Source organism: Galendromus occidentalis, unplaced genomic scaffold, assembly GCF_000255335.2.
Source record: "Galendromus occidentalis unplaced genomic scaffold, Mocc_1.1 scf7180000077089, whole genome shotgun sequence".
Classification (NCBI taxonomy): domain Eukaryota; kingdom Metazoa; phylum Arthropoda; class Arachnida; order Mesostigmata; family Phytoseiidae; genus Galendromus; species Galendromus occidentalis.
The window spans coordinates 287,240-355,937 of NW_003805077.1; the positions used below are offsets into that span (position 1 = coordinate 287,240).

Sequence of the window (68,698 nt, forward strand, 5' to 3'; positions counted from 1 at the left end):
CTCGAGGCTTCTTGTGTCTGGGAAGCAGCCGGTAGATCCCAGCCGTCACGATACTTATCACCAGACACGATCTCCCCGCCGCCGCCGCTGCTGCCGCCACTGGCACAAACAGACCATTGTCGCTACGACCAATCAGCCTTCAGCCAGCTGAGAGATTCAGTGCTCGAGAAAAGAGACACGACGACTTTCGAACGACTCTCCCTGTGGTGTGCGCCTATCGAGGTTTTTTGCCCGAACATCCTCATCCGTGCTCTGGCCATCCGAATTTTCGGCATTCGTCCCACCGTAATCCGAGCTCACACGTCCTTTCGTGATCACACAATCGGCGACCGACAGTTTTCGGTAGCACGAGCGAGATACCCACAAGTGGAGGAGCCCGAAACGACCGCATAGGATGGCGTTCCCGATAGAGTTTCGAAGCTTTCCGCGCAACTGATCGAAGGGATGATGTGAACCTAAAGCCTGCTTGACTATCAATCGTCGTCGTCGTCGTCGAGCAAGCGGTCGACCCACGTCGCCGCTGGATTCCAGATCAGAGACGACAGCGACGTCGACGGCAACAACGACGATAACGTTAACGTCGACGTCCGCTCCATCGGAGACTCACATACTTCACATCGACGACTGAGTCACCAGCAGCTAGTAACGGTAAAGCTTGTTGCGAGAAAATTCGAGAAGGCGAAATTCCGATCGATTATCAGAAAACAATGAATCCGCTCCGCCGACCGCCGCCACTCCTCCGAGTACCGTCGTTCGTTTGGACCCTCGCGGTCGGAATCTTCCTGCATACGTTCATTATACTCGTCGACTCAGCACAAGCGGAAGTCGGCGCGAACAAGAAAAATACCGATCAGCTGTCCACGGATTCTCCTAGTCAAACCCCAGAGCCATCGCTCGATGGGTCGATCTCCGAATCGGCGCCGATCCAAACAAGTATTCCTAACTCCCCGCTCCCGGCTAGCGAAAACGAAAAAAAGCAACGGCTATCTACGAGTCAGCGATGAACATGTTGAACGATTCGTCACGAAGCGAACGCCCGCGAGCCTATCATATTCTGGAGGAAGCCGCGAGCCTAAACCACACGTCGGCGAAGCGAATGGTCGCGATAGCTTATCTATTCGGATCGAACGGCTTACCCTTCCGTCCGGCCGTTGCGAAGGAATTCTTCGAGCAGCTGGCGGAAGAAGGGGACTCGGAGTCCCAGCTCTATCTCGGTTTCATGCATTCGTTCGGACTTGAAACGCCGCCGTCGCAGGCGAAGGCTCTCATCAGTTACACGTTCGCCGCGCTAGGCGGCAACCATCTAGCGCAGATGGCCCTGGGCTATCGTCTATACGCCGGTGTCAGCGTCCTGCACAACTGCGAAGCCGCCCTGGACCACTACAGACGAGTAGCGAAAATCGTCGAACAGAGCTCCACGGGTCAATCTCCGTCCGGGACAACGGTGAGAATACGTCTGTCTGACGAGTACGAGAACCCCTCGAAGAGCCCGTCCAATCAACTCGACGACGATCTTTACCAGTACTACCAATTCCTCGCCGACAAGGGAGACGTACAGGCGCAGGTTGGACTCGGGCACCTGCATTACCAGGGCGGTCGCGGAGTTCAGCAGGACCACACGAGGGCTTTGAATTACTTCAAACAGGCAGCGCAAACTGGAAATGCAAACGCAATGGCCTACTTGGGCAGAATGTTCTTGGAGGGCGGGAAAACAGTCCCGCAGAACAACGAGAGCGCCTTCAAGTATTTCCAAATGGCCGCTGACAAAGGCAGTTCCGTAGGGCAAGCCGGGCTCGGCCAGATGTTTCTCTACGGCAAAGGCGTCCCAAGAGACTACGAGAAGGCCCTCAAGTTCCTAACGCTAGCAGCTAACCAAGGTCTAGTTGACGGTCAGTTGGAACTTGGGAACATGTTCTACAACGGTCTCGGCGTCGAAAAGAACTTCAAACTTGCCCTAAAGTACTATAAGCTGGCGTCGAAGCAAGGTCACGCGCTTGCCTTTTATCACCTTGCGATGATGCATGCGAGAGGAATCGGCACCCAGAGAAGTTGCGCGAACGCTGTCGACGGTTTCAAGGTGAGAGTCCCGGTGTCCATTATCGAAGAGGGCGGTTGCCCGACGCCGTCGATCGGTGGAGAAATTCCCCGTGATCCCGACATCGGTTTAAATACTTCTCCCGTCTCATTTTTCAGTTGATGTCCGAGCGAGGAGCTTGGATTTCCGAAATCAACGAAGCGTATCAGGACTACAAAGCAGGTCGGATCGATCAGGCTCTGGTTCGATACGCATTCCTGGCTGATCTGGGCTACGAACACGCCCAAAGTAACACCGCATTCATACTCGATCGAGGGGAAAGCACTCTCTTCGACAGAAACCAGTCTTTAGCAAGAGCTCTTAGCTACTGGTCGCGAGCCGCGTCCCAGGGCTACGTCGTCGCGAGGCTGAAGCTGGGCGATTACCACTACTACGGCTTTGGAACCGAGGCCGACTACTCGACTTCAGCGTTCCACTACAGATACGCCGCCGAAAACGACCGCAATCCTCAAGCTATGTTCAATTTGGGTTATATGCATGAGCAAGGCTACGGCATGTCGAAGGACATCCATCTAGCCAAACGCTACTACGATTTGGCAGCCGCCACTTCTTCTGAAGCACAGGTCAGTGTTGAGGTTCAGGTTTCCAAGCGGAAGAAGTCATGAGTGCTTCCGTACTCTGGCAAGTCGTGATTTCTTCGAACACTAATATTCGAAAGAGACGCTTCCTCCCTGCCGACCCATCGGGTCGGAACACGACATGAATTCCGCTCCGGATAGTGTTCTTCTTCGGGTGGTCCACTTCGCCTTATCTCGGGATTCCGATTAGGTGTCTCGACTGCTTATTTCTTATCTATGAATTCTTATCGTTCCAGGTTCCTGTGATGTTTGCCTTGATGAAGATGGCGATTATTTATGGTTTCGAGTATTTAAATCATTTCCGATGGGACAACATGGGACAGGCCGGCACCGTCCTACAGAAGGTCCTGGGTCCCGACTGGGATCTCTACGTGATGAGTTTCTTAGCGGCTCTGATCGCGGTCTTGGCGTATGTGCGAAGATTTGTTTAGCGAAATCGGTGGCGTGCAGGATGACTCCGTAGCCCCTCGTCCCTCCACGCGGAGTTTCCACCAGATGTGTCCCAATGCTTCATAAAGGAAAATCTGTCCTAGCGTGAGATCTCTTCAGTAATCGACATCGATCGCGGCGATACAAGCGAGACGACTGGAGCGAATTCACGCAGAGAATAATGCCAGCGTGTCCGGCGTCTCGGACATGCTGTAGATTGTAGTTTTAGAACGAGGATGATGCTATATGTATATTGTATATACGTATAGTGTTCCGAATGAACCGAAATATGTGAAACATGGAATTTTACAGAAGCATTTTAAGTCTCTCCGGGAAGGAGAGGTATTCCGCGCTCTAGAGAAAGAACATAGGCCCGATTCCGCAGTGAAGCGGAGAATGTCAGGAGCTTTGTCTAGGCAGCGTTGCGAATCGTTTTCAGGAAAACAAGTTGCCTCGAATCGTAGTTCAGTGTAGTATTCATTCAAGTTCATTCGAGCTGCTATGGCTCGCGACATGAAGTCGATCCACAATTGAGCTCCTATGTATGAATAGCCTGGGTTCCCGACCGGCCTAGGACGGTGTCATGAAAGAAGTCAATCGTTGATCCACGAGGCATTGGATCCAAAGATCATCCGGAAGAGCCACAGATCCGACTGTCCGGTAAAGGGTTCAGGGGTCCAGAGACTCGTTCGGCGTCTCAGCGTTCTTTCGAGAGCGGAACATGATATCAGTTTCCTCCGATCTCCGCTTTTGGGAAATGATTCGAGACCTTCTTAAGAAAATCGAATGACGATGGAACTCATTCTAATTGTCCGCGATGATGTCCTCGCGATCATCCTGAGCTCTGCTGAATGTTAGCTGCGGTGCGGCTTGACAAAGCAGAGAGCATTGTATATTGTCAGGCGATGCGCTTTTCGGGACACGTCATCGCATAATGGTAGCGATCATCCCGTGTTCTCGTAATGAACCAGAATCTGGAGGAGGATGCCCCGGTATAATGAATAAATAGTGATTCGAGTCATCATGAGGATAGTTCTAGTAATTATTGAGGTGGGAACGCGATCACGCCTGCGAGGAAAACTCGGGCTGATTGCTTCGGCGACGAAATCCTGATTATCCCTGCTCGTCGTGAGGAGGTCGACAATCAGCCGATAGAACCGATTTTGAGCGAAGAAGGGGGTATGTCGCATCGACCACAACGGGATTGGGACATCATAATTATACCGTATTCTATCTAATAGTGGTACATGTCCGTCTCTTTCTCGAGCTTCTCGGACCTGCTCGTTCATGAGAGAGTGCCCGAATATCTTTCTTTTCTGTCCTGGGTAGTGCGCTCCTCCATTGTCATCCATGGACTGGCGTGCCTGTCTATTTCAGAGTGTATTATATTTGAGTATATTAGAGATGCCCGTCTATATATTCGAACTTCCGCAGGGTGCCCGTGTCATGGAGAAGGCTCGAATATCAGAGAGGGCCCCACTATTCGAGTGAATACGCTATAAAAAGAAGAATGGATGGTCGGTGCTTCTGTGAAATAAGTCGCCGATGGAGAGATTTTAGAGCAAGGAATGGCGCGCAATCTCGAGCACTATTAGAGGTTGGATCCGAAGGCGATCGACCTGAAGAGAGCTCCGTGCGGTGAAATCTCCGTCGTGGCTCCGACCAAGGCGACTCGGTTCGCCCTCTTATCGCTTGCGTTCGCCGCGTCGCTCCCACTCATGCAAGACCTCGAACGCGCGCTCCCCACAACAGACAGGCGTCTTGCACTCCCTGACTGTGAAAGGCTGTGAATATCTTGAAGATACTTGAAGACTTGAAGATATAAGCAATCCCCAAGGGACCGCAAAATCAAGTGGCTCTCAGAACATCTTAGGGAGTCCGGAATTTTCACCCTGAGCAATCGCTCTCCGCCCTACAGCAAAGTTTTTGCGTCGCGCCCACCAGCGAGATCGGTGCGAGGGCTGAATTGTATGGAACTAGCTCCCGCTATTCGATCCGCGGACGATCAGCACAATGAGAGCTGTGGGTCATCTTTCTCAACTTGACACGTGTCTCGATGTTTCGTTCCATTTATCCGACCGGCGGTTCAGGGTCAAGCAAACGGATTCCAGAGCCTTCTTGGAAGCGCCCCCAAGCTAGATAACCTTTACAAAAGGACCTTTCTCCCAAGCTCCCAGCTGAAACTCTCGCCTCTCGAGTTGATCGAAGTTTTCGATCCCCCACTTCAACTCGTGCGGGGAAAGAGTCCCAGCCACGATCCGATCCCATGTCTGTGACTAGTGGGTAGGTTGGAGAGGCTTGAGATCGACTTGGCCAACTTCGTCTCATCCCCACTCTACCTCCGTATGTCCGACTGAGGATATTTTGACGATGCAGGGACTGAGGACGGAAACGATTGCGAAATGGAACTGTTGAATGAGCCGTGTTGCGGCAGGACGCCGATTGTAGGATCGAAGAATTCAATCAATAGGCTGGGAGCTCGATGATCCCGGATAAGGGAGATGGGTTTCCCTCCCGATGGGGGAAATGGGTCTCGATGAAATTCTCCCTGGACATGTCTAAGTTGTCCCTGCTCTGCAGTCACTGTCGAGTGGGTTGGAACACGGGACCGGAAGGCAGTGGCAGCAAACCCAGTCGCCAGAAACTCCCTGAGATAGATTAGCTCCCGATTCGAGAACCGCTTCCCCGTCGATTGTAAGGGAGAAAACCGAAGTCGACGGTTTTCCTGGAAAGCGTATCCACAAAATTAATTGGAACCTCTCCATAGAAGTACCAGAACGAGTCAGCTCCTCAGTTTTGCGGCGGAAAGGAGCCGACGCTGAGATTGTATCAGCTCGTACAGATTGCGCCGAACTCCAAGAACCGGATCACTTTATCGTTCAGACACTTCTATTCCTCTAAGAATTCACGTGGGGATCACCCCGCTCAGGAGTCTCGAGACTGCGGCAAGGTTTTCTTCTTTCAGGGTCTCGATCATCTCGTGGAGTTCGACGAGACCTTCTCCTGGGTCCTCCTCCGAAATCTCGACGTGGTTCGACGTCCCCGCGTGCAAATGTCCTCCGTGATTCCGAACACCTGCATCGTTCATTCGTTAATTCGACAATCATCCTCTGAATCCTCCTCCGTAGGGAACGTATTTAACCGCCGAAGCTGCGCCCCGTCTCGTGTCGGGAAGAGGAAAAATCATCCCCTGCTTCGTCGCGGGGAAGAGGGAGCATCCAATGAGGAACATTCTGGCCTCCAGGGTAATCCCGACTACCGACATTCTGGCAACTGAGATCCCCACTCAGGGAGCTCCTAGATGATGTCTCTTGAAGATTCTGGCTGCACCGATCTTGGCCTCGGACAATTCTGGCTGCACCGATCCTGGCCTCGGACAATTCTGGCTATTGGGAAGCTTGCTGCCAAGGATCTTGCTTCCTAGGATCTGACAGCTGCAATCACCGATTTTTTCGCATCAGTCTTCTCCGCTCCATCTGCTGCCTAAGAGGTCGAGTCATCTTCGCTTCTGTCGATTCCGAAGAAGGATATCACGACTTCGCGTTGTCGTATTGCTTCATTTCTTCAACTCCGACGGCAGGGGGAGAGGTGCCGAGATGGGTACCAATACCGACATTCTTATCGACGCCAGGGGACGATTGTGACCAACTCATACGACTAATGATCGTAGCTTGGTAAAGGGCCGATTTCAAGTTCTGGATTTCTGAGCTTTTCTCTGGGATCAAGCAGAGATCATCGTCTCATCTGCGATTTGGAAAAAGGGCGAGCGCTCCGACGACTTAAATTAGATGTCAAGTCACAAACTCTGCAGCGGGGTTCCGCCTTGAGCGCTCCGCGACGTGCTCACGGAGGCATGCCAAGGCTGCAACAGCCCACCCTTCTCTAGCATGGGCGTCCCTCGAGAGCTTGACGTCGAGCCGCGATCCGATGCTCCGGATCAGCAGAGATCATCGTCGCGATCGCCTACTCCGTCGCCATTCGCCATCGCTCCCCCGATCCGTCGACGGTCGACAGAAAAAGTCTCCTCTTTTACCGAGAGAAGAAAGTATCCTCCCTTCAAAAAAAAATACCCATGAGAAGATCCACGCTCTTGGAACGTAGATAAACGAGCAGAATTATTCTCTCTCTCACGGTGTTGTTGACAGGCCTCTCTAATTGTATTATTTCTCTCCTGTCCAATTATCCTGCCATTCTCTTCGGGCGGCTGCGTCACGCGCACTCGACGCCCTCTTCACCGCTAGCGATGTTCGGATCGAGAACAGGATACCTGCCCGTGCGCGTGAAGCGAGCGGAATTCAAGGAGCCGATTTCAAAGTGAGGAATTATCCTCACAGAGCCTATCTACGCCGTTGCGACCAATCATGTAGGCTAGGCGGAGAGGAAAATGCGCGCCGCGCCGCTTCGACATTTTTGAATTTTCGCGCCCTTCGGAGGCCGGAGTCTGATCTGCGTCGATGCGTTGTTTACTAGTGGTGGCAGCAGCAGTAGCAGCACAGAAAAAAAGAGTCAGTTTTGATGCTCGCGATTCTACGGGCGAGCCACAGCGAATCAAGTTTCAATAGTGAGAGTGCTTATGAGTGTGAATTTGGCTGTGCCGTAGGGTGTGAGCTCTTTTCGAAACAAGCTTCGAATGGAAGAATGGGATCGAGGTTCGGAGTCTGTCGGTGAATAGTCAGTCCGATATCTCTGTTCCGACGACGTTTCGTCTCTTAACCGCCGCGGCCAACCAGCCCCTACGGTGGCCTGGCTGACCATCGCCCGGTTAAGCGACTCGGTCCTTAGGTGCGAACCCCCCTCGACACTGACTCTGGCGACGTACAAACAGAAGCATACTGCGGTGTTGACCGCCCATAGCGAAATGAGCTGGGCCTACCGCAGATCGCGGTTTATCGGCTACGGGGGTCCGAAGCCGTGAAATGAGTCGGCTACCTGACGTATATATTCCGGGGGCTTCCGGACCGCCGACACTCTCCGGAGGCGGCGAGACCGCTCCAACTATTCCATCGAAACGGCCCCCAGGACGACCACGAAAACAGGTTTGTGCATGCGTGTTCCGCCGCAGCTAGTGCTACCGTCGCTGCTATTGCGATCTCTATCAAGTGTTCAACAGTGGTCCGGACGGACCCGACACAGTGCTAGTCCTCCCAACGAGACCAGAACGTCCGAAGCTGGGTGGACTCTCGACTTGTGCCCTTAGGATAGAACATCAGAACCCCGGAGTGACCGAAGACGAAGGGAGTCGTGAGCGCCAGTGTTCTTATCGGACTCAATTCCGTGAGTGAGTCGGAGCTGTGAGCTCGACGTGACCGCGGCGTTCTCTCGGATGGAGAGCCGCACAAGGTTTCCTCTCAGGCTTTATCCCCGGACAGCGTCGAACGAATCATACTTGATTCTGAGGACGCGAAAAGAAAAGTGCTCCGCCGTGGGGACGCGCTGGAGTCCCCGGCTAGTTTTCCGTTCGTTGCTCAGCGACGACTTGTTGTTTGGCATGTGCTGTCTTCCGAATAGAACACTCAAGTCTTGGAAATTCGAGCTTCCCACTGTTGTTCGAAGAACTGGTGGTCGTCCTCAACACGATGTATCCTTGAAATGATACGAGGCGCCGTCAGGTGGGAACCCGACTCCCGAACCCCCGAGCCGAGGATCCTTCGATGCGAGTCCGCGAGTCGTCTGTGGTCGGAGAATAGAACTGGAAAGCATCGCGGCGTAGCGATACAATTATTACATACCAATTTGTCGGAGGATTCGTTCTCTACTGGAGAAGCGTTCTGGAAGTGGTCGGACACAACGAGTGTCGAGTCGTGCCGTCGACCCCAGCGATTTCTAACAGCACCACTGACTAATCGGCGGGAATGTATTCTCCGTGAATTCGCGTGACGGGGTGGGGGGTATAAAGGAAATTCGAGCTTAATTTTCGGTTTTCGGTGAGAGGAAATTGTTTCTACCAAGCCCCTCCCGGCTCCAAGTCACAGCGTGATGACATCTATCATTTCCCGCCAATCCAGGAGGCTGCAGCCGATTGTTTCGATTCCGAGACAACAGTCAATAGACATGACAATTCGGGGCACTTCCTCTGAATTCCGCGATTCCTCGAACTTCGCGATGCTTCCAACATTACGATGAGCACAGACTGTTTTTTCTGAGTATAGCCTCGATTCGCGACAGTGTTGAAGTGTTGCGTGGACTGAGGCTTCTCACTTCCGATAGCTTTTCAGCGCATTTTTTCCCCGCGCTGAGGCATCGTCGGACAGGGGAATCCCGTCGCCACCCGATTGGAAACTACAGCCTAATAAGCCAAATTGAATTCTCCGCTGCCCGTTCTGGGGAGCGAGATTCACGAGCGTCGATCCACGGTCGTTCGCTTGAATCAAAGCTGGAATTCGAATTAGCGACCTCTTGTAATTCTATGCTTCCTTTGTCTTGGGTCAGTGCGTCAGTGCGCGTCAATCGGGATTCATGTCAGATCTATCTACGAATCCGAGAGAAGGACATCAGGGACCGAGACTCGAGGGACGTCAAGCTGGGGCATTTGAAACGGTCATTCTCAAACCAGGAAAGAAAGACGGATCTCTGAGAACACGGACGTTGATCTTCCAGTCATAAAACATAGATACGTCATAAAGAGCCTGCCTGTACGATACATCACCGATTCCCTCTGAATCAAGCCCCTTTCAAGGAGTTGGCCAACCCAAAGAAATAGGGGGATGGTCGTAATTTCCCCCATAGGTACATGCCGAGCCGGAGACCTTTCTTGTTTCCTTCTGTGATTCGTGTCGCTCACCGTGCCATTCTCCTCTCGATCCACAGGTGCCCCCGGAAGTGTACCTGAACCGCAAGAAGGTTAGATTCTTCCCGGGTCGACCACGAGGCTCCGTTAGGATCCGGACTAGACCTCAAGGCTTTGAAGATGGAGTCGTTCTCGATAGAGCAGGCTTGCCTCCGCCTTCTCCGTCTCCATCTAACAACAGTGCAGGAGGCATAGACGACTCGGAACTTCATGAGGGTCTTGTGCAAGGCGCTTTGACGACGATCACGACTGCAGCCATCATGGCCGGCCCATCAGAACCGTAAGGAAATTCCGTCTCCCTCGGCTCCGAGTTTCCAGGGAAATTCCCCGTAGACGTCAGTCAGCCGGATGGTCAAAGGGTTCGAGGACTAAATTTTCATTTATCCGTTTCTAGGGCTGAAGAACATCTTTGTGGTTTGTGCAATCTCGCCGAACGAAATCCCTACTTGTCCTCTCCATTCCTGACGGCGAATGTCGGTCCGAAAATGAACGATCCTGAGAAACCTCAAAAACGAAAACGTATTCGGGCCTCCAAGATGACTGCGGAAGGGAGCGCGACCTGCCTCGAAGACATTTGTAACGTCGGGGTGATTCCGGGAGAAGATCCAGTCGATGTGGCGAGCGTAGCCGATTCGTCCGGGAACGCTTACATTCATGAAGTATGCGCGAAGTGGTCCGTCGATTTCGAGCCCGAACGAGGTTCTATCGAAAAGCTGCTTGAAGATTCGCTTAGACGAGCTTGCAGCCACTGCCGAAGACTGGGCGCATCGGTGCGATGCGCTCGCGACGGTTGCGGCCGAATGTTTCATTTATTGTGCGCCGTGGGTTCAGCTTGCGCGATCAAAGAGGAGAGGATCTACTGTCAGGGCGAGCACTCGTCTGAACTGAAGATCTCGTGCGAAACTTGCGCCAAGTCCACGGAAACGCGAGACAGTTTATGGTGCACTCAATGTGCGAAGTACTACCATGTTAGTTGTACGGACACACCGCCAGGTAAGTTTCCCTGCGCTCTTCCCGGTTCCGACCTTCCCGTCTGCGTCCGGGACTTCGCGAGAATTCCACCAGATCAGAAGCAAATACGAGTATCTAACGAGAGCATCGACGGCCTTTGCAGGAACCTCGGTCGTGTCAAATCTTCGGATGGGTTGGCTGTGTATGGGCTGTCGCGTATGTCCAATTTGTCACGGAGGAAACCTCGACCGGGCAGTAACGTGCGACTGCTGCCGGAAATGTTATCATATGCAATGCGTCAAGCCCGCTCTCAACCACCTGCCCAAGAACGGCTATAAGTGTGTCTTATGTCGCTTCTGCGGGGATTGCGGCTCCCGGACCCCGGGTTCGGGTCCGTCGTCTCGATGGCATATGAACTACACCGTGTGCGATTCCTGCTATCAACAACGAAATAAGGGCATGAGCTGCCCGCTCTGCGGAAAAGCTTATCGAGCTTCATCCTCGTCGAAAATGGTTGATTTTACGCAATGTTCTACGTGCAAAAGGTACGTGTCATTCGATCGAGCCAGAGGTGTCCGCCGGGCGAATTCGTCATCCGAATCGCCTAAACTCGATGATGGACTCGTTATGCTCGTTTACGACTCCGGCTCCATCGTGTTCCGACCAGCCTGTTAACCAATTCTTGTTCCGCAGATATATTCACAATGATTGTGATCCACAAATCCACGCGAACGAAGGACGAGATATCAGAGAATACACCTGTCCAGCATGCCTCCAGCCCCGGCAAGCGGTCGATCAAGACGAAGTGTCTTCATCGGCTCTTTCCCTGGCCAACGACAGCAGTGCAGACGCGCCTTGTCTGTCGCCCGTGACCATCGAAGAAGCGACATCCGCTATAGGTATCGGCAATTACGGTGCGGGAAAACCGATGGGCGTCATGGGAGTGTCGTCCAGAGGAAAAGGGCTGCGTGGCATGAGACGACCTCGCGGTGCGGGACGAGGTCAGGTCGGGCGACCGCCGACGAACCCCCTCAAACTAAGAGGTCTCGGCAGATGGGACGCGTCGACAGCGACCCAGGCCAAACAATCGAAGAAGGATTTCGAGTTCGAGCGGGACGCTCTCCTGAACGTCGGCGGCTGCGGTGGCAACGCAGCGGGAAAACTCACCGACGAAGAAGCGACGCAAGATTCGAAAGTAGTTCTGTTTTCAGCCAACGACAAGTTCGTACTCCTACAAGACATGTGTGTGCTCTGCGGAAGCTTCGGTAAAGGCGAAGAAGGTCGATTGATCTCGTGCGCGCAATGCGGTCAATGCTACCACCCGTATTGTTGTGGAGCCAAGGTCACTCAGACGACCTTGAGCAAAGGTTGGCGTTGTCTCGACTGTACCGTTTGTGAAGGTTGCGGTCAACCGCACGATGAAAGCCGCCTGTTATTGTGTGACGATTGCGACACGTCGTATCATACGTATTGTCTGAAGCCTCCGCTGGAGACGGTGCCGCAAGGTACGTGGAAATGTGAGCACTGTGTCTTCTGCCTAATTTGTGGCTCACGGAACCCCGGACCGGAAGGTTCGGAGTGGCATTCGAACTACACCCAATGCGCTCCGTGTGCGTCAAAGTTCCGATGCGTGCTCTGCACGTCGGACTATTCGGACGGCGACATCATCATCCAGTGTGATAAATGCTCCCGATGGTTGCACGGCAGATGCGATGAAATATCGTGCGAGGAGGACGCCGAGCGGTGCTGCAACCTCGGCTACAACTGTCCTCTGTGTAGACCGAAGGACACCTTGCCGGCCCATCTAGTGCACGATCTGCTTATGGACTCTCCGTGCACGTCACCCGCGCCCCAAGAACACAAGCAGAAAGCGCATCATCTTGTCGACGGCGTCTATTTGACCGACATCGGTCTGAACACGATCAAGTCCCTCACGCTCGAGCCCCCGAAGAGGACGCGAACTGTCCGGCCGAAAGATGCTCTGGGCAATAAGCTTCCGACTCTTCCGAGTCTCCAGACTATCGGAGGTCAGCGGCGAGCGACGATGGACGAGCTCGCAGACGGAGATCCGTTCGAGTTCGAAGCCGAGAGCCTCCTCGAGGGCCTCGAAGGCGACGAAGAAATCAAACGGAAGAAGAAAATTCAGAAACTGGGAATCGGTGGATTTGTCGCCAATGCACGATCGCGTGCCATGTCCAGCAAAGACGATGCTACGTACGCTGTCGAGGCTTCAATGCAGCCCTACGTCGACGACGGCGGCGGCGACGATCTCGATAAAGGTGGTGCCGGTGCTGGCGGTGGCGGCTCCGGGAACGGTGTCGGTGGACCCGGCGTCGCGACTCCGGGCGTACCGGGAGCCGGCGGCGGTGCTACCAAACAGCAGCGTAAGCGACGTCCGAAGAAGAAACGGACGATTGAGGAAAGCATGCCGTCACATATTCAGGAGGCATTCTTTGGCATGACACTGCTCAGTGCCACGAGCAACGCTTCAACGGACGCCTTCGAAGATCTCGAACCGGTCTCGGGCGCAGACGAAGACGACCGCAAGTCGGTCACCGTGAACAACGTCAAGAGCAGCAAGATCCCTGTACTCGATCAGCAGAAAGCTTCGGGTCTTGAGGGTGTTTCCGGAGGAAGTGTCAGTGGCGGTCTGGCTGGAGTGGCTCCCGATCTCGGTATTGATGACAACATTGTGGCCAACATCGAATACGACGAAGAGCTCCGAGATCTTCTACCCGCCGATCTGCCCCAGGAGCTGAGGGACGACGAGTTGATGGACATGATCATGCAGGAAGCCGACGCCTCGACAGGTGGATCGAACGTTGACACTGCGGATTCTCTCCTGAGCGCGGCGGCATCAGCGCTCCCGCACATGGACGGTCAAGATGTTGAGGACGTTTTCAAGGGCGTACTGAGTCCTCCGAGTGCCCCCGGTGGACCGGCAGTCGTAGCGCCGAATCCGGAGCGCACGGGGATTTCGGCCACCTCACCAGCGCCCTCGTGGTCTTCGCAAGACCTGGACGACGTTTCGTCTAACCATTCCGGAGGCTCGAACAACAAGAATACCAAGAATAATATGCTCAAATGGGAGCCTGATGAAGCGCTTGGAGACAAAGCGACCATTTCTATGGTTCTCTACGCCAATCTTAACCATCCAAACCTGAAGCAGGAGTATCCCGTCTGGACAGATCGGGCTAAGCAGATTGCCAAGATCTGGCGGAATCTCCCGAACGAACAACGCGCGCCGTATGTGCAGAAAGCTCGAGAGAATAGAAAGAGCCGGTTAGTGCAAGAGAAGGGTAACGCGACGACTCCGACCGCGACAACTCCAAGCCAATTACCGTCCCCGTGGAAGCAGAATATGGAGGTAGGTGGCCCCTCGTCCGAGGAAACTTAACTATAAATTGTGATAGCAACGACCATCGATGCAGATTTCAGAGACATTTACGTGAACACGCTCCGTGATTCCGCGTGGAGCTTATTTAGGATGCTCTCATTCCCCGATCGGGAGGAGAGTCCTCCCTCGAAATTATCGTGATGATAACGATGATGGTAGTTATAATTTAATCGACGTCCTTGTTCCTCCACAGCGCAAATCATCCAAAGGCGGACCATGGCCGACAAATCACCCGAATCAGCCGGCAGGAGCTCAGAGGAATCCTTCCGTGACGAGTGGACCTCCTCCCCCTGCAGCAGGATGGTCTGTGGGTTATAACCAAGCTCCGAAATCCGAACCCCAAGCTCCACAAGTTGCGCCCGATGACGGCTTAGATGATGACGAGTTGTTCGGCCTGGGCTCCGATTTCGATCTGCTCGAATACGCGGATCCCGAAAACGATACGATGACTTCGGGGAATTCGAATACAGCCACGAGCGAGAACAATAAGTCACAGGACGCGAAGCAGGAAAAAGATGCCGGAGGAGTTGCTATTCAGCCTGGACCGAATCCATCCGGTCAACAGTTGCTCCTCGGTGAGCTAGACAAGGCCTACAGAGAGAACAAGAGTCAAGCGACCTCGGAATCTGGCCTCCTGAGCGACGTCGAGTTCGAGCGACTGAAGGCCGAGATGTTCAGCACGGCTGAGGAAGTTTTAGCTGCGAACGCGGGCGGACCCCCGAGACCACCGCCTCCGCCTCCCAACCAGGTGCGGATGCCGATGCAACAGCAACAACAGCAGCAGCAACAGCATCCGCAGCAGCAGCAACAACATCCGCAACAGCAGCAACAGGTCTCTCAATGGAATCAAGACGCCGGACATTTTGGACAAATGCAGAGCATGGGACAAAATCACGCACAACCGGGTCAGCAGCCGCAGCAGCCCATGATGTCAATGATGATGCAAGGCCAAGGATCCAACGTAGGAATGCAGTCGCCGCAACAGGTTCAAATGCCGTCCCAGGTAGTTCCTCATCCCATGTCACCACATATGATGGGACCCATGGGTCAGAGACCTCCTGTTCCTCCTCAAATGAACGCTCCTCCACCGCTCATGGCGCAAGGCAAACCCGGTCAGCCGATGCGGCACATGGTGAGTAGAGCCTCGCCGAATGATATATCGAGGGCTTTCGAGCGTCGCGTCTCCGTGCGATCGGCGTGAAGCCTGGCCCCTGAAAACTTTCCTTCCTAAGACCCCTTTCCCCCCTTTCCGAGACCCATTCCCCGAGCGTTCCTTGTATCCGTCTGGAGCTCCGACGATCGCCGTCGATGTCAAAGAGTCTTTGTTTTCAGGTACCTCGAATGCAGAGTCCGACAAGTGTGGTCAATCCGATGATGAGAGGTCCGATGATGCCAGGCCAGACGCACGGACAAGGCATGCCGGGCGGGCCTCAAATGCGGCCTATTGGCGGTATAAATGCGAACCCGGGCGGCGCTGCGCCCGCGCAGTCCATGGCGCAAATGTCACCCGTCTCGCAGGCGCCATTGGTCACCGCGCAACAGTTCAAACTCCAGACGCCCCCGCCGCCACCAGCGCCGTCCGACACGGACTCGTCTCCTGAAGTGAAATGCAATTACGAAGCGTGGCTGCAGAATCATGACGACATGCTCTCGAAACAGAAGAAGTCACTCGAGAACGAAGTGGGTAAACTGCGAAAGATCAAGAAGGCGTTGACAGCTAAGCAGAGACAGATGGTCAAAGCCGGTAGTGGCCAGGAACTGAACGATACCGACAGTAGACAACTGGCGTACGTCACCCGTGAGATGCCGGGTTTGCAGAAGCAGCTCGATCAGTTGAGAAAGCTCCATCGACAGCATACGACTACCGTTCAAGAGTATCGTTCGAAGAAGCAACCGCAACTGCAATCCCAAACACCTCAGGGTCAGTCGCCTGGCCCATTCGAGGGAGGTAATGCGACAGGAAACGCTTATCCCTCACAAGCCTCACCACAGTCGCAGAGTGGGTCCATGATGTCGCCGCAGTACTATCAGCAGCCTCAACCACCCCAACAGCAGCAGCAGCAGCCGCCGCAACAACAACCACAGCAGCAGCAGCAGCAACAACAAATTTCGCAAGCCCAACAGATGTCCATGCAACAGCAAATGACGTCAATGACGCAAACGTCAATGCAAGCTGTAGGAATGCAGAGTCTTCGCGGACCTTCCGCATATCCGCCCATGAGTCCGCAGCAGCAGGCAGGCGGACAAATTGGACCTGGCATTGTGAGCCAGAGAATTATGCGGCCTCCACCGCCATACCCTTCGGCAATACCAATGTCCGGAGTCCAACAGCCACTTGGGCAGCAGCTCTCGAACAACATCATGACGTTAGGCTCTCCTCAGCAGCAACAAATGAACCCCATGGGACATGTGCAGGCTTGTCCTCCCTCGACTGGCCAAGAACAGCATTTCCGTCAAGGTGGTACGCCCGAGTCTCCTTCGCATGATTCCCTTTCTGCAAACGCAGCTAACCCAATGCAGCAGCAACAACAGCAACAGACGGCCAACGCTCCTCCGCAACAAGTGGCTCAACAATTCTCACCGCATCATCGTGCGGGGACGCCGCAGCAATGTTTCTCTCCGGCAACTCCCCAAGGTACGTTCTCGAGTGATTTCCCCGATCCCCGAGGTGATTCGATGGTTTCCGGGCTTTCGCTCGCTGCATAACTTCACGTATCCAAAGTGGAGGCGTTCTCGTCCGATTGTAACAGAGGGCTTCGATTCCGCAGGTCCGCCGCAAGTGTTCTCGCCGGCTCCGACCCAACAGGTGTTTTCGCCCGCGAACACGGCCTTTTCGCCAGGACACAATGCGACCAACGGTCCGGGAGGCGATGTGAATAACCCAAACAGTAACCCAGCTTTACTCATGTACCTTCGTCAGAGTCCGGGACCGAGTCCCGCTCAACGGACTCCGCCGCACTTCCCCGGGATGTCTTCATATCAAGTGAGTGGATCTCCCTTCCTGAGCGAGATTATCCTGAGCGAGACTTATCAATAATGAATCGATGAGGATTTTTCCTGACTTTTTCGCATCTTGTCCCGCGCCGCAGGTTCAGTCGCCGGCAGCTCCGCCGTTCTCGCCTCATCACGCTCCATCGCCGGCCCCATCGCCATCGCCAGGACAAGGTCTTCACGGCCACAGTCCGGCTCCTTCGCCGGCTCGAAGTGCTCCATCCCCGAAATCGAGTCCGATGCCCCCTTCGGGTCGACAGAACGTCTACGCGGTGGGACTGAGCAAACCGACGGCGCACAACAACAACAACAACAACAACAACAGTAGTCTCAAAGGTGGAGCACTGCGTACTGGACCAAGAGATGACGCGACGAGCGACATCAGATTGATAGACGAACGTTTGTGGAGTGCGCACCGTGAGAGTAGCGCTGAAGCCGATAGAGACATGGCCGAGTTCCTGGACTACTTGGAAATGCAAATGTGGATCAAGACTCGAGAAAACGACGAGAAGAAGCCGGAAGCGAGCAGCTCCGGCTCCAGGTCCGGCAGAGGACAGGAATACCGAGAGAGGGGTGCCAACAACGATGATGAAGTCTCAACGAAAAACAAGCTGTCAGGGCTTCGAGTTTTCGCTGTAGGCGATTCCGCTTATAGAAATATGACGATCGTCCGTGAATCCGGCTCTCGATTGCTCGGTGGCAATCCGGATTCTCTTCCTGGTGACTCGAACGGTCAACAGGCAACATCAGCGAGTGCGTCTTCGTCATCAGGCGATTTTGGAGGATCCTCGTTCAACGTTGATGATGACGTACCCGAGGACGTGACAGGAAGCGTGGACGTCTCAGCCAGCGTGTTCGTATCTGTCCAATTTGACGATGATAACAATAGTCCAAACTCTGCCATAGTCTCGGCGCAGCAAGCCGCCGTTGATCAAGACTCGTTCGTAACAACTTCGGTCGAAGATCATAATTATTTCAATACGCCCGTAGCGTCGAACGCGCCACCGACCGACGTCGATTTGGAGGTGGGCAGCCCTTCGCAGGAAGCACATGAGGACGACACTCCCGTGCTTTCTGAGGGGGTCGTTCCAAGCATGGCTGTGAACTCATTGGTCGGCACCGCCGGAATCCTGTCGGAGCCGGGAACCCCGAACTCCGGTCGAGGCGTGACGTCGACCGCAAACTCTAGAGAGGGTACACCGATTTCGACAGCGCCGTCCCTCGCGCAGCAGCAGCAGCAACAGCAGCAGGTGTTCGTGGTCGCCGATCAGAATCAAAATGTCACCGGTGTCGTGACCGACTGTCAAGAAACTGAAGCTTCTCCGAGTCCGCCTGTCCAATCTCCTCTTGTGACTCCGGAAAGCCCTGTTGTTGCTCCTGCAACTCCAACGACTCCGACGGTGGTGTCGACGGCATCAGTAGCAACGACGACGACGACGTCGACGACGCAAAACGGGAAACCGACCGAGAACACGATTAGTTTCACGTTGCGTCAGACTACCTCGCCAGGACTCGAAGATCTACAAAATCAAAAACCGATCGCTGCTCCAGCCACAAACTCAAAGGTGCAATCAACGACGACGTCTCCCAGCAGCGTGACCGCATCATCCCAAGCCCAATTGCCGCAAATTCAGTCGCAAACACCCCAGAACCAGCCAGAGCCGCTGGTCCAGCTGCAGCCTCAACAGGTGGTTCAACAACTGTCCCAAGTACCGCAGGCACCGCCGTCGCAGCCTCCACGGACGGCTGCGTCTCAAGCAGAACAGCAACGACCGCCCTCGCAGCAACAGCCGCAGGCGGCTCAGCAACACTTGCCCCCAGCGACGCAACCTCAGCAACAACCGACGTCGCAGCAGCAGCAACAGCAGCTGTTGCAGTCGCAACAACAACAGTCGCCGCAGTCGCATCAACAACGGCCGCCGCCGTCGCAACAACAAGCGATATCGCCGCAAGAACAGGCGGCTCAGCAGCAGTCATCATCACCATTACAGCAACCGCAGCCCCTATCCCAACAGTCACCCCCGCAACAACAGATACAACAACAGCAGCAGCAGCAGCAACAATTATCGTTAAATCAACCACCGCAGGTCCAACAACAACAGCACCCACAACAGCCACATGGGGTAAGTTGAACGGTTTCGATCCGACCGTTTTCTGTTTGTTCTGCATCCGTTAGCGAGATCCGAGTGGTGCAATTCAGATTCTTTTTCGTTTTCTTTACAATGCCTTATGTGTTCGCTCTTTTCTGTCCGCCTTCCCTCTCGATTGATCTGTTTGTGGAGCACTGCATCATAGCAGCTGTGAATCTTATGACCCTGTTGTTTTTGAATCCCGATTGTCCTTCGTAGTCGATTGCCTGTCCGTGCATGACCTTTTGTCTGAGAGGAGAAGGGAGGAGCCGGAATCGACCTCACAAGACTTTTCGGACTTCGTCGTTGTTGGATCCCTCTTCTTCGACTGAGACAAACCTTCTGCTCTCTGCTTCAGCAATCCCCCTCTGTTGGCGAGACGGTCCTCTCCGTCTCCTCCCGTAGAGTCCCGTTTCCTGTCGCCACGACCAACAGCTCCCAGTTGGCACCGCCGTCTGTGATTCAAACAAAACTGGGCGGCCCGTCGCAACCCCTGGTTCAGATCCAGGTGACGCGGAGCCAGACTGAAATCCAGTTCGGACAGAATCCTTCCCTCAATCCAACCCTCAATCAGTCAATCAATTCCCACCAACCCAACGCAACTCAAGGAAAACCGCCTATCCAGCCTATTCAGACTATTGCGTCCGGCCTGATGCCTCCTAAACAGAATGTTCTTTTAAAGCAGCTGCTGCAAAATTGCCCTTCGGCAGAGTCGGGCACAAACTCTCCCAACTCGAATACTCCAGGTTTGTACTCCTTCCGTATTTCAAGCTTCATTCAACCTGTCGATCTCTTCAATATTCGCTGGCGGCGGGAGAACTCCTTTCTGAGGGGAGGAAGAGTACAACTCCGTTTTGAGAGACGTTTCCGATTTCCTTTCTAGCGCTCGGAGGCAACAGTGGATCTCCCGTTGTGGTTGTGAAAGAGCAACCGACTCTCATAACGTCGCAGCTTGTGAACAATAACAATAATATAATGAACACTCTCAATAACAATAGCAGCAGTGCTCCTATGATGAACTCGCCGACCATCAACACGTCCGTCACTCCCGTGACGACCGTGTCTTCGGAGTCCGTGGTCACGACCCTGTGTCCTCAGATCTCCACGACACAAAACCACCAACAGCCGCTGCAAGTTGTATCGCACAACAACAACAATAGCATAAACATCAACAACAACAATAATAATATTTCGTCGCCGATAACATCGAACGGTATGTTGTTCAAGACCGTTATACCGCTCGACGATCTGTCTTCCCTGGCGCACCGAATTTCTTCTCTCAGTTAGATTTTTCTTCCGCGTCTGTCGTCCGCTGTGATCTACGTAAGATTAACTTCTGAACTCCGGAATTTTCCCAGATGTCCATGGAATTAGTCCAGTGCGTACGAGCGGGGTCGCTCCGTTGCCCATCGCGGCTTCCCCGACGAACTCCATCGCGATCGCTTCCCCGTCGCCCACTCATACAACAAGTGTCCCCATACAATTGAACAACTGTCACCAACCATCCCAAAGTCCGAATCACATGGTCAGCCCTAGTCCTCCGTTGAGCTCACCTCGGCTGCCGGTACCTCCGCACAGCCAACAAGCGGGAGGAGCCCCACCGCCGCACATGGTGACCAGTTATTCGATACAGCAGAGCCAGCCGCAAGGCTCCCTTCTGCAGAGCACACTTCAGCAGAACCACCATCCAACGATGCAGGGTCCCCCGGCTCCAATCCAGACATCAGGAATGCCCATGCCCAACCAACAGCCGATCCGGGTGCGTAGACGGAACGGAATACTGCCGAATTTGTGCTCGGAGGAACAGTCCTTGACCTCCGCCCCCATTCGACAACTCTCTAATGTTCATGAGTTATTCCAGATGGGCATAAATGTGCGGCACGGACCACTTCCGCTGGGGATTCCCCCCGGAGCCCGGTCACCCGGATGCGGGGGTGGGACGTCGCCCTTCGATTCGAACATGCCCCAAAGCCCATTCATCAAAAACGAACTAGCATCGCCAACGGGCCACAGGGTTCACAGCCCCTTCGCGGGGAGTCAGTCGGGCCACACTTCCCCAATGGGTCCTCCCCAACATCCGAATCACCAGATCGGCATGGCGCAGAGTCCGAATCAGCACATTCGAATGCAGCTCTCGCCGACAATGAACAACTGTCAAATGCCAGGAGGACCGATGTCGTCTCCGCGAGCGAGCATGCAAACCTACGGAGCCCAGCAGACGCCGTTGGGACCACCGATGGCTACGCAGGCACCGGGTAACGGCAACGATCTTCATGGAGGCGTATCCGTGACGCAGAACCCTCGGAAAAGACCCCATAAACAACCTGGTGAGTTGAAAATATCCCCCGGTACCGTCAAACGGGATTCTGCTCCCCTCTGTTTCTATCCGTCGTGGTCACGCTTGCTTAAAAATAGTTGTGTCTCTGATTCCCAGGTCGCCGTGAGTGTTCAGAAGAGGCGTGACGTGAATTTTGTTTTCAAGGTCAGATCGATTACATTTCTGCTTCTAATACTCGATATCCGTTTGCAGGAATGGTGGCCGTCGGTGTGCCGGGGAGCGGGACGGGAGGACCTCGAGCAGCCCTGGGCGCGTCAAACGCACTGTCAACATCGCCGAACAAAAAGCGACCCAAGAAAGCTGCAGGAGCTGCACTGGCTTCGAATCGAGCCGAAGACGGTGACATCGATGGATTCCTCGATAGTCAGAATAAGCTGAGATCGCTACCTGCCGTCAAAATTGTCGAGCCTTCAATCCATGCTAACTACAGCGCGTGTCCCATATTTGGAAGGGACCGAAGTACACCCATACAACCACAGTTATCGGGAACGTTTGGTAGTGGCGAATTGAAGAAGGCTAGTAAATATGGCGGTGATTTCTACAAACTTCTCGGCACCAAAAATCAAAAGACCAACAAGGGCGGTCTCCTCATCAATCTGTACAACCGTGGCTTCTACAACCAAGAGTTTTCGCATAGGTTGGGCGCAAACAGCGACCGGTCAAGGTGAGCGGTTGCCGCCTCGAAACTAGATAGGCCGGTTGAGCCGGCAAGATAAACCCCGATCCCGGTGCCGAACCAATTATTGCCGATTCGTGAATCCCAACTCGATCTGATTCGCTCCCGAACTAACTGTTGGTTCTCGTGTTTCAGTCCGGAGGCGCTCTGCTATTGTTCTAGTCCCGAAGAAGAAGTTCGTGAAAAGCTCTTGGAAATGCGAGGACTGAAGTTGATTTGCAGACCGGCAACTCCTAAAGATTTTGACGATGACTCCGACTCAGATCGTTCTCCATCGCCCGAATTACCGCTCTATGCGCCCACACCGCTGCGACCGAATTTCGAGCCCCACCATCTTCTCGGACAACTCGATCCGAAAGCTCTTCAGGCCCAAGGTAAGGCCCCGTGCCTCTATAATGGAAATGCGGATTCGTGGAGAGCGGTCCTGGAGCAGGGCCTGCCGCGCACCCGGAGAGGAATTTTCCTGGAAATGGGAGTAGAAACTGAGAATCTCCGTTTTTCAGCTAACGGTCTGCTGGTGGTTACGTTGACGCTGAGCTCGTCCCACGATGTGAGGTCTGTCCTAAACTCTCTGTCTAAGATCTTGGAGCTGGAACCAGAAGAACCGTATGCGACGAACGGAGAACTCCACTACGATATTATCGAGCGAATGGAAACTCCTCCGTCGGAGCGCAAGCAAGATGTCGAGTATCTCTGGCCAGATGGGAAGAAACGCTTCTGTAAACACTGCGATATTGTGGTCCATCCATCGAAGGGTTTGTCGAAGATGTACTTCAAAGAAAAACCAGCGAAAATCAAAAGCGAAGACGGCGAACCTGGCGTCCCCGCGCGTCAGGAGGAAGAAGAAGTCTTCTTTTGCGGTGACGTCTGTTACACGCAGTTCGCTTTGTCGCACAAGGTACAGGAGGTACCCGACGTGAAAGTCATCGTACAGGTGAGTTTCGAGGTTCTGCCCCTGCTGACCGATGAAAGAGGAAAATGGCTCGACTCCGGGGGAAGAGGGAAGGGGGGAGAGAGATGTACCTCAGTATATTGACCTCGGGCATTCCTTTGAAACCTAACGCTGACCTCTGCCGCTCCAGGAGATTCTCACGGATTTGGTGAACCGGGTGAGCGAAACCACACCCTACAAACCGCCCCCTGCGCGCCATCGACAACCATTCCTACTTCAACGATCAGATCCCAACCGAAAAAGTGCCAAAGGTCATAAATGGATGGTATGGGAACACGGAACACGCCAAAAACTACTTGGGAAGAAGCATGTGAATCTAGGTGAGCATCGGCAGAATCCGGGACGATCATAACGGATGGGAACTGAATCCCCGCGTGCGAAAGGTGGCGACGATTGGACTTCCGATTCCCCCACCCCATCGCGCACCCGTCGAGAGGAATGCCCTATTCCCCTTATAGAGAGAGATAAAAAAGAGAGAGAGAGAGAAAGGGAGAGAGAGAGTGAGTCTAAAATTCGCTCTCTATCCGAAGGTCAAGAAGAAGCGAATGCTCGGCTCGACGTCTCGCCCATCGGAATCAAAATCGCCGGCGTCACAGACTCACGGAACTGCGTGCTGTGCATGGCTATCGGCGAAGGCGAAACCGAGGGCCCCGGTCGACTTCTGAATCTCGACATCGATCAATGGGTGCACTTGAATTGCGCCCTGTGGTCTTCAGAAGTGTATGAGACGGTGAACGGCTCACTCATGAACGTCGAGGACGCGTGCCGCCGTGCGCGGCGCAACCGCTGCGTGCGCTGCGGCATGGCAGGAGCCAGCGTACGCTGTTTCAAGATGAGATGTACTCAGATGTTTCATTTTGGGTGCGCACGCTCGCAGTCCTGCATGTTCTTCAAAGACAAGACCATGCTGTGTCCCGCTCACCAGCCGAAGCTTCCCCAGACCGACCTGTTGCTGCCGTCGGTGGCAGTTCTGCGACGAGTATACATCTCCCGCGACGAAGTCAAGCAGGTGGCAGCATCTGTTCATCGCGGAGAGAACTATTACATTCGAGTAGGCAGTTTAGTATTCCAAGCATTAGGACAATTGTTACCGCAACAACTGCAGAACTTCCACTGTCCGAACGCAATATATCCATGCGGCTTCCGTGTTCTCCGCTTCTATTGGCACATGCAGCGGCTGGGTCAACGGCAGCTGTACGAATGCATCATCACCGAGCAGGATGGAAAGCCCAAGTTCACCATCACGCCGATGGGTCAACGAGACCAGAAGCCCATTGTCGGTTCGACACCGAAGGAGTGCTGGCTGAAAGTCCTCGAGCCGATCGAGAAGATGAGGCTCGACGACCAAGCGATCAAGGTCTTCAAAAACTACATCACCGGCCAGGACCTTTTCGGACTAACGGAACCGCTCATCTTGAGGCTTATAGAATCTATTCCGGGCGTTGACACCCTCCAGGACTACACTTTTCGCTTTGGTCCCTCAATCGATCTTCCATTGGCCGTTAACCCCACGGGTTGCGCCCGTTCTGAGCCCAAACTCAGGACACATTTCAAAAGGTGAGCCCCAGGAGTGCATCGTTCATTCTCCCAAGGCGAAACGCGGCTGCGTGCCATCGATCCGCTGGCGCCAGCGGCGATCCGCGTCGGCCGCATCCCATTTCGGGGGGACGAGCGAAAACCGACTGAGACAGTTATTCTCTTGCAGATCTCATGCGCTTTTGCATTCGAGTAACGGGGCCGGGAGTAACTGGTCGTCGAACGGACCAAGTTCGTCTGGGACGATGGCCACCGCATCGAACGCGGCAAACAGTCCCGCGATGTCACTCGGAATGCAGCACTCACTCTTGCTCTGCTCCGATACGCCCTGTCTCCAGAGTCTTTCGCCCGAGATAGGTTCGCCCTATTCGAAGCAATTTGTGCATTCGAAGGCAAGCCAATATCGGCGGATGAAAACGGAATGGCGTACCAATGTATACTTGGCCCGCTCCAAGATCCAGGGACTCGGGCTTTATGCAGCCAAAGACATCGACAAGCACACGATGGTCATCGAATATATTGGCCAGGTAGGAACTCCGTCCCGACTCCGGTCGCGGGGTCAGCTTTTTTCGACGACGCCGGGCCGTCGAGGCTCCGAATTCGTTCCATTTTATGCAGTGGTCGATTTCTCTACGAGATTCTTATCGAACCGCTCTCTATCCTATGCCACAGGTCATCCGTAACGAAGTAGCGAATGCTCGAGAAAAGCAATACGAAGCCCAAAACCGCGGAATTTACATGTTCCGTCTCGATGAGAACCGAGTCATCGATGCGACACTCACCGGCGGCTTGGCGAGGTTGGTAGCGGGTTCTGATTTGGGGGAGACTCATTCCTGCTCGTCTCCTGGTCTACTCGCAGCGGATTGCGAATCGACCTGGGAGAAATCATCGGTTCATCAGCAACCGGTATATTGAGAAAAACTCATGAGCTCACTGTCTGTTTCCTTCCACCAGGTACATCAACCATAGTTGCAATCCGAACTGCGTGACTGAGGTGGTCGACGTCGATAAGGATCAGAAAATCTTGATTATCGCCAAGAGGAGAATCACTCGAGGCGAAGAACTTTCTTACGACTACAAATTCGATTTCGAAGACGACCAACACAAAATCGCCTGTTTATGCGGAGCTCCGGACTGTAAAAAATGGATGAATTAGACCCGAGTCGGTCTTGACGAAAAACGCTGTCAGGACGACGACGCCATTGATGATGGGACGGCTGCGAAGACGGCGACTTCGGGAGGGTTTACGCTAGAAACGAGAGAAGAACCGTGAATATTGGGAGTTGTGGGGCACACCGAGCTATTCACAGTCACGCACTCTATCACTCTTTCTCATTCATTCATTCATTCAGTCAGTCGGTCGGCCGGTCGATTTTTCAATTGATTGGTTGGTTGTTTTTTTGACGGCTGATTATCTCTCTGTCTTGTTCCAAAGAAGTTTTTGGACTCAGCACAAAATTTCACAAACTCATAGTGTTGCTTCCGATGCGATTAGCTCTGCGGATGACGATCAGCGTTTCGTGGCGGTTGTATCTTCAGCTGGTTTGTCATTCTGGAAGCAGAGATATTTCGAGTGTGCTGGCCGTTGCCCAATTTTGCGAGATGAAAAAAGTCCCTGTTCGTAAATAATAGTCTATGTGAAAAATCTAAATAGGCTGATTTGAAAAGCCTTGTAAAGTATGAATATGAAAGATTACATTTTGGTAGACAAACAGAGCGAAGCGAAAGTTTGCCGACAGCAGAATCAGAAGAAGCAGGTATGATGGTATTAATTTCGGAGGGATGAATTGAGAGAGTATAAGTAAAATGACCTTACGATGGATAATAATAATAATTAAGATAATAATAATGAAATAATGAGAGAAGAATTATAGAAATGATGATGATAATGATGATATCAAACGAACGATCGAACGAACGATGCAAATCTGCTGAATGCAGTGAAGTCAATCGAACGTCTGTGTATTGGTTATGAAAACAACGATCTTTGTTCTCAAAATGGGGGCGTCTTCCTTTTCTCCTGGGATTTTTCTTCCAATTCGGGATATTCTTTCTGATTTCGATTTCTCTCTTTCATCGGTACATAGGTGAGAGGACTGTCGAAGTGCTCAGAAGAAATTTCCCATGGAAGACGATGCTCGTGGAAACCCTTCGTGGGGTGATGCTCGAACATCAGAAGGGACAAGCGACAAGGGACGAGAACATTTTCGGACTTTCGCTGCGCAATATTCCCCGAATGTGCGAACGAGTGGGAATAAGCGCTGTGGAACGGAACGACCCTTAACAGAAACCGAGGGAGATCCGGGGCGGTAATCCTATACCATTCGATTGGGCATTTCATCCGACTACATTCCGCCGAGGAGCGATATTCCCGGAGGTTCCGGACGTAGTTTCCGGAGGTTTCGGAGGGGATTCCTGGTATTCCTCATCCAATACCGCGTATTGATGTGATGTCTGATGATTTTCAGAGCCTTCGTGACTGTCAAACCTGAGGCTCCCTTCGGGCGAGTCGAGCGGGTGCAAGCTACTCGGGCTTGAGGGACCTTCTTATTGTTCTGGGAATAGTCGTATCTAGGAAATGATATCCTTGATTTCTAGGAGAGGAGAAACTCAGCGATTGGAGCCGAACCATTCGAGCGATGAATGATAGCAGCACAGACAGGTATGTCAGGGAAGACTCGTGAACTCCGACTTCGTACGGTGGATGCAAAGCAGATTCTTTCCCAACGACTATAGGAGGCGTCTGGCCGATTCCGGATCTGGGGATCCTCGCCGCTCTGAATCCCGAACGTACCAGGACACTGACAAACTCAAACCAGCGGGTTCAGATACCGACCCGGAAATCTTTCGAAAACTGAGCACGATGCTATTGTTTTTCGTCATGTAGAGTTTTATTCGTCATCGCAGAGAAACGTCTCCGTTTTTACAATATTTCATGGATTCCGTCTAACTAAGTCGTCGACGATTGCTACTCTCGGCTAGAGTCTAAAATAGTTCCCTCTCGGTGTCTGCTTACGGATGGATATGTGCCAATGCGTTAAGGCAGAAACAAAGCAAGACTTATATTCTTCCGGGGTGGTGTCGCTTGCCTGCCACTAGGCACTACTCTCACCCTCAGGGGGAACAACAAGTACATCATCTATTCTCTCAATTTAAAAGAAGGCACTCTCGAAGAAGGCATCGATTACTTCCGGGCTTGAGAACCCTGTATGTGTAGAGCAACATTGGCTAGAATTACATTTAGCGAAGGCTCCGTCTTTGCCTCAGCATTTTTGAACATCTTCGCGCCTCGTGATGGTCTGATATCGGTGAGACAAGCTCCACAACTTTTCACATCTGCCGCCGTCTTGACCCCGGTCGACGCAGAGTCGTAGAAAAAGAGAAATGTCTAAAACAACACCTCAATCACGGCCATTGATGATAGCAGCAAGGATCGCAAATAAAATGAAGATTAAGATCAGAATATCTCCCGCAATACATCAACGCTAGCTAACGTCTACAGAAACGTGACTAAACAACTTGTTGAAGTCAGCGGCTTTCGTCCCCTGGTTCTCTTTAAATAACTTTTTACATGTTTCTTCCACGATAAATGCGTGCCTGTTGACGGCCTCGTCAACGAGTTGATCTGTCAGTGAATCTCTCGTTCAAAACAGCTCAGCGGGGAGTTGAGTCTCTGTCTCCGACCCAATCAACGCGATCTCACCCCAGAACTTCTCAAGAAATCGATCAAGCGATGGTTTGGAGATTTTTCCCTATGGTTTCGATCGATCCAGTTCCGGCTTTGACTGTTCGGGACGAATCGGAAACCTCTCCGTCGTGACACTTCTGTGCGTCGGTGTGCCCATTCCCCGACGTCCGAAAGATACGCCACAGATAGCGAGCCTGATCCCGGCGAGAGAGCACGAGAGTCGGATGCCGTCGCTTCCATGAGTCCGTCCTGGGATGAGCAGCTGTGCAGAAGTTCGTAAGCTCGAGCAAGCCGATTGATTCCCTCATTCAGTTCTCGAATAAAACAAATAAATATCTTGTTTTTCTTTCCCCAATCGGAGTCCTGCGTTTCGTGCTCGATGTCAATCCCTAGAGCTTCGGAGGTCGCCGATCTCCGCAACAATATTTCCCTGAGACGACGTCGCGTCGGAGTCAGAGTGTTCTTCTGCCATGACTCCCGGATGCATCATCTCCGACTCGAATAACCACGAGGTAACAGCGTAGAAGCACATCGAACCGCAACTGAGGGAGTTAACTAGGGGGCTGCGAGGGGAAGGAGCTCTGGTACGCGCCGGATATCCGTCACAACAGGCCGTCGTCGGTCGGGGCAGAAGCCGTTTGCGGGAATTGACGAGCGATGCGATTCCCGCTCGAGATCCTCCTCGGACTCGGTGCGGGCCACTCTTGCAGACGCGAACACTCACACTGAACTCCTTTCAAAATCTCTCTCCTCTTCCCCCACCACCGGGCAATCTTCCCTGGATCCTCAAGATCGAATTTGAGTTTCGCACGGAAGGACATTCATTCGGGAATCTCGGCCGCGGCGGCGTTGTTGTTCGACTCGTCGTCGGCGGCGACGACGACGATGGCTGAGGTCGCTGCGGGACTGATATCTTCCGGGTTGTTGTTAGGGCTCAGATTCACGTACAGAGGATCAGAATCGTCGTTGTCGACTAGGGTGGCGTTGTCGATGGCGCTCGTCAGCCGATCGACGTGGCCGGCGATCGAATCCGTTTCGGTCGTCGAGGCGAAAATGCCCTTCGTGTCGAACATGCCCACGACTTGACTGAGGGCCATGCAGCTCGCGTTCAATCGACGGCAGATAGTGAGCGCCTCGTGAGCCGGAATACTCGGCTTGTGCGGCGCGTTTGCGCAACACGTACCAGGGAACATTCTTTGGTTATCGGGAGGTGGTGTGTCACTCGTTTCGGAGACGGCAGCAGCTGGGGCTTTCAGCGCTTCACTGATGAGAGTTTGAAGTTCACGGGTCGAACTGATCACGTTGACGATAAGACCCAGCGGGTCTCGAGCGGCGTGATCGTCGTCCGGAGTTTGCCTCGCGGAAATCTCCAGCAGAGTCTGCTCGCTGGGCAGACCCATCATCTTGGCCACTCGGATGTACTTTTCGTTCATGAGGCGGAAAATTTCCTCGTCGATTTTCTGCAGCTGCGCGGGTAGCGTGGCGACTTGTTGCGCCGTTTCCAACGACTGCGTTACGGGCGGTTCCACCGTGACCGCAGCTTTGAATTCGAGCAACGAATCTTCCTTGAGAATCTGATAGACCCGATCTTCCTCGGGCCGACGGATAATTGGTTTCGAAGCGTCCTTCGGCTCCTCGGTGGCCGAAGCTGTCGACGGGGTGACTATGAGGGGAACGTCTTCGACGTCTTCCTCGCGGAGGTACTTCTCGAGGTTCTGGATCTTGTCGAGCCATTTGTTCTTGTCGCTGACGGACTTTGCCACGAACTCGTAAATTGAATGCTGTTTCAACGTGACGAGGAAAAATCCCAATTTGTTGGTGGCGACGTCTCTGACCGCGATCGAATTCTTGTAGTCCTGTCGGGGCACATCGATGACTGGTGGATAGGTGACTCGCTTGTCGTCCGAAATGTAGATCTGATGGTATCGGAGATGGTATTTTTCGTCCTGTTTCTGGAGCAGAACGAGGAAATCATCGAACAGCATCGCGGTGATGTCGATCGTTTTCTGCTTCGTGAGCTTCCACTCCAGGACTCCTTCGTGGATGAGTTTGTGCTTGGACAGGGTCGGTTCGGAAAACAGCGGATGAACGACGTGGTGTTCGGCGTGTTTCTGCTGTTTCTTTTTGCTGCCGCTCTCGCCGTCGGTTTTCTTCTCCTCTTTGAAGCGGCTCTCGTTCACGGCTTCCTTCTCCTTCGGCGGCCAGACCTCGAGGTGCTTCTCGACGTCGCGAACTCGGTTCTGGTTGGCGATCTCACCGATGGTCCTGTTGACTTTGGCCAGAATCCTCTTGGAGTTTTCGCGCGCCGTGAATATTTGGTCGTACTCCTCGCCCGGCTGGGTGTACTTGAGGACCTGGTCGAGGAGCATCGGGTACTTGGTCAGTCTCTGATGCGAAGTGGCAATGATTTCTTTGAGATGGAGTTTGGCGCACTCCTTCTTCATCGACGCTTCGGCGAGGAACTGCTGCAGTTTCGGGTCTTTCTTCTGTTTGGCTTTGAGTTCCTCGAGCGCCGTCGTTTGATCCTTGCAGAAAGTCGCAATCGCGACCTCGAGGTTCGCGCCCCCCTCCCCCGTGAAGAAATCCAGCATGACTTTGCCCACGTTGCCGATAACCGGTTCCGCTTTACGTTTGGCTTTCATCTCGACGTTCAGGCCCGAGTGGATGTTGATCAGCTCCTGGAGGTTCGGGAAGAGTTTATCGAGCAGCGACTGGTCGAGCAGCTTGACGAGCGGCTTGTAGTAGACGGAGTTGAGAATTTTCAATTTTCGGACGTGTAGCCGCTCCGTGTGGAACAGTTCGTTGAGTACTTCCTGGCGCTTCTTCTCTTTTGGCTTCATGAGACGAACCGTTTCGAAGTCGACAAGGTCTGCCCATTTGGGTAGTTCGTCCTCACAATCCATATCACTGTCGGAGTAGGCGGTCTTGCCGACGTTGGGTCTGTCGTCGGCGACGTCGGACTTCGAGCGGGGTATATTCGGATCGGAGCGTTTCCGGTACGAGTTTCGGTTCTCGCGCCGCTGGCGGAAACTCTCCGATCGGACAACGGGTTTGTTCGCCGACAGTGGAGCCGAGCCGGCCGAGAGTTTGTCGAGATCCGTAGCCGAGTCGTTGTCGTGACTCCGGAACATGTTCGTGGGTCGTCTCGCCGGTTTCTTGGCTCGGGTGCCCTCGCCGACGCAGTTCTCGTCGACGCTCTTAAAGCACTGCTTGTGGATGTTCATCTCACAGTTCGAACACTGTAGACCTTGGTCCCCGACCCCCCATAGGATATCCTGACAGACGCTGCAGCCGGTCACGCGGTTGTAGTGCTGACCCTGGAAACTGTGACCGAGCGTGGACATCATCACAGGTTTCTTGCTCCGTTGCGGGAAAAGCTTCAGTCGGAATTTCTCTTTGGACACGAACGTCGGTATGTGCTCGAGAGCCCTGAGGCCGGACTCGCTCTTGACGACGGTCAGCTTGAGAACGGTCGCGATCGCCGAGAGCATGGCGCTCTTCTGGTTGGGCAGATTCTCCACCGGGTCCTGGAGGGGGAACAGGGACCGACACGAGGTGAGCAGGACCGTCTCCCAATGTTTGAGGATATCCGCGTTTGAATCGCCACCGCTCGAGTCGATCATGCTCTGACTGTAGTCGACGGTTTTCGATTCGATCTCGCGCTGGAACTCCTCCAATTGCGGCTTGAGGTGACTGGTGGCCGTCATGCGAGCTCGACCGAAAATGTCGCGGAGTTCCAACTCGTTCACCTGGAGATTCTCGTCCACCAGTCTCATGTAGGCGTCGATCGTCTGCAGAACGTCGTCGTCGAGCCCAGGATCGATGCACAGCGGAGCGTTCGGAGCTAGAAACGTTGAAGTTATCTCGTAGGCCCACTTGCACATGTCCTGGGGTTTGCCGCTCTTGTACTGTTCGACGATGACGAAGAAGAGGAACGGGGCTGGATTGATGTTGTTCTGGAGCAGATAATGTAGGAACATGGCGACCTCGACCGGCTGTCGGAGCATTTTCCAGCCTTTCAGAAGCGATTCACCGAGGTTCACGGCCCCGCCCTCGTCGTACGTCGACGGTGTCTGGTCGACCAGCAGACAGATGCCGGCCTCGCTCTCGGCCGAGTCCTGGTGCTCGAACGATCCCCTCGATTCGGGAATGTCCTGGCCGCCGAGGAGCGATGGCAACGGGGGCAGGGGTCGGTTGGCCATGGGCTTCGTGTGGCCGTACTGCTGCTGTTGGAGCAGGGGCGAGCTGTCGTCGTCGTCGAACTCGAACGCCTCGTTCGGGGCTCCCCCAATATCTGCAGACTCCCCAGTTGGAGGCTTCGCGAGGCTGTCGGACGTGGGGCTGGTGGGCCACAGCGCCGCCTCTTCATTGGGGCTTCTGTAGATGAGGGAGTCGGGCGATGAGCGCTGCCGTTGGTGGTTGCCCAGCCGATTTCCACGGGTCGGCGTCGAGAGCGACGACACCGTCGGAGGAGTTCCTGAGGGAGAGGTGATGTTCTCCATGGACGCCGAGCTCGCCATTTTCGGACAAATGGCTGCGCCCTTCGACCGTCGGGGCGGCTGTTTCGCAATATCGGGAGTGGCCTCCCTCGACCCCAGCGGCGGAGGAGTGGTCGCGATTTTGGAGCCGTGTCTCACGTGCTCCATCTGCTTTTTGAGTTTGTCAATTGTGCGTTGAACGTTCTCGAGGTCGCTGCGAAGATTCGAGTCGGCTGTCGCGTCGGCGCCGAGCTTCAGCTGGAGCTGCTGTTTCTGGCGAAGGGACTCGCTCAGCATTTTCTGATACGTCTGCAAGGTGGTATTGTTACACTGAGCCATGATATCGGCATCGACCGGCTGCGGGGCCGTAATGTGGTCTGTGCGTCCGTCGTCTCTCTTCGCGCTCTTCGTCTGGTTCGGCGTCAAACTGCCTTGAATGAAACTCGTCCCGCGACTCAACGCCGGGAGCGAGCGCTGTTGGGTCGGAGGATGCTGTCCCGGACTGGGCCCGATCAGCGTCAGAGCCACATACTGACCGCTCCGGATCATCTGGACGACTTCTTGATGGTTGGCGCTCGTCACCAGGGTTCCGTTCACTTTGAGAATACGATCGCCGACCTGAACGCCGGCGCGGGCGGCGGCGCCCCCGGCAGTGACCTCCTGTACGAAAACCGGGTTGTCGCCCAGAACCGTGAGGCCGTAACCTCGTTCGTCTCGCTGCACAATGACACACCGTGCCGACTGCTGGATATTGTGTCCAGTTTCCGACGGCGCTTCGAGCACGGTCGGCGGTCCTGTCAGAACGTGGGACATACTTCGTCGAGTCATGTTGTCCCCTTTGCTGAAGGATCCCAAACGGAGCCGATCCATACTATGTATACGACGATGATGATGATTAGGACGGTAATAACTTCAACAGGGGTCCGAGCGGCAGGGCTGGAAACACCGGGCTTAAAACTGCTGGCTGTCGCTCTGAACTGGTCGAGTGTAAAATTCGAAGAAACCCGTCCGGTCAAGTGAAAATAAGGCACTGGTCCACTTGTCGTGTTGAAGGCACTTCTGGCAGGGTCCAAGTCACTGCCGTCAAATCACTGAAGGTGGTCACTGTGTGGAAATAGCCGAGTCTGTGAGCTGATCGTCAGAATGTGATGTCACGAGACGAGGACGAAGGCTTCGAAGGCGTCCGATCGAACTCAGCCACAGGCTGCTGCTGGAAGGCACTTCTGAGAGATGATTTACCTCTGGTAACAATCGCATGAAACCTTTTTCAGAGGGCATTTCCCCCCTGACTTCTCCTACTCTCGCTCTATGGATAGGTGTTGTCGCCAGAGGAGGAGGTTGAGGAGTAGACGGTGAAGGAGGAGGAGGAGGAGGCGACGACGGCCACCACCACCACCACTGCGAAAGTCAAGCCTCTCGAGATTTTATGGGGTTTTGGTCTTCGTCGTCGACGACGACGACGACGACGACGAGATTACTGCGGTTCGTACGGACACAGCGGAGTCGGCTCTTCTTGTTTGAAACTATGACGGGCTCCGTGGAACGCGCAAACGATACTGTTCTGCCTACAGTGAGCTGCTGCCGTTGTTGATGATTAAGTAGCCCAACAGTAGGCAGCCATCATCTCATATACACTTCACACACACAGCAGCTCTCTACTTCTCATCTTGGTTAGACACACAGCCATTTTGGTTGTTTACTTGCGCCACCGGGAGGTCTTCTACAGGAAGGCGGGATCGCAGAGGCGTCGGCGTCAAATCCCCTTTGGCGGCAAACTTCAACAAGTTGCCCGGCCGCGCGGATGCAGGGACATCCTGGGTCGATTGTCTTCCTCTCGAAAATTATCGAGTTTCTATGAAGATTCCTCATGCGACTTTCGCTAGAGTGCAAACCGGAACTCGACGAAAAAATGCGGGAAAACTCTTTCCCGACTCTCTCACTCTCGCCACCGCCGTCGTCGTCTAGTCGCCGCCGGGGAATTTACTGACGACGACGGCTACTGACCACTGGCCGGCGCGGCGGCCGCAAACGTAACCCGGGTGTCGGCGGCGGCGGCGGCGGCGGGCGTTGGTCCGTATATCCTCTGACGATTTCACGGAAAACCAGGAGTAGCGGAGGAAAGGGGGAACCAGAGCTCTACGGGAAACGGTTCTATTTGCTATCATGGAGCGTGACTCATCGCCCATCAACGTGTCACTGCGTATCACGCGTCGTCCGGGATGACAGGCCGAAAGGGAATCGAGACCCCAGCTGCTCGTATTCCGAATGGGCACGGAATTCTTTCTGTCGGACATGACATGCACCCGCGTGCCTGCGACGTCCCGGCGAATAGCTCTTCATTAGCCTTCGACCTACGAGACAAAACGAATGGATTATAAGGATCAGCTGAGAAGCCGGACTCCGTTCCGAATTTATGGATTTGGACTCCATCAGAAGATTCTGATTTGGAGAATCTTCGGTGTCACATATGAGACGTTTCCTTCGTCGAGGTTCCAGGCTGTCGAACTCCGTCCCCAGCTATCGTACCAGTAATTAGAATCACGGTGCGCTGTACATAGTCGTCAGGCGGTATCGAGCGGCCTTCCATCGTGGAAACGTCGCGTTGAAGGGAGCTGATTGGCTTCTGTGATTTTTCTCCTAAGCGACTCGAGGTCTTGCGATCGATCGTACCCGACTCTGGAATAAGAGCCGGATGCTTAGAAGATGAGTCACGGCGCGTGTAGTTTGCAAGGCAAAACAATGACCTAAATTCCAGAAGCCAAAAAATCGACAGAATTCTCATCAAAGAGAACGCATGATCGCGCACTTAAGCGTCTCGAGCGATCAGACTCCCGGGAAAATCTCTCCCAGATGAATAATAATTTTGTCTTGACACGATCGGTGAACCGTCTCAATTGAGTCAAAACTCAGTATTGATATGGGATCCGCCTCGAATCCTCCACCGCATTCCTTGCTCTAACCTCCACCAGCTATCATCACAATATAAAGTGTGAAGTGAAGCGACTGTAATCGGACCCTCAGGCTCTCAACGATGATCCGGCGAGAGCTTCTTCAATTTTTTTTTCTCCGCCGGCGCTGGGCTCCACCGACAGCCTGGTGACTAGTTGTACGTAAGATGCGATATCACTGGTTTCCCATCTGTATTGCATGAATTTTTTACCGGCTGCCCTCCCTCTGGTGGGGGAGGAGAAAGGCACTAGCACAGTTTAGTGCAGTGTTTCTAAACGTGAGGCGCTGGCGCTGCCGGTGAAGCACGGAAAATTTTCGCTCCAATCGAGGCTCATGGACGGCGGACCATGGTAGGGCGCGGGTTGTCGCAGAGGTGCGGCCTGGCGAAAAACACATGATTCAAAGATTCCCTGCATACGACTCGAGGCGATCCCGTCGAATGCGAGTGTCTCCTGCTCGTCTCATCTACTGTTTTCAAATGTTTGCTCCGGTTTGCAGGAGGAGGTTGCTCCCAGTGTCTTCCGAAAACGTCCCGGAATGATTCAGCTAGATATACAACCACCATTGATGTACAGCTTCACATCGACTATTACTTGAAGAGAATTCCTCTATTTCCAAGGATTGATGATGACGTCAATGAAATATGAGGCGCCTCTCCAATTCCTCAAGCATGATATCTCATTTGCTTCTGAGCGTTCTTGGACAGCCTCGCACGCATATGCGACCTTACAATTCAGTTTCGCACCGCGTGTTTATGTTTACAAATAAGGAAGCTTTGTGCGTAGCAATACTGACTCGCTCATCTCTCTACTGCCCACGGGGACTATTCCCCAGTTCACTCGGAACTTCAGATGGGAGAACAAGCTGGGATCATGAGATCAGGGGAAAGCTTTCGGAAATCGAGCACGAAGCCTAACGGAGCCGAAAAGCACCAGCGGTGAAATTCGACAATTACACCGCGCGAAGGAATCACCTCACGCTCTTGATAACGTCTGCTTCGAGATCGGGTCCGATATCTTCGATCTTGGGGTTGCTCAGAGCGGGATTCTTGGTTCTGTGGCAGAAGTCCGGACAACTCGGCGTCCACAGATACTGCTTATCACGATGATGATGGGCTTGGTTCACCACTTTCATCGACAACGGGACTTGCTCTGACCTCTGCAGGTTCCAGAATGAATGCTGCATCACCTGTTCGAAGACTTCTGCATCTTGGATAACTGATGCCATTTTCGTCATCTTGGCATTGGGGTCCGACAAGTGACACGCGGCTCGTCAATCCGCGTTCCCAGGCTCGAGCGTGAAACCCTTCCCTTCAAACTTCTCTCGTAGAACCTTCCCCGGTTGTAAGCTTGAAGTTCGAACGGAAGAGAAGTTCCTCGAACCGTCGGGCGAACGGAATGCCGAGAAGATAAGAGAGGAGTTCATTTTTGCACGGGACCGGTAGCGCCACCTGACGACGAGTGGAAGCTCTCCAGAATTTTCTGGAATACCGTGCTATGTTAAGAAACTGCAGTGGTGGAAAACTCGAACCAAATGAGAGCTCTGGCTTTCTCTGGTCGCCTGATCGAGAGCGGACTCGACGAGGAGCTCTTTGAGTCCGTCAGACTCTGCTCTAGACCGATTCCGCTGAAGTCAACAGCGCAGCGCTCCGCTTCTGTCACTATCACCGGAAGGAATTCGACCGTGATCGATGCGAGCCGTGTCTCTCCGGAGAACGGTCTGCTTGAGGGTTTTGCGGCTCCTGGAAAAAGAGCTGAGAAGCTGCTGAGAGAAGACCCGACGTCTACGTAAGGTTTCGATACGACGTGCGAACGTTCTCTTCGAGCAGAGTCTCCACGACCAAGCAAGTTTCTCCGCCTCATGATTATCTCCCATTCTGCGGGCTCAAGTTTCCGCCGCAGCGTTTCCGACCGTTCGACCTCCGAGCAAGTTATTCGAGGGTCCTCGGAATCAGCGAGGTGGATCGGTACTTCCTTCATTCCGAATTCTGATGAGCGTTGTCCTTTAGCTTATAGTACCTAGCTCTGTCAGCATCCCGCTTATGTGCCGCGACTTCGTTGAAGTAAGAAAATACATAGCTTTTTTCCCCTCTGTCCAAAAGGGGCCATCCATCTTTTGGAGTGCCTCGGGTCGATACGCGGTTCGTTTGGTATGCTGTGTAGATCGTTCCCAATCTTATTCGCCAATTCATTGTCACCGCCGTCTTCTGATACGCAGATCAGACGCTCCAACGGGAAATGATTCGCTTTATGCAGATCAGAAGGGAGAGCGAGCCGCAATTCCGGAAGTTTTCACGGAAATGGCCGTTTTTTCCAATGTCCATTTTTTCCCGTTGCCCATCATGGGAATTCTCATCCATAACTGGTATGCTCACTCTCCAACTCCATCGCCAATACAAGGGGATGTTCGTGGATTAGAATCGGAACTAATGGAATTTCTCAAGAAAGATCTCGGGAACAACGAGACCAATCCTGTCAAGACATGTTCCTTCTGTCATCCCTGGTCTGTCTACCTTGCAGTGAGCAGAACGCCGTGATCTTGGCGCAAAACACCGTCTCCCGAAATGGAGCTGACGTTGGTGGAAGAAAGGCTAGGGGCCAATGCGACGATCACCGAACCGATACAGTGGTGCGATACATTGGCGCTCTCCATCAGCGCCCGGCTAGCTCAGTCGGTAGAGCATGAGACTCTTAATCTCAGGGTCGTGGGTTCGAGCCCCACGTTGGGCGATTCTTTTTATTCAGTCGACCCCGATTCGTTGCCGTGACCGTCTGAAGATTCTCGCGGTGATTCTGTCCGATCTCGCCTGACTCACCCGATTGCTTGAGTCAGCCTCTCTCGTACTGTCGATAGCTGTTAGAAACTGAAAAAATACAGGAATATCTCTTCTTTGTCAGTCAGAATGGAGAAGAATGTCTCCACGAAGCGCTTCGAGCACAGCGGAACGAAACTTTCGATAAACGGCAGAATCGGGTCTGTGGGCGAGAAAGGTGTACCTATGTCCTTACGTTCCGAATAATTCATTTTCCCCCGGCTTACTGGCTCAGTGCCGTTTCGAACTGCGGGAGCAAAAGTCGTCTTCGACGATTTTTTCGGAAACCTCTTTATGTGAATAAATATACATTCTTCTGACTTTTCCTGCAAGGGTCAAGAGCCTCTCGTCTTCTTCGTCACCCGACACGAGAGCCTTTCATTCCGACCGCGTCTGGTATTTCCGATGCCTGCGATCGTACGCATATTCGAGCCACGCCCCTCCTCCGCTACTCCTCGCCGGATGGATATGCGTATGCGTTAAATGATTCCGGAAATCATACCGTATGATCGCATTGATGACTAGGTGACCCTTAGGGGGGGGAAATAATTTTCTCCAGAGTGGTCCTCAAGCCCACTGCACAGTCCATGGCCTGGAAATGTCCTATTCCAGCGACGAAAATCGCGAGAGAAGAGTTCCGCGCGGACAGGTGGAACGAGCACACGGAAACTCCGCGCGGGATCTTTGGATCGTTTCGGCGCCCGAAGAGAGGTCCAAGACTGATATCCTGCCAGGAGGAGGAGATGGATCCGGAAAGCTGAGTATGCCATGAAGGGAAGACCTAAATCGTGTTCATCGTCAGAATCACAGCGAGTTCCTCCCCGGAACTCGGTAGTGGATCTCAAGGAGAGAAAGCGTCATCCCGACGTGACTAGATGTTCTAGCTAAGCTTCTCTTCTTCCGCGGCGTCAGCAGCAGCTGATTCTGGCGTTCCCCCTCGCTCTGACATCACGGCGCTCTGACGACTGAGCGGCGAGAAGGTTGTTGTCACACTGGCCGACGGTTCTGCTACAGCAAGAACTCTCCGCTCACTGCAACCCTTACATATCCATAGCGCTTAGCTGGATGAGTGACAGCCCGACTAGCAGCCGCAGAGTTTGCGTCGCCTGACTGGGCCAACTAAATATACGCTGGCCGATCGGGCTGTTCTGAAGGACCGCAAGAGCTTCACGCTGCACGCGGTTATGATCTCAGTGGTTCAGTGAGGGAGACTGACGTGGCTCACACATCGACAATGTCTGAACTTTCCAGTGAAGTTCGGCGCCGAATTCCTCCCGCTGCCGATGAGCCGAAGAGTGACGGCGAGAAAATCGGAGTGTCCTTCGGTTCTCATCAGGGCAGCCCTCTAGTGAGCATCGAAGTTCCGAATGGAGTCTGGGCTCTACTGAGTTTGACTTTCGCGTGTTCTGTCACACTCCTGTACGTGAATGTCGACATGAGATCCATCAATATCGAGGAGTTCAAACAAATCAAGAACATCACCGTCAACAACCAGGCGAGCTGTCTACCGAAGCCCAACTCCGATGAGCCAGTGCTCTGGCTCCGTGGCAAGTCCATGGAGAGCGGATACCTCCGACACGTTTTCGACGTATTCAGGAGGAGCGGTTACAGAGTCGAAACCACGAAACCCCCTCATTGGGATGTTCTGTGGTCGCACGAATATCCTTTCGGCGAGTTGAGCACAGACTTGAGCAATTTGACGCCAGGTCAGAAAGTCAATCACGTTCCCGGCACCGGTTTCATTACGAACAAAGTCAGCTTGGCCACAGGAAGCTTCACGAAGCACATCCCGAGAGCTTTTAGATTACCGAAACAAAAGCAGGAGTTTTTGAACTACGCGCGAGCCAACCCCAGAACCTTGTGGGTGCAGAAGTCCAACGACCACAGAGGCATCGTCGCCAAGCAAGCTGCGGAAGTCGAAGTTCATCTCGAGGACACTTTCGTGCAGCAGTTCATCGAAGACCCTCTGCTCGTGGATGGGCACAAATTCGATATCGGAGTATACGTAGTGATGACGTCTATAAAACCCTTGCGAGTCTACATCTATGAGGGTGATGCTCTTTTGAGGTTCTGCTCGAAACCTTATGACAAGTCGTCGAAAGATTTGGACTCGTACGTCGTCGGGGACAATTACCTCCCGACGTGGGACGTTCCCTCGCTCAAAGAGTTTTACAACCGTCACAAGCTCTCGATGAAGCAGAGTCTCAACCTGCATCTCCGTCAAAAGGGACTCAATCCAGATAAGATCTGGAAACAAATCAACGAAGCCGTCTCGAGCGTCTACTTTGAGAAGATACGCGACATAGAGAAAGTCTCCCGAAAATACTTCAGCACCGATCCCTTCTTCGAGATGGTTCGGTTCGATTTCCTCGTGGATTCGCAACTGAACGCACACCTTCTCGAGGCGAACATGTCCCCGAATTTGAGTTCGGCGCATTTCAAGCAGAATGCCAGGCTCTACGAGCAAGTCATTTACAACCTGCTCTCAGTGCTCGGCTTACAAGAGGAAAAGTCAAGCTCGGGCCACCCGAGCCAGATGCTCGTCTCCGACGCGGACCTCGCCGTTTACCCCGGGCAGTGCTCGGTCGAGTGCGCGAAAGACTGCAGGGCCTCGGATCTTTGTACCGTGTGCGCAGCCTGCTGGAATCCCACCACGAGACAAGTTCTCGCCTCGACTTTTGTCGAGCATCAAAACAGGAAGAAATATCGGAGGCTCATTCCTGTCCCTGAGCGGGATCCAGCCGACACCGAATTTATGAGGAATCCTCTTAATAAGCTTCTGTATCTCTGGTTTGAAGGAAAGTGTCAGATGGACGATTCGTTCTGTAGTTGAGTAGGAGGCGTTGCGATATTGAGTCTGGGCTCCAGCGCTCATCGTCAAGCGCTACGATTTATATTAAATATTGTGAGTCGACTGTCATATTTTGGTAAATGAGTTCTCATAACGAACGTTTCGCCACGGAGCGTAGAGAGGATCGAAGCGTACAAGGCCACGAGCTTAAATCGTCGAAGTCGGTTGTGTGCTTATTTTTCAATGGAGTTTGAACTTCGCGAGTACACCTGAGAAAAATAAATTGAACCTTCTTGTTGCTTTCTCTTTTTCTTCCTCTCTCTGATACAAACACGAAAACTGGGCTCCCGGGAGGAGACGGGATTCCTTGTGGGGCTGACAAGCAATTCCATCGCAGTCACGCTGTCGCTTTATTATCACATGACTTCGGTTCAATCCACTCAACCGTATTGCTCGTCTCAAGTATCGTCGTCGAAAGAAAGATTTTCGGGTTTTCTCCCTTGCGCCGAGGCAGTCTGAAGGAGCCACAGCAGAGCGCTCCGATTCAGACGGAAACAAATGATGCCTGAAGTCAGCGAAAGTTTCCGAAGGTCGACCTGCGCTGTGGATGTGATGGCTGTGCCCACCGCGCCGCGAGACCTTGACAGAGCCCATCACGGAGCGCCGTATCCGCCGCCCCCAGGAGATTCGATTCGAAGAACATCTCCGGATCCGACTTGCAATGTGCATTTTGGTCCGATGTCACTCTGGGATAGGAGTAGATACATCATTCCTTTTAGAATCGTTCTAGGGATTCAGATCACTGCTTCAACGATCCTTCTTCCCGGACTAGATCCATGGACTCTCCGGGTATTTCCCTTACCTTTCTCCCATGTTTGGTAATGATCGTATTGCGCCCGCGAGCCCCGGAGCTCCCACCGGCCAAACCATACGGCCGGAAAACGCGACGCTCAGTTAGAACAGATAACGTGAAGTTCTTCCGGAACAAGAGCTCCCTTAGAACTCCATCCCCGCCGGGATGGCGACCCTCTCCACCTGAAAGCATGGAAGACGTCGAAACCTCCCAAGTCTTGTCGATGGCCGCAGAGTTCCCTCGGACAACCTTGTCGCCTCCCTACTCACCGGTTCCGCGGTTAACCTCGAAGCGTCTCACAATGACTGGGTATCTTCGCTCCAGAATCTCGACGTCCGTGATCCTCGTATTCGTCATGTGCGTGTGGACTGCGGAGCGTCCGTTCCAACCTGGACCAGCGCCTGCCCCACCGGCGATCGTCTCGTAGTATCCAGACGAGTCGTCTCCGAACGTGATGTTGTTCATGCATCCTTGTGAGGCGGCGCACGCTTCGAAAGCCTTCAGAATAACGTCGCACAGACGCTGAGAGGTCAGTACGTTCCCCCCGACAACTGCGGCGTCGTCCGAGGGATTCAAGAAGGAACCTTTCGTTAGCTTTATGGTAACAGGAGCAAGACACCCCTGGTTCAACGGGATATCGTGGCCAACCATGCAACGAAGGCAGTATATGATCGCCGAATGAGTGACCGCGAAAGGTGCGTTTGTGTTTCCGTAGACTTCTGAGCTTGTTTCTGAGAAGTCGAAAAGAGCCTTCCCCTCCTCGACGTCAATGTCCAGTTCCAAAACGATTTTACTTCCGTTGTCCATCATGTCTTCGGCGCTCAGGTGAACTATCTTCGACTCCTGCTCACCCCGGAGTTTCTCACCGACTTCTTTGAGCAAGTTCGTAACAGCGAGTTCCGCGTTCTCTTGAATGTAATTCATGTAAGCCTGTACGCCCTCGAGTCCGAACTCCGTAATCAAATCGGTAACTAATGCGATGCCCTTGTTGTTCGCAGCGATCTGAGCCTGGAGATCGGCGATATTCTCGCGTACGTTTCGGGCACCGGAGGATCTGGGAGTTTTTCCGGGAGCCATAAGGAGCTCCCTGAGCTTCTCTTCTTGAAATTCAAAATTATCGACGATCTTGAAGCTGAGGAAAATCGCTCCTTCCTCCTCGAGTGTCTGCGAGTCCGTCGGCATCGAGCCGGGAGTTATTCCGCCGATATCGGCGTGGTGACCGCGGTTGGCGACAAAGAAGACAGGATCCTCCACGTTCTCGAGGAACACCGGCGTGATCACAGTCAGATCCGGTAGATGGCTCCCACCTGCCTTCGGATGGTTGGTCAGGATGACGTCACCAGCTCTCAGCTGACCTCTGAGAGCGTTCAGCTGGTACTGCACGGCGACTTGCATGGCTCCGAGATGCACCGGTATGTGCGGGGCATTGGATACGAGACCCCCGTCAGGACCGAATAGCGCGCAAGAAAAATCCAATCTTTCCTTGATATTCGTTGATATGGAAGTTCGCTGCAAAACCTTTCCCATCTGTTCGGCAATGCTCATGAAACGGTGGGAGAATATTGACAATTGAATATTATCCAGTTCGGTAGAGAGTTGCTGTTTATTCGTCTCGGGGTAGTCGACCTCGATTTCGATATCCCCCTTGTTGGTGATGCGTGCGGTGCAATCGGGTTCGATGACCATCGTGCCGGTTTTGTCGATGATGATTGCTGGTCCAGCGATTGAAACCCCTGCCTGAAGTTTCTCCAAGAGGTAGACCCCAGTCTCGAGAAGGCCCTCTTCGAAGAAACATTGAGTCAGACTTTCAGGCACTGCACTCATTTTCCGGTGACCGTTCTCCTCGCCCGATTTGTTCTTGACCTCAGCGCCCTCCGGTGAGCTCAGAACTCGAACCCACATGTCGTCGATTATCACCTTGCGGTCTGTGAGCACGAATCCGAACTCTTCCTTGTAGCGAATTCTGAAGCTATCGAGAAAGTCTCCGTATTTGAGATGGGGACTACCCTTGCTGGGTTTGCACATCAGAGCGCAATCCGTTTTCTCGTAACGCATGTTGAGAAATACCTCGTGACTGGTGCTGGAGCAGTCGTACCTCCTAAGATCCTTTTTACATTCGTCGAGGAGTCTCTCGAACTCGCTCTCGATGGTTTTGAAATTTTTCTCTTCGTAAACGAGCGCCATCGGAATTTGTTTTTCGGTGACGACGTCGGCAAGGCTCAGGCCGTACGCCGATAGGATCCCGGAGTATTTGTGAATGAAAATCTTTGAGATCGAGAGGTTCTTAGCGACGGCGCAAGCGTGTTGTCCACCGGCCCCACCGAAACACGCGAGGGTGTGTTTATTGGTTTCGAAGCCTTTCGACTGGGTGATTCCTCTGATCGCGCGACACATCGTCTCGTTCGCGACTTTGATGAAACCGAGTGCCACTTCCTGGGTGGACATGATTCTCTGTCCGGTCGACATCAAACTTCTGTTAACTTCTGAGGCGATTTCGTCCATCGCGGCCATGGTTCCTTTCTTGTCCAGAGGCTCGTTTTCGTTCTGCCCGAATATCTTCGGAAAATATTCCGGGAGGATCCGGCCCAAGCAGAGGTTCGCATCGGTCACCGTGAGAGGTCCTCCTTTTTTGTAGCAAACAGGCCCGGGATGCGCTCCGGCCGACTCGGGTCCGGTCACGAAGAGACCATTCCTGAAGAACAACTTCGAACCCCCGCCAGCGGCCACCGTCGAAATGTCGAGCTGGGGAGACTGGACAGTTACTCCCGAGACGGTAGACTCGTAGCTGAAATCGAAATTGCCGGCGAATCGACTCACGTCCGTCGACGTTCCGCCCATATCGAACCCGATGACCGGTTGGGTCTCGGTTGTCCGAGCGTATCCCACCACTCCCCCGGCGGGTCCCGAGAGCAGAGACTTCGATCCCTGAAAATCCGACATGGACACGAGTCCGCCGTTCGACTGCATGAAGAGGACTTTGTTCTCAGTGAGTTTGTTGTTGAAACCGCTGCGGAAACCGCTCAGATATCTCTTTATGCAAGGACTCAAGTACGCGTCGAGCGCACACGTGAAGCCCCGAGGAACGGCTCTGACCATGGGCATGACGTCAGCCGACCTCGAGATGTGGCTGAAGCCGAATTTATTCGCGATCGACTCGACCAGATCCTCGTGCTCCGGGAAAGTGTATGAATGCATCAAGACGACGGCCAAGCTCTGTATGCCTTGTGCTTTGATCCTCCCGAGATCTTTCCGAAGTTTCTCGGTATCCAGCTCTTGCTCCACGATTCCTATCTCTCCGGTGATTCCCTGAATTCGTCGTTTACCGGAGAAATCCATTTCACAACGCTCGTTGTGCAGGTAAACCCGCTCCCGGACCTCGACGACTTCCTCGTAGAGAATGTCTGGACATCGAACCCTCAGGTCGAAAATGTCCGGTCGGGCTTGAGTCCCGATATAGAGTAGGTCTCGGAATCCTTCGGTGACCAGGAGCGCCATGCGTTCGCCTTTCCGTTCGAGGAGCGCGTTCGTGGCCACGGTGGTTCCCATTCGAATGAATTCGATTTTCGACGCGTCGACCTCCTGTCCGGGAGGCATCGACTCACCGCTTTCCTCGGAGATGATTCTCCGGATACCTTCCGTCGGCGCATCCGGATAATTTTGGGGATCTTCGGACAATAGTTTCAGCACACGAACCTTCCCATTAGGACACTTGGCGAACACGTCGGTAAACGTTCCTCCCCGATCGATGGCGAATTGGAACATGTCGCAAGGCGAAATCACTTCCAGTTGTGCTCAACGTCGCTCTCCGAGAGCGTCAAGAGGTTTACAATGCTCGGCGAGAGAGTCGCTGCCCGCGACGGTCTGATAACGGGAGAGCGTTGCTGCTCTCGACGAGTCTAGCTATACGTTCCGTCTCTCCCAGGGACGCTGCCCACGAACGGATGGACTTTCGCGCGTTTCAGCAAAATGTTCGAGCTCAGGACCGACGAGTATCTCGTCCGATTGATGACGTCTGGTTCCGGAAATTTCTCTCGTCTGTGGGTGGGAAACGGTGCGTTCCTATTAGGGGATTCCTCGACGAATCAGTAGTTCACAGGCAAAAAACTCTTGATTTCGATGGACATGGATCTACGGAGAAGCGTTGGTTGTTCTGGTCGCACCAGAATGACGTGGAGAGCGGACGCGTTGCAGTAATTCAGACTTCGTGCGGTGGTGCTCATAAGGTATACCTCGCCATCGGCAAAATCGGATGTAGCCACACCGATTCGCGCATCGATTCGTGAGCTATTCGGGGAAGGATGCTGACTGTCTCGAACGAGAAAAGAAAATACAGCAGCAGCATCTTCAGCGGCGCGTTCGCGCCACCGGATCATTCGAATATCGGCTGGAATGTGATATTCCGGTCAATCCTCGGAAGATCCAGTCAGGGGATGAAAACTCTCCCATGGCTTGCTTCTCCGGAGACCGTCCCACTCGTCGATTGGAGGCGGGAAGGGGGTCTGCCGGTACCTTCACGCGGTTGATCTTCCAAAAGTTCGTGAAAGTAACAAGCAGCAAGTCCCGGAATGGGACCTTCTGAATAGCTCAAGAATTCCTCCACGTACAGACGGGCATCTATTTAGTCAGCCTTCCACGGAGCCCTCCAGAGGGGAAATTTTGGACTTTGTGAAAGAAGGAAATGACAATCAGCTGATTTGCCTCTCGAGACATTTTTAAAGGACGGTCTCCGGTCGGACAGCTGAGCAGAACTCGGATATGGGATAGAAGCTAGTACACACTGGTCATCTCTGTTCCTCCGGAACGATCCACCATGGATTGCGGATGATTTTGTTCTACCTACCCAGACCAACCTATCCCAGATTTGTGCCCAACGTCTCCGGAAACCCATCGAGCAACGGCGGAGGAGAGGAGAGCAAATGAAATCTTTGCTATTTCGAATCCGTCGGCTCGATGGCGAAATCTTCTGCGATCTCAATGTGATCCTCACGATTCGTGAGGTCTTTTATGAAACTTCATTCGCCTCAATTTACCTGCAGAGTGCATTCGACTCAGAGCGATGATCTCTGAAATTCATCACACTGTGCGCGAAATGCAGAGCAGCCGAGTTTGCGAGGCTCTGTGTCATTGGACGCCGACGTCGCTGGAAGAAGCTGGGGCGGGCTCTCCGATTCGGGAGCGAGATCAAAGATGAAAGCGAGTCCGACAGATGATCGATCGAGGGGAAGAAAATGCGATATCACCCCGAGCGAGCGTGAGCTTCATCTCCGGTACGATGGGCCTTCCCGCCGCACGAGTAGGACCATGATAACTTAACCAGCTTAGAAGTGAGATCAGCGCGCGTGAGAGGTATCTTGCTTCGTGAATCGTGAATCCTCAATGAGCATTCGGGGAGCATTCATACTTCCGACGGAGCTCTAGGGAACGTCGATGAAGCTATTGAGTTCTGAAAATCTGACGCATTGGGTTGCGCTGGGCGACGGGACATCAACCAGCGAGCACATGGGCCGAGAAGGCAACCGTCGAGAGGGACGAGCGAAGCTTCTATGTGGGACATCGAGCCAGGCGCTTGCTTTTGTTTGTATCCCTGCATTTAGACGGGCATTTTATTGTCGCAGGCAGGAGGACCACTGACACAAAGAGAAATATCGCCGGATGGGAACAGCCCCTGGTCGTCTAGCTCCTGTATTGTGTCCAAGCGGTGGCGACCCGAACGGCTGAACCCTGTCAATTCCTATTATTCAGGTGCTGTGGTTTCAGCTCATTCATTCGCGATGGCAGAACAGCTATCGCCCGAGGAGGTAAGCTGTCCGAGCTCGACGGAGGCCGGGCACGACGATATTTTTGCTCCGAAAAATAAATTCGTGCGTTGATAATATTGTTCAGAGTTCAGAGGCGGATGGAAGAGACAAATGAGCTGACCGCAGGCGCGATGTGGGTACGGACGGATATTCTGCAAGCTCAGTCAGCTGGAGCCAATCGGTCCATGATCCAGCAGAATCGCAGTCATCCTTTCTGACGGATGAAGAAGAAGTTGTTCTGCTTGGTTATTGCCGATGCTGAATGTTAGAGATGCTCCACGAAATTCTGGATGACATATTTCCATACCGAGACTCTAGACAAGATCGGACATTTTCCTGACAAGCGAGCAGCGCAGGGTTTTATCGCTCGATATCAGACGATTTTGGCATCGATGGGATCGCAGCGTCCGGTGCCGATCGCTTCGATCCATGAGGAGGGACTTTGATAAATTAGAGAAATAAACGCGTGATTGGTTGGAGAGAAGAGTTTATGAGATGGAGAAGGAATGTGACGGGCTACCAGCAAAGCCTCGGCGGATTGCGGTAACTTAGTCCGATTTTTCTTCACCAGTTACGGGAGAAGCGACTAGCTCGTCTAGCTCGGCCTGGCGTCGCGCTGCCTCCACAAGCTCCCGCAGCTGCCGAAATCCCCGGCACAGCTCCGTCAAAGCTCAATGAGGAGCAGGATTCGCTCCAATCTCTAGCGAACCACGACGAGGCCGCCAGACTCGCCTCCACCTCCGAGCCGAAGAAGGAAATCGGTAAGCATCCGACGCTCAGCGAATACTCAATTTTATATCGAACAGGGAATTCCAGCCTGGAGAACGTAGTGGAAGCCCCCCTGGGTTAATTTTTTCTCGTAATTTCTCCACCCAGGTGAAATTTCCGACGTGATGTCTACGGCACCCTGCAAAACTCAGGGTGACTCGACCGTGAGCTATTGTGAAAAAGTTCGGAATGAAAAAAACACAGATGTGACATCGAGGGTGGACCATAATATGATGAATGATCCGATTATATTTCTCGATCCGGGCAATAAGACCATCAAAAGGTAATTTCAGCTTCATCTCATAATTCAGAAATCTCTGTGATTGTGATTCGTGGAGCACAGGAAGCATCTTCATATCGGGAGGAAGTCTATCCTCTGAGTTCTCCGCAGGATATCTGACCCATCCCTCGGGACCGCACCTCCACCAAAGACCCCAAAGAAAGAGCATGAGACCCTGGCTCAGAAAGTCCGGAAGGTTCTGCGGAGAATATATTTGAAGGACTACCACGAGGAAGTGGCATACTACGTCGATGAATCACCCTCCGGGTCGCTGATGATGGCGGATGTGGTGCAACTGGTTTGTGGATCCGTTTCCCCATGGAATGACTACTGTTCTTCTCTAACGCGATCAACGAGCGGACAGAATCGAATCATGATTTACTCTGTGGCGTTTTCAGGTCACCTCAAGGACCATAGCCCTCTTCAACGAGTACAAACATCTATTCGAGGCCTCAGCGGATTCCGTGTCATGCGAGAACTGTCCAGGAAACGATACCGAAGTCAAATACCTAGCCAGCTGCTATCATCGTACGTTCACAGAAGAGATAGAGTTCGCGCGTCGAAGCGCTGAGCCGCCTATACAGGAGCTTCTGCGTCAGATCCGAGCCCAATGTCTCGACTACATGAGACTTCTCCTGGCGGCTCAGATCCAGGACACGAAACGTGCACATCTGATGATTGAAGAATATTTCGATCAGATGCTGAGGTTCAAAGTATCCCCGAACTTCACAATGGACTTCATGAGTCGGTGCGACACGGAATCTCGGAGAGCCATCTTCACCCCGATCATAAAGCTCTTCCAAATCCGGATGGCGGGACCATCCTACACTCGACCGAAAAGCGGCGACTACCTCGTCTTGTTGAAATCATTGTGCGAGATGCGCGACGTCAATCAGACTACTCGACCCTTCTGTGATCTCCTTGCGGCGGACGAATCTTTTCTGCCGGCGAACATTAACGAGTTCTCGGGCAGAGAAATAATGTGTCGGACGTTTCTCGGGCCGTTTTTCTCCATGAGTTTGTTCGCGCAGGACGACGCCTCCGTGGTTACTCATTACAATATCTCCGAGAATCCGTCCCCGAGGCCGGACGTTCAGCATCTACAATTCACCATGCAGAGGAGCAGAGAGCTGGTCCACGATATCGTGCACAGTCTCCTCTTGAACGCCGCGTCGAGGCGTCGGACGCAGGACTGGATCGTCGCGGTTCTCAAGTCTAACGAGAAACGAGCTCAGTTCCGACCGGATGACAACGCCGTAGCTACGGACGGTTTCATGGTGAACTTCACGTCGGTCCTGCAGAAGCTCAACGCTAAGGTCCGCATCGAAAAAGTGGATCCGTACTACTTGTTCCAACCCGGTCGTCGTTTCGACCTGAGCGACGAGACCTGCCTGCGGATGACGTCGGCGGAGCGCGCAGAATACGCAACGTCGCTCGAAGCCGATCCCTCGTGGCAAAGAGAAGTTCGCTTCAGCACAGAGTGCATGTTCTTCGCCATCTATTCGCATCACCTGGGAATCATTTCCAGCACCCAGAGGTACATCAGACGACTTCGATTCATTCGCGACCTAGGACGCGCAGTCGAGGAGTTAGAGAACACGCGCAATTCGTGGTTGGCGGTTCAAAATCTCGCCGTCCAGAACCAGCGAACCATCGCGAAGTGGAAGGCTCAGATCAGAAAGCTGATCGTCAGCAAGAACGCCGCGGAAATCGTTTTGTTCGATAGACAGCTCGTCCAGGACTCTCTGGACTTCTATTGCAGCAAGGCCGAGATGATGCTGCGAGTTTTGGGAGTTCATTTGGGGGAATGTTCGGAGATCCCGCCGGTATCGCCGCTATTCTCCTCATTCCCCGCCTGGTTCATCGAGGACATCGCCGATTTCCTATTGTTCGTCATCCGATACAAACCTCGACTTTTGAGCGATCGAGTATCTCCGTCCTTGGTGACGTTGTTGCTCCTTCCGGTCTGCGCTCCACACTACTTGTCGAACCCGTACTTGACAGCGAAGTTGATCGAAGTCATCTTCATTGTTTCCCCGTACCTCCAGAGGATAAACAAGGAGTTCTATTCACAAATCCGTAGAAATCGATTGGCCGAGAAGCATCTGGCGGTCTCGTTGATGAGACTCTACGCCGACGTAGAAACGACCGGAGCCTCTAGCGAGTTCTACGACAAGTTCACAATACGCTACCATATCTCGGTGATTTTAGAATCTCTGCGAGAAAACTCACTCCATCGACAGCAACTGATCGAAGAATCACGGAAAGGGAAACATTTCGTGAGATTCATAAATATGTTGATGAACGACACTACCTACCTACTCGACGAAAGTCTTCAGTCACTAACTCGAATCAATGAGATTCAAAGTGCCATGAGTGACACTCGGACCTGGAATGCCCAATCGAGAGAAGTTCAACAGAGCAGAAGGAGTCAGCTCACGACCGACGAACGCCAGTGCCGATCGTATCTCACGTTGGCGAAACAGTCGGTTGATATGCTTCATTACCTGACGCAGGATATCCAAGAACCTTTCTTGCGGCCCGAACTTGTGGACCGTCTAGCGGCGATGCTCGACTTCAATCTGCAGCAGTTGTGCGGTCCAAAGTGCAACAATCTCAAGGTCAGAGAAGGTGAAGTCAATTACGGCTGGGAGCCACGGAAACTACTCTGTCAACTAGTCGACATCTACCTCCATCTCGACTGCGATACTTTTCATGAAGCGATCGCCAATGACGACCGTTCCTACAGGTTTGTTGAACTGGGCTCAAACGGAGCAGACAAAAAATCGGAGCATGTCTCATTCATTGTATCACTCGTTATTCAAATCAATAACTGGGAATCCTTCCAGACCGGAGCTCTTCATTGATACAATCTACCGAATGACAAGAGTGATGTTGAAGAGCGAGACTCAGATCGAGAAGTTCAAGGAGCTCGCATCGAGAGTTCGGAAAATCGCCGCGGAGCGTTTGAAAATTGACCTTAGCGATGCACCGGAGGAGTATAGAGACCCACTGATGGACACTCTCATGGAAGACCCGGTAATCCTGCCCTCCGGTCAAGTGATCGATCGCTCGACAATCACAAGACATCTGTTGAATTCCGCCACAGATCCTTTCAACAGACAGCCCTTGTCGGAAGAGGAGCTGGTACCCGGTAAGCAACTTTACCGTACGTCTAATTCACGTACGACCTCCTTGGAAAAGATATCGATTCGGAAGAATTCTCTCTAACACTCGCCAATCTCCATTTGTTGATTTTCAGCGGGAGAATTGAGAGTCAGAATTCTTGAATGGAAAAAAAACAAGTTCGAGCAATTTAAAGCTGCCGCCACCGCCTCGTCATCCAGACCGTCTTGTCCGGACAAAGATTCGTGAAACCACACCATCAAATTTAGCTTTTTCAATTTGAGACGAGGGAGACGGCGTGCCAGCGCAGCACAATGACTACTAGACATACGTTTTCTTGAATGAAGGAGCGGAATCCCGCGGGGGTGAACTCGCATAGAAGCATCTTGATACTAGATACCGGAGAGTTGCCGTAGGGTGGCAGTTTAGCGCAGGAGTGTCCTAAGGGAAGAATCGAGAGAAAACTTCTCGACTCGTTCCGGTGCTCTTCAACTTCGAAGATTGTTCGATTCTGCCGTTCATAACGAGTGATGATGAGTATTCAGGTGATCGATCAACAATGAGGAGAAACTCGGCTCCATTGTAAACGAGGACGACGGCAGAGATGATGGCGACAAAATCAATTCGATGAGTCCGGAGCCCGTATGCCTCTCCGAAATGAGTCAAAACGGGTATGAACAGACAAAGTTCTGGGAAACTGTGTCTCGCACAATTACGTAAGGTTAATTTATATGGGATAGTAGAGCCGATTCTCCGGCATAGTTTCCCTTAAAGTCCCTAAGTGAGGTAATCTACTTGCCATAGTCCAGTCCTTCTGCCAGGACTCGGTGGAGGGTTGTCAGTCATTAAGTCAAGAACCACGCGCATGCGAGAGGAGGAGGAAAGTTTCGTTGATAAGGCGGCTAAAAATCCTGTACAGACTGTGACGAGTTTCGCTTTTGAACCGTTTGAATATAAATCCATGTGCAAACCCGAGTACGAGTAAAAGAGGTTCATTGATCTGCTTCAAAGGCTGTGTTTTCTATCGATCAGGATACCGATAAGAATAATTGTCTCTACAAGAAGAAATGCCCCTATAACTGGGTATAACGGCCGACGGACATGCTTCCATTTGCCCTCTTCGCGGGATCCATCCGTGTACGGGAAAATACTCTCCCAGACCAGAGTCGTTCCGAGCCGAACGTGGAAAGTCATAGAATATCATGAATGTCCTCGGACTTTATTCAATTGTCAAGAATCCTACAAAATGGCAGATTAAAGCGGAACGCCCAGGCCGCTTTTACATTGCGTGTGAGTTTATGAGAACAAAATATTTGACTTCACATGAATGTCGCCGTATTTTCGAGCAGCTGCGTTCCTATCTCATTGATTTAGAACGTTAGGTGTCTGATACAATTATCTAATAATGAGAATAATAAGTCAGACTCGGCTATAGGTTATATTGGGAAGGTGCTTTGTGTGGTGGGGAGGGGATCAGGCATGCAGCGAAAAGGAGTTTCTTCCGAGCAGCTGCCAGAAGAACATTCTGCACTCCTTCTAACGATTTTATCTCGTAACTCGCACGGTATTTTTTCTTTTTCTTTTCTCTCGTTCTGACTATCTCTACTATCAGACTCCTTCGTATCGGATACCCATGCGTGCTTAGGCACTTTTCCTTGGATATCTGGATGGATTGGGAGCTCTCACTCTCAACCTCTCTCATTGCATCGGAATCTTTACATGTGGTCTGAGTTTGCTCATGTTATAGGGTGCGTGAGTGCGGTGCAAGAAATCAGCTTATTGCAAAACTTCATCTGCTGTCCACTGCGACAGCTTTTTCTAAGAGTGGGTCTGTTAGTGGTCGACTGCTCCGGACAAGTTCCATGTGTACATTTGAGAATTTCCTCAACCCCCGATCTTGCTGATCGGAGAGCAACAACACCTACGTATTCGAAACATTCTCTCGTCTCATCGCTCGTCTTGATTACAATAAGCGGCCTCCTGGTGATTCTCTGCAGCCCGGAGCGTTCTGCTTGAACTTGCCGCATGGGTCCTACCTAAGCTGGTCGTTCGGAATTGCTTCTCCTCTGTTCGTTTCCGTTTTTTTTCCGTTGATAGGTTGCAGCCTGCCGCAGACCTGGAAGGACATCGAATGAACCTCAGGAGCTGAAGACATTCGACGCCGATCGTCGTCATCCGACGTCTCGCTCATTCGAGGCGGTTCTGCTATTGAAAGACGTCGATTGAAACATCACAATTATTATTTCTCTTCTATGTTTGGGAGAGTTCGGGAACCTTCTGATATAGATGATTCGTTCGCTTTAACTTCTAGGGGACAAAAACTTAGATCGAGAGCCGACGGGCACCAACCTCAGTACGATGTAAGAACGGCGGCTTCGAAAGGGTGTTTCAGAGGCAGCTGTGGGGGAGTGCTGCACGGACCAGAACGGGTCACCCAGATCCTCTCCGACCTCCTGCACGAATCCAAACGTAGTCGACAATGGGAAGGGAAAGTCGCGTTGTTCGACGCGCATACTGAGCTCGCCTCGGCAACGTACGGGCACGAGTCCGGACAGCGGCAAGATGCTTGGCCCTGATGCTCATGGCACTCTTGATTGTTCGGGCAATATTTCAGCTCGCACGGGACTGCCGGAATGCGGAGAGTCATGATTAGTCGTCATCTCGGAGGGGGGGAGAACCTTCTAATGAAGTCAATTTTCGGCGCGCGAGAATTTTTCCTCCGAAACTCACGATCTGGCATGTGCCGACGTCTCGCCAATGGCTCTTTCAAGACTGCGGAATTGAGCTGATCGATATGATCGAGTGAGATGGTCAGAGGGGTTCGAACCGAGACCATGACCCCGGGCTTGATGCTATTCATGAAGAAGTACCGGATGTCACCCTCACGGAGGAGATCACATTCTTGACGGAGTCCTTTCAGGATCATGATCGAGTTCATCAGATCGGAGCTGCCCTTCAAGGTCCGGAGGATGGCAACCTGGACAGAGGAGTCGTCGAGAACCCTGAAAGAGCGCGAAGTCAGTCCGACTCGATTAGGTGAATAACTCGATGGTGTGAGGGTGATGATGAGATTCGTAGTCGGAAGACTCACTTGTCCACCATGGCCGAGGCGATAACCCTGGATTGCTGTTCCGCTCTTGCGATATCTACCTCTAGGCACGGTCGCTGAGATGAGCTCTGAGCGAGGCATCCTTCAATCACTAAGGCGGCTATGATGAGCAACGCCATGTCCTGCTCTTCACGGTGCGGACGTTCTCATGTGTGTCGTCTCTCGGTATTGACCGAGTTCAACTTCTGTGAACAGGGGGACTTGTTTTATCTCCGGGATATCGGCGCCCACGAATCACTCTGGAACATCGATCAGCCTCTCGATCTCCATCGGCTGGTTGACGTTCAAGAAATCCATCCCTCGACGGAATATCCGTATGCAGCGCACTGTCGTGGCTCACTGGATCGGCACCGCTCCGAAGAGCTCTCGTACGGCTTCCAGTCTCTGCTCTACTTCGCTATTGATGAGGGATCCGACTTCCGGAACTCACCTGATTATCAATTAGGGAATGTTGAAAGAACGTACTCACTTTGGATCGACAGCACTCCGGTGCTGACTGCTTTCGCGTCTTCGGCCGAATACAGCAAACTGGCTTTCGAAGAAAAAGCGCGTGGGAGTCGTTCGCCAAACATGGAGTCCGCGCTGGTAACGCCATCGCTGGATTCTCGCCGCTCATATCAGCTGATTGAACCGAAAAAGAGAGAGCGGTTCATGGGATCGCTTTCATTCCGGGGAAAAATCATGGAACTTAATGGGACGGAAATGAGGGGAAGACTCAAGTCAACTAGAAAAAACCGTGATATGCGGTGGACGCGGGATCATTTCCATAGCGTAGCTGATCCCATGTGAAATCGAAAAAAGTTCCAGAACCCAAGGAACTCCGGCAAGTTGTTCTTTGCAGAGCAGAAGTTGACTACGGGGGTTTGCTTTGTTTCGGAATTTCGGAATCACTCGAATCCGTGCAATCTGTGACTGTTCCGGGGGAAATCGGAATCGTCCGACAGGCAGACGGATTCAGATCACGGATTAGATGGAGTTGTCGAGGGAAGGGGTATCGCTAGATTCGTATGGCAACGACCGATTTTCCGCTTTGACGTCATTCCCAAAGGGGATAACCCCAACAGAATGAATCTGTCAGTCAATCAATCGATCAACCCGTAAAATCATCAATTCGGGATTCGGCGCGGAAGTTCCACGAGGGCGCTTCCCCAGGTATGATAGCGGTCAACAGGTGTGGAGAAGCTCATCGGTCTCAGCTGCTTTCCTCTCCGCTGTTGCTTCTGGAGCAGCAGCTTCTGTCGAGTGCTGCTGCCATACAATACGGCGAAGGCGATGTAAACAAATTCGAGCCACTTCAGCAAGCCCACCAGTCAGTCGTCCAAACAGCTCAAAGCCTTTCTTTTCAAAGTGCTGAAGCTTCAACCTCACACCTGTTGCTGCATTGGGAAGCGTTATCGGTTAGGAGAAGACACGCGGACGAGTGATTAAATGCTGTGTTCCAACGGATCATCTCCACCCCTGTATTTATCCCCCTTATCTCGAACACCCCGGTATTGCGGTGAGCGCTTCGAACGATATCAGCTAATCGAGGCCGGAGACCTCACAAGGAAATGCTCATCGAGAGAACGACAGATTGACTGAAGTCGACTTTGAGCCGATTGCAAGGGATCGAAATAGGGTTGAGAAAATCCACGAGATCCTGAACACGATGTCCGATTGGGTTTCCCTTCGAAAACTGTCGCGCGACTCGAAATTTCAGGTCGGAAGACTTGACGGCGAAATATGTTGAATCCGATACGCGGAAATAATCGATAGGAAGCTGCAAGCATTACGCGCTGTAACTCGATGGTCACGATGAGCGTGCACGGAGAATCAAAAAGTGATCCTCACCATCAGACACTCCGTCATCGCCTAGCGCTGCTCATCCGATACACCACCGTGTGTGCTTTGCCAGAGACCACCCGGGACCGCTCGCGTCGGTTAAGAAGTTTCGTACCTCGGTGCTTCAAACGACTGCAGTGGTGTCGGTGATCAGTCCCAACGCTCGAATCGACGTCGCAAGTAAACAATGCGTGTCTACAGAGCACTGATTAAGACAAACAATGCTGATTTGCCACTCCAAGATTCGGCCGCGATCGAAGCTCAAAACCTGTAGCGAGGTCCTCGAGGCTCCGCACTCTAGAACGAATATTCCGACTCTCATCGAGAGGAGGAAACATAGATCAGAAACTTCCGTACAGAAATTGTACAGGCGAGGGAATCAGAGCTCATCTTAGGATATTACGTCCACCCGACAATTTAGATGATCAGATCTCGAGCCCGATCCCGCATGTTGCGCCTGGGGTCAGACGTGTAATTCCAGCAAACGCTGAATGATCGATCACGTTCGAACGAATTTATTCATGATTCGAGAAATCACAGTAGCGTTCTCCCAGATTGTATTGGGTGGTCCGGAAAGCGCCTTCCGCCGAAATCGGGCCAGATTTTCAAAGCTGCACTTGAGATTTAAATCATATGCGAAGTTCCTGTGATGTATGCGGAATAGGAGCGACCCTGAAACCTAAGAGCGCATTTCTCCCGCACAAAGCGCATTGGATGATACGACGAATAGAAATAAGTCATCCACTCTCACACCCCGGTGCGGACTGCAGTGGATCGAAACGATTCCGTCGAGACTATGGCATCAGTTGAGGATATTTATTCTAAGAGGAGAATATTCTCAGCGAAGATCAATTCTGCATCTGGAGATTATACTCGAACTCCGAGAAAGATCTCATGGATCATCCGAGAATAAAATCCACGGAACGTTTTGTTTGCCTACGGAAATGCTGAGAATCGTACAAAGTTCCCTTCGTGGTCGGCAGGGCGTGAAGCACGACCAGTCACAGTCTCAGTCAGGAGATTAGTGACGTTTTAAGCTACTTGATACGGTGCCTTCATGCTTGTTCTGTTTTTTGAATGAATGACCGAGTAACTGGCTCGCTGCATCTAATTACGGCAGTGCGGATTTCAAATGAGGATAAATTTTTGAAAAGCGACCGTCTGTGTCGAATCACGATAAATAACTTCATACCGTTTGCCGCTGCGCTCGCGACGGCCCTCATGCACGTGTAGCTTCCGGTCGCTTCTGTCAAACGCTTACACGCACTCCGCGAAGATAACAACAGTGAAAACTGAAAACTTCTGTATGGCTCCTATGTCAAATATACGCCGAGGTTCGAGCATGTGTTCGAATCATCAAGAGTCTTCGATTCAACTCATCTGTTCTTCTTGTTCCCGTCCCAAATGCCAGATGTTGGAAGCGATGACCTTACGTCACGCTGGTCTCGGATTGGAACTCTCCTGTGGAGCCGGAAGGGAGATCATTGGGGAGGAACGCATTTTGAAATCGCGCTCTTATGACAGGGAGTATCGAGTCCGCGGCCGGGACTGGTCCCCGTTCGCCCTGAGCATCCAGTCGGAGTTCCGATCGAAGTCGGGCGACGATCTTTACCCTGAGAGAGCCACGCTCCCACATAAATACGTCGCCCCCATGAAGTAAGGCGCTTGAAACTTATCAATTTTTCTCTGCCGCACTCTCGATCAGATCGATGACACCACCGGTCTTCGACACGATGAGCCTGAGAAAACGTCCCGACATAAACAACACGAATCTCGGGTAACGATCTCTGTCGATGTGAGGCATCTTCTCGTTTAGAGTTCAGCTCAGGTCAGTACCTGTCGCTGTGACACGCGCAAATCACTTCAGGTGAAAGGAGCCGCGACGATCTATTAGTGAAAAAATACCGCTCCCCACACTGTATCGTTCTGCGACTGTTTTGGTGAAGTCAATAAAAGACTGAGAGAAGAAAAAAAGCTCGAGATATATTCTCTCTCACACACGCATCGACACTCACAGCTGAAACACAAACGCTCGATCGAATGTTTGGTCGGCGGCGCGGCGTGGCGACGAGGAAGCATCTCTCCGGGTTGACTGAGATATTCTCAGAAACCGGGAACTGTTCCTTGACTGACAAGCGTTGGTAAAGTCGGGAGCGGGTGCTTCTGCTGGCGCTACAGTGGAAAAAGAAGAAGATCTGTAAGCTGATAGAACAGGGAGCAACGGCGAGAGGTGACGAGAAGTAACGAGCAATGGCCATGAACTGTTACCAAAAACGGTCGAGAGCAACCAATTTACAAGGAAGCTCCCGGCGGGAGTTTTGTGACACCCGAACATGGTGACTTTGAGGAGCTTTGTTGAACGTTTAGGGCGATTTCACACGAGAGATCCACTCCTGATATCGCATTCCAAATCAAACGAATGCTCATTGAGTTTCAGAGAATCGCTCGCCGAACACCGCGGACGAGTCGAGAGGAGAAGTCGAAACAGAACGCGGAAAGGAAACGGATGAGGTAGCCCAGGAGGAGGAACGGCTACAGCAAAAAGATCAACCGGAGCGGAGAAAACGCACGCAGAGGGTGATGCATGCATTGCGGTGCGTATCTCCGAAAACGAGATCGTATCTATGCCGCTTGCTTTATTATTTCATACGCTTCTGACACCTCCGTCCTCCGCATCGAGAAATTATGGAGTCTATTTATTTGATACTCTCAATTGGAGCTTTGTTTTCTTCTTTCGTCCAAGTTTTCTCAAGAACGATCCCTCCTTTCAAGAGATCCGAAGGAGATAAGCTCACGGGCTGAAAGCGGCGACGGGTCGAAACCGAAATCGCTACTCGGAAAAGGGGACTCTGCTCTATTTGAGACCTGGTGTGATTTTTCGCAGGAATCAGCATCTTCCCCGAACAGGTGTGGACCGATGTAAAAGGGATCCGTCATCCCCCAAATTGTACGGAAGCAAGGTCAACACACCTAAACAATGCCGGAAAAATCACCTGCCACATGTTCAAAACCCCATTAGTAACATCATCGAGTGCCTCAACATCGGTCCTCGTCGCCATGTCGATTGTCCAACGGGCGGAACCATTAAACAACCGGTTGTAGGACTCGTGAGCCGATCCCCAATCGATTCTCTGTTCGACGACACCTCGAAGGAAGTGTAAGAGCGCGAAGGCTCCGATATCCGAGCTCTGACAGTTGTACCTCTGTGAGCGCGCGCGCGATAGAAATTAGTATGACGAGCCGTTAAGACACAATGCCTGCGCGATCTCAGTCGGCTGACTGCCCGCCCGCTCGCCCGCCTGTCTAGTTATGCTTTCGGTCGGTATAGCTAGTGGATGGCTTGAGGAGAGTTTTTCGCCCGGAGTGCCCCTCACTCCAACTCCCCCTACATGTCCCTCAGAGTGCCCTGACTACCAACGCCCGCCTCAGGCGGAGAAGAAGTGAGGCCCACGGTTTCTGATCCGACTGCTTCGGGGTGCTGTCCCTCAACGAACGAGCCGACGAAGAGAATCTGGCAGGAGAGCAAGATAGTTCAGTGGTTCCGAGTTTCTTTGCTCACGTGCATTGTCTAGAATCTGAGGCGCGTTGCCATCTGTTGAGGCCTCAGAACAGTTTCGCCGAGTCCTCGTGCCCTCGCGCGTGCATTTCAAGAGCGCCGAGGAGGTAGGAGTAGAGGGAGAGGAAAAAAACGCGCAAAAACTGCATTCCGCGCTTTCTTAAGACGTGCGCTCGTCTAATGTCCGAACGCTGTCCTGCCACAGAACCGGATTTTGGAAGATATGTGGGTGGTGAAGTCCAGCTTCTCGGCTGGTTTCTTGGATTTCTGAGTTTTCGTCTTGTGCAGGTTTTTGGACCCCCGCCCCCCGCCCCCATCCCCACAGTGACTGGCACTTTCCCGGGTTCAGTCGAGTTCTGATAGGCTGACGCGAACGTGAGCGCTGGAATTCGTATAAGAATGAGGATGATATTTCTCATTCCCCCAAAAATTATTCGATTCAGCGTCCTGAGTCAGATTTCACCGAGGAAAATCTCTGGGAGAATCCGTTCCTAGGGAAATCCGTCCCCATCACGGTATGGAACTGATGACATTAAATTCTTCAGGAACTCGGGAGATTTTCTCAATCGAAATTTCACGGTCCACTGATTATCCTTGAGGGGACTTCGCTGATCAAGTGAGTGACTTGAAAACAAGAGAGGTCATTACAAACTTGAAAATAACTTCAGGACACTGATGACTCCGCTTGGCGCCCACGATGACGCTAATGCTGATCAATGCCGCTCACGGACGTTTATGCTTTCGGTAAGGCGACCTGCTGGCTCGGGCTTTTTGGCGGAGTCGGGCGCTGTTGCCCATGCACACCTGAAGTTCTATTTGATTTACAGCCGCATTAACGTATTGCGGTGATGGATCGCTCGCTCGACGCAGCCGCTATTGCCGTCACTAAAATTGTTTGGTTAGACAGTTCGACACCGCGATCTCCTTTACGCCTGCCGCAAAAAGTTGCTTTCTCGAGAGCGGTATCATTTATGTTGCGGTCCAGAAAGGAAGTGAATCGTTCTCTCGTCTGTATCACCGAGTTGATTCTGTTGGGAGTCGACGAATTCGATCAGAGCAATGACGCCGGGGATTCAAAGGGCTGGGACCTACCCCAATTAGGAGCTAGCTAACAAAGCGAGGAGTTCGGTTCCAGTCGTCAAGGTGAGGCTTTTGATTAGAGTTCGCCAGCGAACACATTAAATCAGTCTCGAAGACAACCAGGAGACCCAGTCCCGTTCTCTACGCTCCGGCATAAGGAAGCCGATAACAGAAGGCTATGAAAGACGGTTGCGGAGGAGTTAGAGAGGAGTTTTTGTACAACTGCGTCCTTAAAAAACAACACCGACCCCTCGGAATATAATGGGCAACGGGCTAAGACACGGGGGTCGAAGATGTTTGGATTCTAGGTTTTTTAGATTCACCTGGGCGCCTCTCACACTCCAACTTTATGACGCCGCCGCCGCGGCCGCCTTCGCCGTGAGGGATCGCCGCGCTGGGACTTGAAGCCCGAGAGCGAACAGCCGTACAACGAATATATTGATTTCGAAATTCTACTGGATTCTTCAAGCATGCACCGGCTCACAACAATGAGTTCGCCCGTTGTTCTCGACGAGATCACGATCAGATATTAAATCCAAAGTGGCTCGAGACACATGTTCGCGTATTCTTCTGCCTGAATCATCGTTTGTCATCGGAGAGCGGTGTCACCAACGGGGTAGCAGGAGGGTCCTATCCCAAGGAAAGGCCGAGTGCTATCCAGCCTAAACTGTCCCGACACGAGAATGGTTCCTTGAATGGTAGAAATGGTCAGGTTTAAAATGACCCCACTTAATTTCCCCAAGATTCTCCGTTGTCGAGCCTCATTCGAGCGGCAATTTACGGTATTTTTAACCTCGACATAACTAATATACAAGCATTGTCTCAAACAAGACTATCGTAAAGGCAGACTTGTTCGAGGAACGCATTAATTTCGAGGCTTTTGTTCCTGCAGTTGTCCGGGACAAACGGTGAAATGGCTACATGGCCAGGCGATCTCCAAGTGGCATACCTTCAGTGGAGGAAACGACAGACAATCAAAGGCCGCTCGGAATTATTCTCGGTCCGACCTGGAAGACCGGAGCGAGGAAAACGGAAAGAAAAACACGCTCTGAAATATTAAATCGCGCGACCGGGTATTATAGAAGCGTAGGGAACATTCGGGAAAGACCCTTGTTTGAAGTTCCAGTCGAACAGGGTCCGAAATGGAAGCCAACTCAGGCACCAGGAGCCTGAATCATTGGAGCTGTCAGCGAATCGAGGGTGATGAAAAGTATCAGGAAACCTCGTGGACCATTTTTCATGTAAGAGACCATCAATTTACCGGTCCCCTTCGTCGACAAGGACCAAGGCCTGAGATCAGCCAGCATCTGACTCTGATTTCGAGTCTTTTTCCGGGAAAGTCCAAAGAGAATCCTCTCATATCGCCATCCTTCGCGGGATCGGGATGGAATTCAACCGTTCCTTAGAACGCTGCGATTCATGTAAATGAAATCCCTCAGAACATTGATCACGATCATGGCCCTCGGGGAGTTCACGGAGAATCACAAATATTCGACAAGGATGGAAGTGGCAGGGAGCATGGGCGGCGACGGTCGCCCTCGATGGCATCCACACCGTGTCCATCGCGTGTTCCGAGAATCTACGAATCTGACGACCAGAGAAAATATCAGCAACGGGGTCAAAGCGCATTGAGCACTCGACACTCTCGAAGACGCACGTTGAAATCGAGCTTCTGTTGTCCGAGTTATCGGATTTCCTCCAGAGCAAGGGATAAGTGCGTTTTCCAGGAAAAACAATAATGATGATGATCCTTTCGAAAAAAAAGAAGTGAGTATAGTCGCGGCGACGGGTGTTCGTGCCGTGTCTCATGGTACACTCGGTGCACTCGGTGCGTTATACGAGTTCGTCTGTTTGATGTGAGACTCGTGGATGCTTCCAATTTTCCAGATAGAGGAGCGAGTGAGGAGAAGACCAAAACAAGAGAGCAGTACTCTGGAAAAGCACAACGCTAACGACCATGGCACAGGAGCTGATTGTTTAGGAGAAAGCTTCCAAGCGCGTCCAACAATGACGTTCACAGATGTCTTTGTCGAGCTCGAGTGTAATCTCGGTACGACTTCTGCACGTCGGTGCGGCTGATCGCGCAGAGCGGCCCGGGGCTGAAAAAACACGCACCTATTGGATATCCATTCACAGACGTGGGTAGATGGAAACGGAGGAGCCACTGCGACTAGCGACACCCGAAGAGAACAATTTCACATTTGAACGCTCGCGCGCGCGCGCCTGTCTCGCGCTCGACCGCCCGTCGACTAGTATCCGCACACCGGAAATGTCACCGGGGGTTCGAGAGGAAACAAAATGATATGAGATTTGAAGCAAATTAGCTGGCTCGAACGAGGCTTCTTTGGCGGGACCGCTTGGGAATATTCTCTTGGGTTCCGAGAGCGATCCGTCTCTACGCGATCGATCGCTTCTGTTTCGCCGAGCAATACGGAACGCAATCGTCAACATCAGAGAAGGACCTACGCGTGGCGAATTTTCAGAGCACCGACTCCGGTCCTGGTGTTATGGCGTCCCGTAGGATCTGCCCGCACAGGTTCCTCCTTCTCCAAGGACACAGGGGTTTTGGGAACACTGAGGCTGTGGGTCAAAGGGGGAACGAGTTCATGACGGGCAGGGCCCACTAGGTGTGAGGAGGGGGGTTCCATTGGAGTTCACACTCATATCCATACCATGATATTTCGCAAATCCTGAAAAGGCTCAAAAATCGGGGACGTGGGAAGATTCGGATACAGCTCGAACCTTCGAGGTTTTCAAAAGGTGTGCGCGACGGACCTGCAGACGCTCAAGGGGTTGGAACCTCAAGCTCGAGAAGACCTCGCAGGAACGATGTCGTCCTCTCCTGAGTCCGATTTATTGAGTATGTTCCAGATTTTGTTGCTCTTGGGTTTATTGCTGTTCGGTGCTGGCCTATCGACCGGTGTCGCCGCCGTTCGAAAAGGGCGACAGAGATTAGGAGCTCTATTTAAATCTTCATGATATACAGCTCGTAGTCATTTTTACTCCGGCTGCTCGATGTCGCCCGGCTCGGCTGGAACAACGCACGCGCAAAACGACCTGCGATCGCCCCGGAGTAAATGTGATTTCTTGTTCAGAGGCTGGAAGTGACTGCTATCGGGGTTGGATGACTGCTTTTCTGCGAGCTGTCGCGCTCGGCAGTAAACCACCACCACCGCTGCCGCCGCCGACGCTGACGAGAGGCGTTTATTGGACCTTCATGATAAATCCTCTCTATGGACGGAAGACAAGAATAGAACCCAGTTGACACCATTGTAATTAAACAAGAGCAACAAGACGATCGAGAGTTGGATTCGGCCAAGCGAAAGTGCGCAGAGCCCTGGGGAAGGAGGAGAAGTAAACCTGCACGACAGTCGTTTGCTTTCGCTGCAGCCTATGATCTCTTCGGGTCTCTCTTCGCTCGTTCACAAACACTGCTTTTCCCTCTCACTTTCTCACATTTGCTTTGTCAGGCTGCTGCTATCTGACTATACGCCGTCGATGCCGCCTCAGCTTTCTGGCGAGGACGGAGCCATAAATCAGCGAGCGACTTAGATCATGCACCATTTCGAATATGGGACGTTCTCGTTGACATCCAATATTCGTTCCCTTCGACATTAGCGAGAGCCTTCGACAGATCTCAACGAAAACAATCTACAGGTCGCGAGTCCTCTCGTCAGAGAACGGGGGCGGACTTTACCGGATGAAAGCGACGGAACGAATCTCAGGGACTCTCGGGAATTTAAATCCGGAATCAGGGATGAATTGGGCGCGAGATGGTTCCATGGTTCTCTGGGTCTGAGTTTCGTGACACCGATGTTGATTGTTGCCTCGATTGTGACGCCCTTCCTCTTCCCCGGTCAGACAGAAGTCAACAACGCCAACGACGACGGCAGCGGCGGTAGCGTTCTCCCGATGTGGTAACGAGTAAATACGGAGAACATAAGATAACGGTCCCCGAACGATTGAACAATGCCTTAAGCCGAGTTACTGCCACAGCTGGTCGGTCGGTCGGACGGACGGTCGCTCGTCCCCAGGGGTCATTGTATGTTTCGGTGAGTGCTTTGCTCCTCGGGCCTGTGCTCGACTTGTGTTCGTCCGATCGCGGAACTTCATACGATGACGGGATGAAAACGGGCGCGGACGATTCCTGCCAACAATCCAACCGAAGGCGACGGACAGACACGCGCGCACGGTGCTCCTCCGCTCGATCGTCCCGCAGGATGGTCCGCCCGCGACCGACGTCTATTTGATTTGCCTCAAACAAACTCCTTCAACGCGGCTGGACGGGGGCGAGAGATCGATTTGATGTTGCTTGCTGCTCAGCTGGTTCCTCCAATTATAACAGAGAAGAAGGGGGAGCTGCGGTAAGAAGAGCAGAGAAGGCCTCTGTTCGGAGCAAATCGTCCGACCAGCCGCACCCACGCAGCAGTCCGCCGTAATTCGCTGCCCTTGGCAACATCTGAGGTAGCGAGAGTTTTCAACCGACTCAACATGTCAATCTATTACTGCTCGCTCCCGCTCGCTCTTCGTCATTCTCCCGCTCGAGCTCAAGGGTTTCAGGTGAAGTACGCTTTGACGACTTCAGGTGGCGCCGTTGTTGGCGCTTCTGCCGCTGGTGCTCATCACTTCGCACAGAAAACACTGTCCGAGGACATGAGCGAGCGACGGGTAAGCTATGTGTGAAGATTGAATGCGCCTTTAAGCTTGACAAGCTCATCAACATTAGGTAGAAAATCACTGACTCCGATGCGACCGCTCCGCTGAAATCCATAAACATCTGCTGTGAAGGGCCACCGTTAGCTTCGACTCAATCCGACGACAAGATTGCCAACTACCGACCGACGACGGTTCGGTTCTCAGCGCTTTCGCAAGACGCGGATTCCGGGAGCCCGAATTTTCGAATCGGCGAGCGGACGACAAGCTCTCTCGAGGAGGCGGATGTCATGACAGGACCGCGGTCGTTTCCGGCATCGGTTCGCGACTGCGGGGGAATGCCGTGGGAGCATCATCGACCGATCGCCGTCAACACGCTCCGCATCTGAAGGGTCAACGCGCTAATGTTGCACTCGAAGTGGTGATTTTCGGCAGATATTTCACCGTCTCCTTGACGTGGTTGTTAGCTCGAAGCTTGACCAGACGCGTAAGGTGTAAGCGTCATCAATCAGCTAATGTGCCCTAAGTTGAGTGAGACCGACGCTTAATCGGTCGCGTCTGAAGATTCATCGGCGAGATTGTTTGTCTCAAACTCGTCTGGTGGACAAGCAGCGTGTAAGCAAACACCGACTGCGAGCCCCTCGCAGTATGTGACCAGACGATGACGACCATCATGACGTTGATACTCGTTTCCTCTCCAGTGTAGAGCACGAGCCTAATGTACACATGAAGGCTCTCCGCGAGTTCTCCAGAGGAATATTTCCCGCGGGGAATCGGGAAATCCGAGTCCATCCAGAATGTTCGCAGAGTCCCCCGACCCGACTTTCGATCACAACCAGGAGAAGAGAGGAATCAATCCTGGTGGAACGATATGCCGGCACGGCGCCGTCAGCAGGTGATGATCAGGGGAAAAATCAACCCCATCTCTGCTGTGTCGCTCACTACACGGAATAGTTTTTCCCGGACGGTTTGAAATATGTAAAGTCTCGAGGGGGGAGGGGGGAAGGTTCCGACGACTGGCCTCCGTTCGGGATGAGGGTCCATGGGACGAAGGTCAATCGTGACGGCGGGAAGGAATCCAGGAAGTGCGAGTCCATTCCTCCTGGCGTCGTGATAACAGTGGTACATTTCCGATGATTTCGACTTCCGACTCGGGCCCTGCCACGTCATGAAAGCTCGACGTGTGCTCTCGCTCTGGACTACGCTCTCCGTGTCGAAATACGGTCGACGAGCACCTAGTTCCGCGTAGGTGCTCGTCGACCCGCTCGATGATCAACGCGGTGAAGATGATCATGATGACGAAAACCGTGATATCGCTCCTCGAGCATTAGATCTACGTGCACTTCTCGTAGGTGTTCTCGGCCGTTAGCCGTTTTGCCCCATCATGCAGAATCGGTCTGTGCTGCCCGTTGTGCTCCCTGTTTGGCAGTCATAATTTGATTCTCTCTTCGTTCTCTTGCTCGGACTCTCTCTATCGTTTGCGTTCGTGTGTGATGTTGTGTTATACGCATGTATTGGCCTCCTGTCTAGCGGCAGTAGCCGTCGTCTTGGTCTATCTGTGTTGAACATCTATCCATCTCTCTCCTCATTTTGCTGCTGCTGCTGCTGTTGTTGTAGTCGGTGTTGCTGCGGCTGTTATATCGGTTAGTTTTCTATCTCTTTGTCTCTCCTTATTTTGCTGCTCGTGTCTTCTCGCTCCCGCCACGAGATCTACTTGTGTCTCGCTTCTACAGCGGCTTCTCGCCCTCTCTCGCTCGAATCGGTCGTCTTCGACGCGAGAGAGGAGAGAGAGGATCAACCCACCCACACCTGTGAAGTGACCAGTTCAGTAGCTCCTGCTGCTGCCGCAGCCGCCGAATCGAGAGGCCCTGTGACCCTCAGCTGATCGAGCTTTGTGGCCTTCTGTTAACTTCCCTGTCTTCGTCGTCGTCGACGTCGTCATCGACGGAAGATCTTTCGCTCACTTGGTGTCTGTCGGTGGGTCCTCGCTCGCTCGGCCGCTCGGTCGGTCGGTCGCTCCGTCGGGCAGGCGGGCGGGCGGTGTGCACCTGTGGCCGTCCGACGATGGTGACTACTT

The 68,698-nt window shown here is 52.7% G+C and overlaps 7 protein-coding genes and 1 non-coding gene across 8 annotated transcripts; 5 read left to right on the forward strand and 3 right to left on the reverse strand.

Annotated features, from left to right (window-relative positions):
• Positions 1-209: 209 nt before the first annotated feature.
• Hrd3 (HMG-coA reductase degradation 3) lies at positions 210-3,592 on the forward strand. Its single transcript, XM_018638566.2, has 3 exons — positions 210-2,077; positions 2,194-2,658; positions 2,910-3,592. The coding sequence occupies exons 1-3, from the start codon at positions 1,001-1,003 to the stop codon at positions 3,102-3,104; spliced, it is 1,737 nt and encodes a 578-aa protein (XP_018494082.1). The 5' UTR covers positions 210-1,000; the 3' UTR covers positions 3,105-3,592.
• Positions 3,593-9,806: 6,214 nt separating this feature from the next.
• LOC100899745 (histone-lysine N-methyltransferase 2D) lies at positions 9,807-26,125 on the forward strand. The gene is made up of 25 exons (XM_029110775.1): positions 9,807-9,812; positions 9,910-10,169; positions 10,284-10,882; positions 11,004-11,385; positions 11,534-13,128; positions 13,198-14,207; positions 14,431-14,985; positions 15,115-15,369; positions 15,570-16,147; positions 16,283-16,872; positions 17,006-17,220; positions 17,327-19,351; positions 19,716-20,103; positions 20,241-20,570; positions 20,716-21,116; positions 21,219-21,684; positions 21,792-21,797; positions 21,888-22,359; positions 22,507-22,745; positions 22,875-23,305; positions 23,454-23,643; positions 23,854-24,880; positions 25,029-25,386; positions 25,532-25,656; positions 25,814-26,125. Exons 1-25 carry the CDS (start codon positions 9,807-9,809, stop codon positions 26,013-26,015), a joined length of 12,705 nt encoding a protein of 4,234 aa, XP_028966608.1. The 3' UTR covers positions 26,016-26,125.
• A 3,243-nt stretch (positions 26,126-29,368) lies between these two features.
• RhoGEF2 (Rho guanine nucleotide exchange factor 2) lies at positions 29,369-33,895 on the reverse strand. The gene has a single exon (XM_029110776.1). It carries the CDS (start codon positions 33,893-33,895, stop codon positions 29,369-29,371), a length of 4,527 nt encoding a protein of 1,508 aa, XP_028966609.1.
• Positions 33,896-38,630: 4,735 nt separating this feature from the next.
• Positions 38,631-38,703, forward strand: TRNAK-CUU (transfer RNA lysine (anticodon CUU)). Its single transcript has one exon. It is a non-coding gene; the product is annotated as a tRNA-Lys (tRNA).
• A 1,160-nt stretch (positions 38,704-39,863) lies between these two features.
• On the forward strand, positions 39,864-41,872 carry TTLL15 (tubulin tyrosine ligase-like 15). The gene has a single exon (XM_003740923.3). The coding sequence runs from the start codon at positions 40,021-40,023 to the stop codon at positions 41,617-41,619; it is 1,599 nt and encodes a 532-aa protein (XP_003740971.1). The 5' UTR covers positions 39,864-40,020; the 3' UTR covers positions 41,620-41,872.
• A 205-nt stretch (positions 41,873-42,077) lies between these two features.
• Positions 42,078-46,192, reverse strand: LOC100900160 (5-oxoprolinase). The gene is made up of 3 exons (XM_018638565.2): positions 42,700-46,192; positions 42,440-42,612; positions 42,078-42,323 (listed from the first exon to the last, which is right to left on the reverse strand). The coding sequence occupies exons 1-3, from the start codon at positions 46,190-46,192 to the stop codon at positions 42,231-42,233; spliced, it is 3,759 nt and encodes a 1,252-aa protein (XP_018494081.2). The 3' UTR covers positions 42,078-42,230.
• Positions 46,193-48,000: 1,808 nt separating this feature from the next.
• Ube4B (Ubiquitination factor E4B) lies at positions 48,001-52,651 on the forward strand. The gene is made up of 7 exons (XM_029110777.1): positions 48,001-48,228; positions 48,800-48,989; positions 49,105-49,279; positions 49,388-49,574; positions 49,675-52,025; positions 52,126-52,430; positions 52,539-52,651. Exons 1-7 carry the CDS (start codon positions 48,202-48,204, stop codon positions 52,649-52,651), a joined length of 3,348 nt encoding a protein of 1,115 aa, XP_028966610.1. The 5' UTR covers positions 48,001-48,201.
• Positions 52,652-54,752: 2,101 nt separating this feature from the next.
• LOC108863890 (uncharacterized) lies at positions 54,753-55,630 on the reverse strand. Its single transcript, XM_018638560.1, has 3 exons — positions 55,494-55,630; positions 55,133-55,404; positions 54,753-55,027 (listed from the first exon to the last, which is right to left on the reverse strand). The coding sequence occupies exons 1-3, from the start codon at positions 55,628-55,630 to the stop codon at positions 54,753-54,755; spliced, it is 684 nt and encodes a 227-aa protein (XP_018494076.1).
• Between the last annotated feature and the right edge of the window lie 13,068 nt (positions 55,631-68,698).

Coding starts and splice junctions, on each gene's coding strand:
- Hrd3 (XM_018638566.2), top strand. CDS start 1,001: ATGAACATGTTGAACGATTCGTCACGAAGCGAACGCCCGCGAGCCTAT. Junction 2,078..2,193: donor ACGCTGTCGACGGTTTCAAG/GTGAGAGTCCCG, acceptor CTCATTTTTCAG/TTGATGTCCGAGCGAGGAGC. Junction 2,659..2,909: donor CCACTTCTTCTGAAGCACAG/GTCAGTGTTGAG, acceptor TTATCGTTCCAG/GTTCCTGTGATGTTTGCCTT.
- LOC100899745 (XM_029110775.1), top strand. Junction 15,370..15,569: donor GTCAGCCGATGCGGCACATG/GTGAGTAGAGCC, acceptor CTTTGTTTTCAG/GTACCTCGAATGCAGAGTCC. Junction 21,117..21,218: donor CCAACCAACAGCCGATCCGG/GTGCGTAGACGG, acceptor GAGTTATTCCAG/ATGGGCATAAATGTGCGGCA.
- RhoGEF2 (XM_029110776.1), bottom strand. CDS start 33,895: ATGGATCGGCTCCGTTTGGGATCCTTCAGCAAAGGGGACAACATGACT.
- TTLL15 (XM_003740923.3), top strand. CDS start 40,021: ATGTCTGAACTTTCCAGTGAAGTTCGGCGCCGAATTCCTCCCGCTGCC.
- LOC100900160 (XM_018638565.2), bottom strand. CDS start 46,192: ATGTTCCAATTCGCCATCGATCGGGGAGGAACGTTTACCGACGTGTTC. Junction 42,613..42,699: donor CGAGGTTAACCGCGGAACCG/GTGAGTAGGGAG, acceptor CCATGCTTTCAG/GTGGAGAGGGTCGCCATCCC. Junction 42,324..42,439: donor TTACCAAACATGGGAGAAAG/GTAAGGGAAATA, acceptor CTCCTATCCCAG/AGTGACATCGGACCAAAATG.
- Ube4B (XM_029110777.1), top strand. CDS start 48,202: ATGGCAGAACAGCTATCGCCCGAGGAG. Junction 49,575..49,674: donor TGGCGGATGTGGTGCAACTG/GTTTGTGGATCC, acceptor TGGCGTTTTCAG/GTCACCTCAAGGACCATAGC. Junction 52,431..52,538: donor GGAAGAGGAGCTGGTACCCG/GTAAGCAACTTT, acceptor GTTGATTTTCAG/CGGGAGAATTGAGAGTCAGA.
- LOC108863890 (XM_018638560.1), bottom strand. CDS start 55,630: ATGGCGTTGCTCATCATAGCCGCCTTAGTGATTGAAGGATGCCTCGCT. Junction 55,405..55,493: donor GCCTCGGCCATGGTGGACAA/GTGAGTCTTCCG, acceptor GCGCTCTTTCAG/GGTTCTCGACGACTCCTCTG. Junction 55,028..55,132: donor ACGTCGGCACATGCCAGATC/GTGAGTTTCGGA, acceptor GCATTCCGGCAG/TCCCGTGCGAGCTGAAATAT.